Here is a 72,089-nt window from a genome sequence, read left to right as displayed (position 1 = left end):
TAAATCCATTGCCACACTTGCGACAAACTTGTGCATTTTACACGTCCTGTTTGTGTCAGTTGTCTGTCACTTTTTGAAAGCCGGTGTGTGTACATGCATTTAAGCCTGTCCTTAAATGCGTTTATTGAGACAGAAGGCAATTGGTTGCAGAATTGACGTCTTCCGCCTGGAATTACTGCCAAGTCCGTTGTGCTTTCCTCCGATTCTCGTTTTACTGCAGGCGTTGTAGGCCTGCGTACGCATCTAATATCAACAGAATGCGTAAACTAAGCATTGTGCCAGGACAACGGTTCCACACATGCCTAATCCATTCTAGCACCATGTCCTCCGAAAACCACTCAGTTTCGTTTGCTCATACAATTACAGTTTTTGGAAACACTTCAGATTTCGGTAAAGTCTTCCGCCTGAAAACTATGAATGGGGTCATTTATGTCCATCTGTTGTGCAAGCAAGCATGACGGACGTCTGCCGTTTTTCACCCCCTAGTGCAAGAGCACTTGTCTTTCTTTCCTTTGGTGTCAGCCATATAATTTGACAGCATGTCAAAATATATGGGAGTTTAGTCAGCATTTCCTATCTGACCAAGAAGGTATTGATTTTCTGTACGCCGCCTAATTATGAAGCGCTGAAATTCCACAAGTTTTTCTTCATAATTTTTCGGCAGCTTCTGCGCAACTGAAGTTAGCCTCCGAAGTGAAAAACCCCAGTGCTTGATAAACAGATCAGTCCAGCTGCGACTAGCCTTAAAATTTTGATTTTTTTGCTCTGTAGCAATTTCGTGTGCCTTAATTCTTAAAATTTCGGCATTTACAGGCAGGAATTTCTGACACTGTTCCTTAACAAATTCATTTAAAATCACTTCTAGTTCATGATATTGGCCACACTTTGGCCCACTAAATGCTTTCCTGCTAATTAACATTTAAATAATTTATCTCTCTGCAGTCGCCATCACCTGACGTTGCTCTCATCAATCCTGTGCCGCAGACATGCAGACTTTGTTCCGCAAATGAAATAACTCCCATCTTGAATTTGGCACTATAATGAAAGCGCTTCATTATGGTTCACTAACACCAACAGGCACTTCACAAAATTCCACGAAGCAATAGGTGCCACTATGTGAAATCTTAATGAGGCCTAGCGTATCACCTCGTGCAACAATCCTAAAGCCTTGTGTTTTGTTAATATTTTTCTGTAAAGAAATTTATTTTTGTTGCTACAAATATTTGAAAGGCTGCTACATTCGAAGATGAAAAATACGGAATTTGTATTTACTTCATTGGATAATGTGTGGAAATGCAGTGGTCGAAACTTGGGGCAGAGAAAAAAGCTTTTCTTCTACCCTTTTTTTTTTTTCTGACCCAGAGGTTTTGGCGCCAGCATTTATCTTTGTGCCTGCAAAGCATGCCTGTGTAGCGCTACATATATTCGACGGCAGAAGTTAGTTGTGGCGGCATCTACCAACATTTTTCAGAACTTCCGCTTACTTTCCACTCGATTCTAAGCCGCAGGCGGTTTGTTGGATTACAAAAACCGGAAAAAAAGTGTGGCTTAGATTCGAGTAAATACGGTAACTATTTTTGTGTGTCTGTATGAAGCTTTTAGTGGCTTGAGCACATCTGAAGGTGGTAATTGTTTGCAAAAACAAGTAATGTGAATATTTTTTATAGATCTAAGTAATTGTTGACATAGTAAATTGTTGCACAAAGCCTTCACAGTTTTATTTCACAATGAGCACGGGTGGCAGTCTGGGGTTTAGATTTAATGTAATAATATATTTTACTTGCAAAAGCTTTCTATGGTGTAATTATAATAGCATGTTGATGGCTGCCGGCTGTTGTTGCATGGGCACTGTTCCTGCCACCACTGAATGCAAGATTTAAATGCTCGATCTGTTCCTTGAAAATTTACACTTGTTTAAGTCCTTTGAAAGATGTGTGTCTCAGAGGCAGGAGAAAGAGCTAAGTTATTTTAGTAGCCCCATAGACTGGACTTGGTTTATGTATATTTTAAAGGCCATTTTTACTATGGGATGTATTTCTCATTAGGTGTCTTGAGAACTTCGAAAAATTGTGGGTGTCACCAGTGCTGTGAGTATGAACTTGGGTAATTATGATGTCCAAAGGGGAGTATAGGTAACTATAATTTGGTGTGGCACCTCCCGTAAAAGCTGAAAGTAGGTGTCAAGCCTGCAAAATAAAATCTACAAATTTAGAACTCAGTGCATCTGAATGAAAATTTCGGTATTTTGGCCTTGAAAGCGGGTTTGGTTGTTTCGTGTCCAAATTGCAAAATTCTTGCATGAGGTCAGTTTAAGGTGTAGAAGAGATCAGCCAAGTGAGGTATAGCTGCAGGTTTGAGCATAAGGTATGCTTTGAATGGATAGAAATAGTAAAGACCTGGTGATAATTACTGAACTCTTGGGACAATCACATTTTTAACTGCTCTCATGAGAATTACACCCAAAACAGATCTCAAGCTTTCTTTCTGCAATAAGCACACAATTACTACTGGTAGTATACCACCGAAACTTGGAGGCGAACTTAAAACACTGAAAATAGAGCAGATGCTCCATGAGACTTGATGGAAGTCTATACAGACAGCTGAAGTCCAGCAGCGACACATTCACCATACTGTCAGAAGCAGTGCAGTGTTGATCTTTTTACCATGACTATAGCCGTGAACCACAAATTTTGTAAGTGCCGTGTGTGCACTGTGATGGCACTCTCTGTAGTTATGCTGCTTCAGTCAGCTTTGATATTTTGTCTAAATTGCTTTCCTACTTAAGTTTGTAAATATGTCTGTTTTTTGTGTTTTTCTGTTATATATTGAAGCAAACAAAAGACTCTGAAGCCATTTGTCAGATATCTTAAAATTTTTAGTTAACCCTCCAGCAGGCGCGTTGACTTTCATGACGCCACTAGTCGCGATGTATCTCGTGGATACATGCGACGATATTTGTGGTTTTTTGTTTGTTTACAAGTTCTTCTTCTTTTGTTTTTGTTTTAAATTGCAGTTACCTTTATTGTTACAGATTTTACAAATACAGAAGTGAACATCAGGCTCATTACACTTTCAAATTAACAGAAATATTTAACGTTTTGTGATGGAGAAGTACATGAAATTCTTTTAAATTTATTTTGTTATAGATACAAATAAATTATTGAACTAATCAAAGCATGTCTCTTTTTTACTGATTGCCCTCTACAGAAAGACATTGTTCATAAATTATTTTTGTGTGCTGTTGCAAACAAAGATGTGTACTGCATTTTTCAGATGTATAACTGCTGAGACAAGTCTTTTTTGTCTCCCTGTAGCATGACTGGCACCTTTTTCTTTCCTTGTTTTCTGATTCCAAGGATTGTTCAGCGTTTTCTTGCTCTTTTCCTTTAGGTTTGTACTTTACTAGCCTTGACTTTATATCATCAGGTAGAGTCATAATAAGAGCTCTTCCTTTGAGATGATCGTGCAGTAGAGTCAGAGCCAAAGGTTTGAGGTACTCAAGCCGATTTGAGTATTTATTCTTGTTGCCCAAGAAAATTACTCTTGAGTTGATGCCTGCAATGTTAAACAGGTGGAAAAAAATCACCATAGGCCATCTTCTTGTTGACCTAGCTATATTGTAGGTTGCACAGAGTTTGTCAACTACATCAACTCCAGATTTGGTGTCATTATAGTGTAGAATGATTGCTGGTTTTTTCTCTAAACCTTCCAAAACCTCACTTGACGATGCATGCATACTCGAAAGGAGGACTACAGTTTTCCCTTTTTTCGGGACATATGACACAAGGGTTTCATTCTTGCTGTAGCCAAATACGCTATCCTATTGCTGTCTACTTTTTGGTGCTACGAAATTCGATGGCAGTTCTTTCTTGTTTTTTCTAATTGTGCCTACAAATGACAGTCTCCTTTTATGCAGTTCTCTAACTCCAAACTAGTGAACCAGTTATCTGCTGTAATGTTTCTACCCGTCCCATATATTGGCTCGGCAAGTCTCAGAACTACTACTTTGGCGGAGTTGTTATCCTGAAAGGGTCCTTCTGGTTGTAATCCACAATATATTTCCATGTTATAAGTATAATAAAGCTTGGCATCACATAGGCAGAAAATTTTGATGGCATATTTAGATGGTCTGGATTGTATGAACTGGTGAAATCCACACCGGCCTCAAAATGCTGGTAGCTGCTCATCAACTGTGATGTTCTGACTGAGGGAGTAATGTGTCTTGCAGTTATTCAAACATATGCTGAACATTTCCCTCATGGCTGCTAATTTGTCTGTCTTGCGCCGTTCTTGTCTTATTAGCAACAGGAAACGTTTTTCGGACATGGTCATTCTAAAAATATTCAGACCAAGGTCATCTGCTGTCCAGAAGTTGTGAACATTCTGTCGCCCACCACAGAACACACCAGCAAGGTATAACAAGCCAAGAAAGGCTTTTATTTCGATTGCGTTTGTGTCCTTGCAGTCGCTCTCGCGAGCAAAGTTTCCTTTTAGATCAGCTATACGCCTGTTAGTGTTGACCACAATTAGATCTAGGATATCATTACTGATGAATAGGCTCCAGCAGTCAATTTCAGTTACCATTTTCTTTGCGTCTCCAACTACCCCAGGCACTTTGGTTAGTATATTAGGGGGCCGTGTCTGTGTTGCTTTCCAAGGCACTTTCCTCCATTTAGTTCCATCCTTACCTAAAATAAAAAATAAGTACATTACGCCATTATTAGATATTGTTATTATTACATCTGAAAGCATATTTGTTGTCTTTTCTACTCACCAAAATAGTAATGTTCATCAGTTTCCTGCACTTCATTATTTTCCTCTTCATCAAATGCATGACCTGTGTCTGAGTCTACAGATCGTGTTTCGAGTATATCTTCGGTTTCTGAATCAGTTTCTGCAAGATCATCTTCATCTTCAATGTATACCTTCCCCCTGCGGGTCCGGGGATTAGAATAGGCCCGAGGTATTCCTGCCTGTCGTAAGAGGCGACTAAAAGGAGTCCCTCCCCCTCAAGGGGGTAGTTAGCGCCTGCGTCCAGAGACGGACGGTTCCACGACCTATATTTGCGGTCATTTTGGTTTTTCACTTCCTCTCGTTTCTTCCTTCCTTTGGTTGGTTCCTTACTTTGTTCTTCTCCATCTCACTGTCTTCCTTACTCTTTCCCTTGCCTTCTTTCCCTTGCCTTCTTTCCCTTGCCTTCTTTCCCTTGCCTTCTTTCCCTTGCCTTCTTTCCCTTGCCTTCTTTCCCTTGCCTTCTTTCCCTTGCCTTCTTTCCCTTGCCTTCTTTCCCTTGCCTTCTTTCCCTTGCCTTCTTTCCCTTGCCTTCTTTCCCTTGCCTTCTTTCCCTTGCCTTCTTTCCCTTGCCTTCTTTCCCTTGCCTTCTTTCCCTTGCCTTCTTTCCCTTGCCTTCTTTCCCTTGCCTTCTTTCCCTTGCCTTCTTTCCCTTGCCTTCTTTCCCTTGCCTTCTTTCCCTTGCCTTCTTTCCCTTGCCTTCTTTCCCTTGCCTTCTTTCCCTTGCCTTCTTTCCCTTGCCTTCTTTCCCTTGCCTTCTTTCCCTTGCCTTCTTTCCCTTGCCTTCTTTCCCTTGCCTTCTTTCCCTTGCCTTCTTTCCCTTGCCTTCTTTCCCTTGCCTTCTTTCCCTTGCCTTCTTTCCCTTGCCTTCTTTCCCTTGCCTTCTTTCCCTTGCCTTCTTTCCCTTGCCTTCTCTGGTCTCCGCCTCGGCGTTTGAGACGGTCTGTCTTCTCTCTCTCTCTCTCTCTCTCTCTCTCTCTCTCTCTCTCTCTCTCTCTCTCTCTCTCTCTCTCTCTCTCTCTCTCCTTTTTCCTCTTCTTCCTTCCTCCCTGTGCGCGCCTGAAGGCCAACCCATGCGTTCGCACGCGTAGCCGGTGACGGGGTAACGCGTAATTCCCCGCCCTGGGTAGACAAGTAAGGCACGCACGTACCCCCGGTAAAGGCCAGGCCCAGGGAGGGGCGATTGCCTGAGCTGATACCTTCTGACCATGCCAATTGGTCCCTCCGTCTGTTTCTCAGGAGGTGTGACCTGAGGTGTAAACATTCACCTAAGGCGGGAGTGCCCTCTGAGAGGGTCCCCACAAGGAAGGAGCGCGCCATCGGAGACGCTGGCAATCGTGGAGGATTCCTCCGCAATGGATTTCTCTTCTTCTTCTCTCTCGACTTTGGCCCATAAACGGAAACTTGACCAGCCACCAGTGACAAAAGTACTACCGTCTGCCCCACAGTTCCTCGTAGTTTCTCAATCTGAGGACGGCAAGGATTTTTCCTCTGTCAACCCTTTCGTTATACAGAAGGGTGTAGATGCCATAGCCGGATCTGTCAAGTCGTGTACCAGGTTGCGTAATGGTACCTTGTTACTAGAAACTGAAAGCGCCTTTCAGGCACAAAAACTGCTTCGGGCCACACTCCTACGTTCCCTGTCCGGGTGGAGGCTCACCACACTTTGAATTCGTCTCATGGTGTGGTATATACTCGATCACTCGACGGATTGACTGATGAGGAGATTCAGTCTTTCCTCGCTGAGCAGGGCGTGACGGCTGTCCATAGGGTCATGAAAAAGATCAACAATGACCTTGTACCGACCCGGACACTTTTCTTGACCTTTGATAGTGTTCAGCTGCCGTGGCGTATCAAAGCGGGCTACGAGGTTATTTATGTTTGCCCCTATGTCCCGACACCTACGCGCTGCTACCAGTGTCAGCGTTTTAATCACACTCGCCAGTCTTGTTCCAATGCAGCTAAATGTGTCACTTGTGGCAGGGATGCCCATGAGGGTGACTGTCCACCTCCGTCTCCTCATTGTGTGAACTGTCAGGGTGACCATGCAGCGTCCTCCCGCGACTGTCCCATCTACAAGGAAGAACGCTGTATCCAAGAAATTCGGGTCAAAGAGAAAGTGTCCACCTCGGCTGCTTGCAAGCTATTTGCTAGTAGGAAGCCCACACTGCTCCCAGCAGGAAAATACAGTACTGTCCTCGCCTCTCCTCGGACTACCAGAGAGGTGGCGACGCAGACATGCGATCTGAGCTTCAGCACCACGGTCGTCCATTCGGCCAGTGCTAAGATCGCGCGGTCGACGTCTCCTCTTCCTCCCGTCACCCCTCAGACACAAGCACTTTCATCAGCTTCTGCCAAGACGAAGACCCAGAAGTCAGATGCATGGGCCTTCAAGAAGGAACCGTCCCGTGCAGACTTCCTATGTACCTCGAACTCCCAGCTGTCGACCAGTACTTCCACTAAACGACCTTCCAAGAAGGTTCATAGGAAGCGCAGTTCGCCTTCTCCGCCACGGCGCATTTCTTCTCCTGCGCCACCCAGCGGTTGCCGCCCCGGGCCGTCATCCGTTTCGCCTGGCTGCACCGCTGGTAGCCGAACATCTGGCCGTCCACCGGCGGAGGAAGCTGCTCCTCCCGGCCATCTTAACGAGATGGCCGATGAACCTATAGAACCAGTGGACGATGACTGTCCGCCTACTGAAGCAGCGGCAGTGCTCGCTCGAAGCCAGGCCCTGAGCGGCCTTCGAGGTGACCCCTTCTTTCATCTTCCTTTTCTTCTCACGATGGCACTTATTCACTGGAATATTCGCCACATTCGCTCCAACCGACTTAAAGTTGCTGCTCCGCTTGCACCGTCCGCTCTTCGTAGCCCTCCAGGAAACGAAGCTACGCCCATGCGATCACATTGCCTTGGCACACTACACCTCTGTGCGTTTTGACCTACCCCCTGCGGTAGGTATTCCGGCTCATGGAGGGGTTATGTTGCTGGTCCGGGATGATCTTTACTACAATCCCATCACATTGCACACCGGCCTGCAGGCAGTCGCCGTCCGAATTGCTCTCCCCACTTTTACATTTTCCATTTGTACAGTTTACACTCCATCATCGTCTGCCGTTACCAGGGCAGACATGATGCAAATTATTGCTCAGCTACCTGCACCATTTTTGTTAACTGGAGACTTCAATGCCCACCATCCCCTTTGGGGCTCTCCAGCATCCTGCCCGAGGGGCTCCCTGTTAGCAGACCTTTTCAACCAACTCAATCTTGTCTGCCTCAACACTGGCACCCCTACTTTTCTTTCGGACACATCTCTCACCTATTCCCATTTAGACCTCTCTAGATGTACTACCCAACTTGCACACCGGTTTGAGTGGTATGCCCTTTCTGATACATATTCGAGCGACCATTTCCCGTGTGTCATCCATCTCCTGCATCATACCCCCTCTCCGTGCTCAACTTGTTTGAACATCTCCAAAGCAGACTGGGGGCTCTTCTCTTCCAGGGCGACGTTTCAGGATCAAACCTTCACAAGCTGCGATAGTCAGGTCGCACACCTCACGGAAGTCATTCTCACTCCTGCTGAATATTCCATCCCTCACCCTACTTCTTCTCCACGTTGCGTACCGGTCCCCTGGTGGACCGCAGCATGTAGACGCTTTACGTGCTCGTCGACGTGCTTTACGCACCTTTAAACGCCACCCTACAGTGGCGAATTGTATCACTTATAAACGATTACGTGCGCAGTGCCGTCGTATTATTAAAGAAAGCAAGAAAGCCAGATGGGCTGCTTTCACAAGCACCTTCAACAGTTTTACTCCTTCTTCTGTTGTCTGGGTTAGCCTGCGCCGGCTATCTGGCACTAAGGTCCACTCACCAGTTTCTGGCTTGACGGTCGCGAATGACGTCCTTGTGCCTGAGGATGTCTCCAATGCCTTCGGCCGCTTTTTCGCAGAGGTTTCGAGCTCCGCTCATTACCACCCTGCCTTCCTCCCCCGAAAACAGGCAGAGGAGGCTAGGCCACCTAACTTCCGCTCCTCGAATCGTGAAAGTTATAATGCCCCTTTCTCCATGCGGGAACTCAAAAATGCACTTGCCCGGTCACGGTCCTCCGCTCCAGGGCCTGATTCTATTCATATTCAGATGCTGAAGAACCTTTCTCCTGCGGGTAAAGGTTTCCTTCTTCGTACTTATAATCACATCTGGATTGAGGGACATGTCCCCGCATGCTGGCGCGAGTCTATTGTTGTACCGATTCCTAAGCCGGGGAAGGACAAGCACTTGCCTTCCAGTTATCGACCTATCTCGCTTACCAGCTGTGTCTGTTAAGTGATGGAGCGAATGGTTAACTCTCGTTTGGTTTGGCTGCTCGAATCTCGACACCTACTTACCAATGTACAATGTGGATTTCGTAGGCGCCGCTCTGCTGTTGACCATCTGGTTATCTTGTCGACCTTCATTATGAATAACTTCTTGCGGAAGCGCCCGACCGCGGCTGTGTTCTTTGATTTGGAGAAGGCTTATGACACCTGTTGGAGGGCGGGCATTCTCCGCACCATGCATACATGGGGCCTTCGCGGTCGCCTCCCTCTTTTTATTCGTTCCTTTTTAATGGATTGACAGTTCAGGGTACGTGTGGGTTCTGTCCTGTCGGACACCTTTCGCCAGGAGAATGGGGTGCCACAGGGCTCAGTTTTGAGCGTCGCTCTCTTCGCCATAGCGATCAATCCAGTAATGGATTGCCTCCCAGCTGATGTATCAGGCTCCCTTTTCGTGGACGATTTTACCATCTATTGCAGCGCGCAGTGTACATGTTTTCTGGAGCGCTGTCTTCAGCGTTCTCTTGACCGTCTTTACTCCTGGAGTGTCGCCAATGGCTTCTGTTTTTCTGCCGAGAAGACGGTCTGTATTAACTTCTGGTGCTACAAAGAGTTTCTCCCACCATTCTTACGACTCGGTCCCGTTGCTCTCCCATTCGTGGAGACAACAAAATTTTTAGGTCTTACATTTGACAGGGAAGTTAACTGGTCTCCACATGTGTCTTATTTGACTGCCCGTTGTACCCGTTCTCTAAATGTCCTCCGTGTTCTCAGTGGTATGTCGTGGGGCCTACTTCGCCTATATCGGTTGATCGTCCGCTCAAAGCTGGATTATGGGAGCTTCGTATACTCCTCTGCACGGCCGTCCATCTTACACTGCCTCAACTCCATACAACATCGGGGTTTACGTCTTGCGATCGGAGCGTTTTATACTAGTCCCGTCGAGAGTCTTCGTGCTGAAGCCGGTGAATTGCCACTGACCTACCGGCGCGATATACTGCTTTGTCGGTATGCCTGTCGGCTACTGTCAATGCCCGACCACCCGTCTTATCGTTCCTTTTTTGACGACTCTCTCGATCGTCAATACGGGTTGTATGTCTCTGCCCTGCTACCCCCTGGAATTCGCTTTCGTCGCCTCCTTCAACACCTTGATTTTTCACTCCCTGCAACCTTTATTAGAGTGGGCGAGAGCCACACGCCACCTTGGCTCCAGGCTCAGGTTCGCGTTCACCTTGACCTCAGCTCGCTCCCAAAGGAGGTTACCCCTGGTTCGGTATACCACTCCCGTTTTGTCGAAGTTCATTAATATGACCTTCATTTATACAGATGGCTCTAAAGCCAATGACAGGGTCGGGTGTTCTTTCATTGTCGGGGCACAAAGTTTCAAATACCGCCTCCATGGCCATTGTTCGGTCTTCACAGCTGAGCTCTTTGCCCTCTACCAGGCTGTTCTTTATATCTGCCGCCACCGACATTCTGCGTATGTCATCTGCTCTGATTCCCTGAGCGCCATCCAGAGCCTCAGTGATCTGTATCCGGTTCACCCTTTCGTGCACCGGATCCAACGCTCTCTTCAGCGGCTGGTGGACGACGGTTCTCCGGTTAGCTTTATGTGGGTTCCTGGCCTTGTCGGTATCCCTGGGAACGAAGCTGCAGATGCCGCGGCCAAGGCTGCAGTCCTCCAGCCTCGGACAGCTTCTTGTTGTGTCCCTTCATCAGATTGTAGCAGGGTCATTTGTCGGCACATTTTATCGCTGTGGCATGCCGATTGGGCTGCACTTACGGACAACAAGCTTCGGGCCTTGAAACCTCTTCCCGCGGCTTGGACGTTCTCCTCACACCCTTCTCGGCGGGAGGAGGTAGTTTTGGCCTGGTTACGGATTGGATACTGCCGGTTCAGCCATCGCCATCTGCTGACGGCTGCGCCGGCGCCGTTCTGCCCGTGTGGGCAATTGCTGACGGTCTGCCATATTTTAACGTCCTGTCCAGATTTTACTACACTGCGTCTTGATCTTGGCCTGCCATGTACTCTCGATGCCATTTTAGCGGATGACCCAGGAGCAGCTGCTCGCTTTCTTCGTTTTATCAACTTGACAAACCTGTCTAAGGACATTTGATTATGCTGTTTTTTTAATCCTATGCCTGTCAATCTTTTATCGTGTTTTCCCTTTTAGTTGCTGTTTTAAACTTGTGCCTCGCTGTGCATTCCTAATGTAGTCTGGGCGCCAATGACCATTGAAGTTGTGTGCCCTAAAACCACAAAAAAAAAAGATACCTCGTCGTCGAGAAGAAGGCGGTGTACTTCTTCCAAATCCTTAGGATTTTCTAGATCATATCTTTTACTCATTTTGAAAGAGAGTGCACGTAGCTACAACAAAACATTGCTTCATTTAGAAGACAACAACACAACTGCTGACTTGCATACGCTGGCAAACAATGCAACAGCTGCAGTCATTAGCGGCGACAAAGCGCGTTACCCGAGTAGGCGCGCTGTATCTGAGAGATACAGGCAGTACACGTTCCCACACCTGACTCATTTATGACCTTGTCAGTATCGGGATAAAACTGAAATTCCTGTGAAGCAATAAGAAAGGTATGACACAAGATGTCGTGGGCCAGCAAACTGTTACCACTGTTCATTGCGGTAATATTAGAGAAAAAGTAGGTCATGTATCTCACAGATACATGCGCGACTGTCGGAGGGTTAATTGAGTTCACAGCCACTAACTAAAATAAAGAGCATCAAATACTTGACTAGCATGTGGCAGATCTGCAATTAATTGATGATGCATGTTGGTGCAGTTACTTATGGATACAAAATCTTTTGCATGTAAATGAGAGTATGCTTTGCATTTCAGTTTGCTGTTGAAAGAAATTAACACTGCATTTACATTGAAATTGCAGTAGCTTATTTCCAACAATATGTAGTTACCCCTTGACCAACAGTTCCGTCAGTAGGATGATACTTAATTTCCCCCCCCCCCCCTCCCCCCTTTCTGATTGGTAGTAACTTTTTGCTTTTATTGTTTTGAAAATAGGCAAGAAGAGGCTGGCAGCACAGTTCAGCAATCCTCTGGAGATGCCATGAGTGGGTATACTGGTTTAATTGTACCTGAGAAAGAAAAAGCAGCCATCCACAGAAAGAGATGGGTTTTGATACTCCCATCGTAGTTAGTTTCTGTTGTGTATGTATGAACTGCATGCATTTTTATCTTTGAGAATACCAAAGTATTTATGTAAAGTGAATGGCAACATCACAACATCTCTTTTTATGAGATAGAAAAATTAATATTTAGTTTTAAAGACCAAACAAATGTCCATAGTTTTTGTGTATTGCTCCAGTTGGCACCTAGCCACTGTCTTTTATGAGAAGTGGACACATTTGTTTTAATATCATATGAACGTATTCAATAAGTTTTAATATTGTAGCACAATGATGGACAAGTACTCCGCACATTAGACCACCATGTTAGATCATCGGAAAGTTTTAATGACAACTTTAGAGTGTTGGTTCATGTCACTACTGTGTTTGTGATGTGTATGGAATGTGTCTGACTCCCATTCTCACTTAAAGTTGAATTGTTAATGCACAACACATTCAACCATGTCTCTTATTGTCAGCATCATTTTATTTAGCTCAGAAATGGAAGCGGTAATTAATATAAAAGTAATTCAGTGTCCGTAAGAGCTGTAGATCCTGTATGTAAGCAAAATACTTGTGTATTCCGATATACTTGTATTCTGAAAGTGCAGAACTTTCAACATTGGTCTCGGATTCATTGTAAACAATAATTGTTGCCATTATTTTGGGTGGGTAGTAAACTCTCAACTAATTACCAGGCATAACTTACATAACTGTTAATTTCATAAATGTTATGTTAATAGCCATTATTATTAATTGTGTTATATGGTTTTAGGACAGAAAATTACTTCTGTTTACAAGCATTATATTAAAATTATTCTGTATGTTGTTTCAGCTATTTTGAAAGAATGTAAAATTATATTATGATTTTAGTTCAAGATTTTACAACAGTATTTCTTTGTTAAGGTCTTTTCAGAGATAGAAATAAATTTTTTAAAGTCATTCCAATATTTCTGTAATACAAATTTTATTTTAATAATTGTTTTATTTATTCAGCTTTTTGTGAGTGTAAAATTTTTGAAATGTTTATATATGAATATTTTTATAGACAATTTGTCTTTATTGATCTTGAAGTTTATTTTTCCATTGAATTAAAACTGTACCAATTGTAAAGTATTTCAGTGAAGTAGTGTGTGTGTGTGTGTGTGTGTGTGTGTGTGTGTGTGTGTGTGTGTGTGTCATACTGACTTATCCACTTCTCCATTCCCTCTTTATTAGGGTAAAAGGTACACAATTTGTTCAGTGTATGCTACTTAATTGTGAAATTCAGTAGGAATACTTAACATTGAAACAGCTAGATTGAAAATAGCTAAACCTTATCATTACTTACGTTCATATTAGTTTTTTTCATTAGAAAAATGCTAACCTTTGCTCCAGATTTAGTTAGGAATGTACTCATGATCATTTCATGAGGACACGAGTTTACTACTTGTTGAATTGCATAGCAGTTGTTAGTTAACTGTTTCTGTACTGTGTCTGTTTTTCTCTGTTAATTTGTTTGTTAGTCAGGTTGAAGTGAAAGAAATCCATTTGGGGAATTGTGTGTCGTTTTTAAATACTTCGTTTTTGTGTGAAACTGTAAGAAGAACTATCCTCATCATGGTTTTCCTTACAACAAAATGTTTTTAGTGAATTATCTGTCTGCTACAGAAGACATTCAGTATTGCTGAAACTGCAATCATTATTCTAAACAGGAAGGTGCTGTTGTCATGTTACTTAATTCAATCAGTTTGTTGTTTTGCATTTAAACCAAGGCTTGTGTTGATATTTTCTTTACATTCTGCTTCAAAATTACAGTTTTCAGCAAAGCATAAATCAAAATTACTCCACTTGATCATTTGTCATAATTGCACATGTAGTGAGTGGATGAAAATTGGTGGAATTTAGCAAGATGTTATCCCGTAGTACTGATTGTTGCTTTTAACCAACTTGCAAATGCAAAGTTCCTTATTCTTGCATACATGAATGTTTAATGTGTAAACTGGGACAAGGAAAAAAGTAATTATGTGACTATAATTATTATACTGCTTGCAACATGCATTAAGTCTTGCCTTTTGGAATTTGGTGTTTATTTTGATATTCATGTGAACTGTCTTATAATATGAACATTTCTCTTTGGTTGTTTGGCATTCTATGCTGTTGCCCATCAACCTTCAGATAACAAAGGCAAGTCTCTACTATAGATTCAACTGGAATGCACAAAATTTCAAATGGAAGTGTAGCATTCATATTATAACTTCCATATAGATTTGCTGGTATTGACACCTGATGCCTTTTCCCCTCTTCACTGCCATTCTCCAAAAGATTCAAGTAACTCCAATAATATCATACATATTCATAGTGTAAGGGAGACGTGTTATGTGCTTGCCTATTTTTAGCACTTGACAGTCTAATTATAAGACTGCACTTGTCTAGGTGCAAGATCTTGCCTCCTCTTTCCATATCATAACTCATTCGCCTATGCCGTTGTTCAGGCTCATAATTGGAACTCAAAATTTATTGTCTGTGGACAGTGTTGATACAGCATGGTGTAAAAGTAATTAGATTACACTAGATTCAAGCTTCTTGTCACCATTAATTCAGAATGACACTCATGGTCTATTTTGTTAAAACAGTTGTATGTTTGTCTCACAAGAAACTAACATATGACAGTTTTTCCTTGAACCTTTCTTGTGTTGTTTATGCCTTATTATTCCCTTGCTAAGCACTTGCTTTAAGAGACATGGATGAAAAGGATCTGGTGTACCTTTCCTGAAGTACATTTGCTTATGATGTCCATCAAATCTTCCATTTTTAACATAAGAGTGGCTAGAATACAGTTAATTATTAAGGTGTTACAGTTCATGAATCATGACTACCTGTAATATCTATGTAATGATTTATTTTATATTCGCATTTGTGAAATTTCATTATTTGGAGTAGATACCAGAATGCAACAGAGGAAATTTCTTGCTTGCCATCTGAAGAATAAAATGCTTATTTTCAATGAAGAAATGTCTTCTGCTGACAGTGAAGGAAGTATTTTCAAAATGTTCTGTCTCCTACTGTGGCTAATTGTACTAGATTATTTTCGTAAAACATGTTTGTTAATAACTAGATGAGTGACCAGTATGGTTTTCCAGTTGGTCTGTTTCTCTGCAGAATTCGTCTGTTGTTAAGTTTCCACATCTTTGTGAATATCATGATAAACTGATTCATGCTTTCCATACTAAGGCTTTATTCACTGCTCATTAAATTCTTCCCATAAAATGCATTTTGCTATTTCAATTATTCTTCTTGGCCCTTTCCAGCATCTGCAGTCTTTCATAAATATAGTGTATAAGTAATATATGTACATTTTGAAGTTAGTTCTGCCAAATTTGATGTCTGGTATTCTTTTTACTTCGATTTGCTATTGGTTATGAGTTTGGTAGTTTCCGTTACAAGCTCAGCTATGTAAAATTTGTTGCAGACTTCATTTTTAATTTCCTCTGAAACTTCGGTTTCCATTACTCGTACACCATTTTGATAACAACACAACACATGGGGTGAATTATTACTGAAATAAAACCAGTATCCAGGCAATAACGGCAGTTATTAAATTGCTAAAATTTGTTACTGTTTTTGAAGCATTAGATTCATCTTCAAACAGCTGATCATATTCGGTGTTTACTTAGTGATGAATGCAAGATGTTTGCAGGTTCCAAAAAATTCTGGTGATAATTTCTTGGTGTCGTCCAAGCTTCTGTGCTGTCAAATTGTTGAAGTGTGTCTATTTCTCTAGATGGAATGTCTCCAAAAGTGGAAAAGTGTTCATTTCAACTTATTTCACGCAACATGAACAACATAATATCCAACCTGTATCCATTAAACAGAAAGATAATTGACAGTAGCACCACCCTAGTAAACTTTAAACACAGTTATAAGTTGCTGAAATATTCTACTTTCATTACGAACCCATCTGTATTTTCATACTGCAACAATCTTTCTCAATTTTTACAAAACAAAAATTCAAATATGTTTCCAGGGACAAAAAATCACTGAGATGCTCCCACATTTCATTAGATATTCTAGCAAAAATGTCATATCAGTGCTGTCATCTTTGGGTAAGAATGGCAACTGTATCAACTGAAAACCACAAATAATTTAATATTATGGTTTTAGAAAGGCCATATGACATATTATCGAAGACTCTGCTCAGTAATAATTCGTTTGTTCACCATTGTTTCTCACCTGATAAGATTTGCGCTCTTTGCACAATTTACGTGTATTGAACAGTCTTCTACAAAGTAGATATTGGTCTAATACCTTAAACATTTTATATAAGTTCGTATCTTGCCTGTACATAAAGAATCATAATCTATTAGTCCTAGCATTTGAATTAATGTCAACTCTCTTGAAATTGACAGCTTGTGTAGAAAGCTAAGTATCTTTTACCTAGGTGTACTCACTCAATCATGACAACCTTGGTTATTTATTCTTCATTTTGTACTATAAAATAATGAGTTTACAGACTGAAGAGGGCAGGCACCACTTACTGTTTTCTAACACGGTGGCTATGCTGCACTACTAATTTATTTGTAGTGACATCCTTGCTGAAAAGCAGATTAGTGGATAAATGTTCTCGTGCTTTTCATTTGCAGATAGGATAGAATTTGTACATTGTTTCTGATGGGGGAGGGGGAATCCTATTCCAAATTTAAGTATTTGCTAACAACACCAGTTGAATGTAGTTTGTACCAAACAATTTTCTTTTAACAACTGTTTAAGGGTAGTTGGTGCTTGATTGTTGAACCATTTTTGAAATGTTTTTGCATGTGCTCATTGATAAAAGAATATATGATAAGTAGTGTGCAGTGTACACGAGTTAGATTATACCTTTTATCCTATAAAGAGGTAAATGGTCGACATTTTTACTGTTTAATATCAGGTTCATGACAGGAAATACACATTGTACTGATATTTGAGAAGTTACATCTGATCAAAATTGTGAACCAGCTGGCTTTGTGTTCATATAAATTTAATTTTTTCATGCTGTAACATGAAGTTGAAGGTGACAAATAAGTGTAAGTGAATGAAACAAATATGAATGGACCAAATGCTGACTTATTTCCACATGTAACACTTACTTGCTTTTTTGTGTGTTCACGAAATCAGATCTGTTCGAGGCTAAACAAAAAGTTACTGTATTTATGTTGTGCTGCAACCTTATGTAATGGAATGCATGTTATGATCAGTAGATTAGGAAGATTAATGTGCAAGGAGTTGTGTAGTTTAACTGCACATATTTCCAGCAAATGATGGAATTATCATTATCTGTAAGAGATACTGACCATCACACTGGAAGACTTGAAGTAGCGATTTCGTCTGACACGATTGTTGCATATCTACAAAAACAAAATACTTTTTGAGATAGTATCCTAGATAAGAAGCTACTCTGTATTTTGTTTCGGATATGCAAGTTGATAAGAACAGTTATAGCGAATATAACTGTTTCAGCCTCATTGGTACATGAAGTATCAAGAGGCTACTGCAGTGGTTTCGAATGTGAAAGTGAGAGGTGTAGATTTTGCATTAACGTGTGCTCTTCCTAGCTGATCTTAGCAGGCATTGAATTGTAATAAGAATCACCGTAGTGTTAAATTAAGTAAGAAAATTCGGTATACAGTGTGTGTTTTTTCCTGGCAAGGGCGGGAAGGAAAAAAGTATTAAATATAATAGAAAAATTATTTTCTCGTAATCAATACTACTACATATCAGTTTTTTAACATGGCTGCTGTAAGACATAAATGGCTGTAGGTGGATCCAGTTTGCAGTATAAAATCTACATACTCATGGAAAGTACTTAACTGTTCAGTGGAAGTATGTGACATTCAAATGTTAAAAGTAATGGCAATTTCTTTGCTTTATGTAAGCTTAGTGGAATACAGTTTGCATTTTCTAGTTGTTGAATGTGAAAGGAAAGAAAATTCCAGAAGTTCAATGAATGATATGCTCCTTTTAATCTTACATGTTTAGAAATTGGTCTGAATGTATGAATTTTTGTAGTTGAAATAATCACTGATACGAACTTAGATATGCAAATCTGGGAAACTGATTTTATGTACAAATCCGAGGAGTTAACGACATCATATTTGTGTCACTGTAGACTTCATAGCACCCACAAAGAATTTTTCATTTTAATCTGTTTTTCCTGTTAAGTAAATCCTGTTATTTCATTGTTTCTTGAAAGTTATGTGCATGAGTTTTTAGATGTGTTTGTGCTCTTTACTAATGAGAACTTTCTGTATGCATGAATTCTTGTAAACATTAAGAACCACCATCTTTGTTAATAAACTTGTCTAACTATATTTTATAATGCACCTTCATGTTATGGTTGTGAAACACACACAAATTGAAGTAGCAGCTCTAAAAACTATAATAAAAAAGATGTATGTCTGAAAATAGTTGTTGTTTAGTTGTGGTACATGAAAAAATAAAATATTTTGGCTATCAAAAATTTTTAATTCTGTCTGTTTGTTCAAACCTTTTAAAATAGCATATAGTTTCAGACCTCTAAGTTTATTCTAGAATTGTCACTAATAAAGTACTACTTCCTTAGAATGTTGTAAGTACATATAGTAACAAGGCAAAGAGTAGTGAGGACTGGTGGCATCAAGGCTGATGTTTTGCAGATGAATAGTGGCTGTACTGATCCAGCTGTCTTAACAGATTTAGAAATTTCAGTGGAGAAAATAATGAAGTTGGCTTCCCTATACTGTCTATCCTGTGGCAAGAGGGACCAATGAGAAGAAAATAACAAAACAATTTATTGAGTACCTGCTGTGCACTAGAAAAGACTGAGGTGCTTTTTCAATGACTATATAGTTATTTTTAGTGGATCAAATAAAAGATAAATTTGGAGAAGTAGTTTTGTTGGAAAAATATGTAATGAATTTCTTTTGCGTAAAGAATCAACTGCTGCACAGTGTAGAAAACTTCAGATGTGTGAAAAGTTGGGAGACACGTACTTGTTAATACTATTCTACTTAAAATTTTGAATATGATTCAAGGAGTTATCTTTCACAGGGACCATACACTTCAGACAGGCAAAGAGCAATGAGCTCATTATGAGTGGTGAAGAGTAAGTTTCATCCAGTGTGTTAAAAAAGGAGCGACAGACAACTGAATAGGTAGAGGCTTATTAGTCTTAACTTTTGAAGAAAAACTTTGTTATGGTGTCCACATCCAACCACCCATTAAGTGTTTCTGATGTTTACAGCTTAGGCATGTCATATGACTGCGCAGCAAAAGTTCGGGAACTGTGGAAGATCACTGCAGAATGGCAATCATCGTGAATAACAGCCTTTGTTTGTTAGTTGCCCTGTACACCATCCTCCACTTTTACCAGTTTGCCCAATATTGGAAATAAAAAATAAAAGAATGTGAAATAACTACCTGTCATATCTTGAGGAAAGAAAAAGTTAGAATGCGTGCATATAGTTGGTATGATGGCAAATTATGTTCACAGATTTTACCTCAATTACCCCAATGTTTCCAAAATCATTTATACCACCTACTATAAACTATGAATATGCAAAAATATAAAAAAAATTGTTTGAAAGATCTGCAGTCACCCCAATCCTCCTCGATTTGCCCGTCTTACAAGCCAGCCGGAGCCTTGCGGCTGGTACAGCATGAGAATTACCTGTGTCTCCAGCATCGAATGAGGGGCAGGCCAAGTTGATGGTGTTTTCATCCCAAAAGACAATGTATTCAGAACCAAATGTTACCAGTGGATAAAAAGAGGACATCCGACCATAAAACTATCTTCTTACCCACTATTACAACCTGAAAAATGAAGGAAGAAAAAATGACAAACATGAAAACTGACAAGAATAAGACAAAACTCAAATTCAATGACTCTGAAAGAATGAGTCCTTTCTGCCAGCAGAGGAAAATATGTGGATACTAAGGCAACCACACAGGAGGCACTGGAAAAATCTGAAAACAGGTATAATCTTCACTGGCCACCTCCATTTCTCATTGATTTTGCAAAGAAATGATGATGGTTATCACCTCCCAGGAGAAGCAGAAGTAATAAGTAATTGTTCCACAACAGGGATCATACTGCAAGAATCACTTTTTTCATATCGTCATCTTGAATAGTTTCCAGCCCCAGGTTGGGTCTGTTTGGAACATAAGCCTCACCATCTAGTCCTGTTTTCCCATCTTTCTGCAGTCTCTGGTCCAGTCTTCTTTTTTCAACACACTCCTCCACATCTTTCAGCCATCCGTCCCTTGGTCTTCTCCCTGGTCGTTTCCTTCACATCTCATTTTGTGTGCCTTCTTGGGAATCCTCTTGTTTTCCATTCTCTTTAAGTGCCCATACCATCTTAGCCTTGATATTTCTATCCTGCTCTGCAAGGATTTCTCCTTCACTATTTCCCTTACCCTTTCATTCCTCATCCTGTCTCCCCTTGTTACTCCTATTTCTGAGAAACTTCATTTCACATGCCTGTAGTCTGCTTACGTCTCTTTTCTTATATATATATATATATATATATATATATATAATGGAAGGAAACATTCCACGTGGGAAAAATTATATATAAAAACAAAGATGAGGTGACTTACCGAACAAAAGCGCTGGCAGGTCGATAGACACACAAACAAACACAAACATACACACAAAATTCAAGCTTTCGCAACAAACTGTTGCCTCATCAGGAAAGAGGGAAGGAGAGGGGAAGACGAAAGGAAGTGGGTTTTAAGGGAGAGGGTAAGGAGTCATTCCAATCCCGGTAGCGGAAAGACTTACCTTAGGGGGAAAAAAGGACAGGTATACACTCGCACACACGCACATATCCATCCACACATACAGACACAAGCAGACATATTGGTCTTTAAATATGTCTGCTTGTGTCTGTATGTGTGGATGGATATGTGCGTGTGTGCGAGTGTATACCTGTCCTTTTTTCCCCCTAAGGTAAGTCTTTCCGCTCCCGGGATTGGAATGACTCCTTACCCTCTCCCTTAAAACCCACTTCCTTTCGTCTTCCCCTCTCCTTCCCTCTTTCCTGATGAGGCAACAGTTTGTTGCGAAAGCTTGAATTTTGTGTGTATGTTTGTGTTTGTTTGTTTGTGTGTCTATCGACCTGCCAGCGCTTTCGTTCGGTAAGTCACCTCATCTTTATTTTTTTTCTTCCATTTTCCTCTGTCACACTTTCCAATTACTTGACACTTCACACTTTCATTTCTTCACCTCCAGTCCGTATTCCACTAGTTGGTCTATCTTTATTTCTAGTTGTAACTAGAATCTCACATTTGTTTGCATTAAATTTCATCCCATATTTCTGTTTCTTCCCAACCATCCAGCTGATCCTGAATCTCCCTGTTTCCCCAGATCATAAAGCCATCCATAAATACCATTGCTTTCGTCTTATCTTCTCCAGTTTTTTCTGCCACCTTAGTCATCACTGTCATATTAGGCAGTTTTAGTGCTTGTAATTATATATGGGCAGTGAAATAAGAGATTGTAGAGGGCAACTACTAGAGAGATCAGTCTGAAATCTTTACCTGTTATGAATAGGAGCCTCGGCACACTTCAGTGCCACCTGTGACACCCATTTTGCAGTAGATTTGACACCCCGCAATCGTAACTTAACATCTCTGATCCTTTGGAGCATTCATGATGACCTTTACAGTACTGATCCACACCCGATTATTGTATCAATCCAGATTTATATATTTTTTAACTTTATTTTACATGTCTAGTCCAGACCAGACTGAGGAGCAAATAACTAAGGTCATGGAATGAGCCAGTAAATGAAATTAACATCAGAAGAGTAATAATAGATCAAATAAGATGTACCCGAATCCAATCCAGATGACAAGCTGTGAGTAGATATTAGCATAATCAACAAGGAACTCCCAGACAGAATAAGAGTGAGTAATGAGGTATTTTCAGCAGTTTAAACTTGGAAGTTTGAGGATTACTGTTAGGATTTTTTAAATACTTGCAGATGCAGTAGAATACTGCAAGCCTTTCTAAACAAGAGTCAAGGAGATGAGATCCAAATGCAGACTGCATTTTTGCCTAGTATTAACTGAGTGAAAGCTGCTAGTACATGGGAATAAGCTCATATTGTTAACAACAAATGACATGAAAGAAAATGAATATTGAGAGACCAGTGGCAGAGAGAGATGAGATGTCCTGTGACTAGGGCCTCCCGTCAGCTAGACTGTTCGCCGGGTGCAAGTCTTTCGATCTGATGCCGCTTCGGCGACTTGCGCATCGATGGGGATGAAATGATTATGATTAGGACAACAGAACACCCAGTCCCTGAGCGGAGAAAATCTCCGACCCAGCCGGGAATCGAACCTGGGCCATTAGGATTGACAGTCGCTGACCACTCAGCTAGCGGCGGCGGACACCAATGGCAGAATTCGCAGACTCCTGAACAGGGGTCAACAAGAGCCTCGTGGATGTAACACCACATATCGGTTGGACTGCCCATTTGAGACAAAAATAGCCTTTGTGAATGGAAAGAGTTACCTCATAATATATTGCTGTATGTCATAACTGAATGAAAATAAGCAAAGTAGACTAATTTTTGTGTTGGACTATAACTTATTGCAGATGCTGTTCTGATGTTTTTGAGCAGGATCTTGAACGTAGGTTTCCATGAGAGCTTACTATCTATCCGAACAACTAGGAATTCGAACTGTTCAGACTCACTACTTGTGGGCTCATTCTGTGTAGTCAGAATGTCAGTTGTAGTTGAATTGTGTGTAAGAAACTTTAAATACTGAGTCTTGTTGTGATTTTGCATCAATTTTCTACAAGCCATTAACTCATATCTTGAACTGCAATATTTGAAACACTGCATATGTGCTGGTCACAGTTAACACACAGAAGCAGAATTGACACTATCATCAGTGTCCTCCCAAGTATTAGGCCTCTTGACCTGTTACGGTCTCATTGAGAAGTTCTCCTGCTGTCTTTTCATTGGCCGAAAGAGCTAACTGCTTTACTTTTTGGAGATGATTTACCTCTTGTAACATCTTCAGAGGATGGACTACAGCATTCTGTACACAATTTACAGATTATGTACAAGAAATACAATATGAACATTGTTGTTGTTGTTGTTGTTGTTGTTGTTATTGTGGTCTTCAGTCCTGAGACTGGTTTGATGCAGCTCTCCATGCTGCTCTATCCTGTGCAAGCTTCTTCATCTCCCAGTACCTACTGCAGCCTACATCGTTCTGAATATGCTTAGTGTATTCATCTCCTGGTCTCCATCGACAATTTTTACCCTCCATGCTTCCCTCCAGTACTAAATTGGTGATCCCTTGATGCCTCAGAACATGTCCTACCAACCGATCCCTTCTTCTAATCAAGTTGTGCCACAAACTCCTCTTCTTCCCAATTCTATTCAATAACTCCTCATTAGTTATGTGATCTACCCGTCTAATCTTCAGCATTCTTCTGTAGCACCACATTTTGAAGGCTTATATTCTCTTCTTGTCCAAACTATTTATCGTCCATGTTTCACTTCCATACATGGCTACTCTCTATACAAATACTTTCAGAAACGACTTCCTGACACTTAAATCAATACTCGATGTTAACAAATTTCTCTTCTTCAGAAACGCTTTCCTTGCCATTGCCAGTCTACATTTTATATTCTCTCTACTTCGACCATCATCAGTTATTTTGATCCCCAAATAGCAAAACTCCTTTACTATTTTAAGTGTCTCATTTCCTAAACTAATTCCCTCAGCATCACCCGACTTAATTCGATTACATTTCATTATCCTCGTTTTGCTTTTGTTGATGTTCATCTTATACCCTCCATTCAAGACACTGTCCATTCCGTTCGACTGCTCTTCCAAGCCCTTTGCTGTCTCTGACAGAATTACAATGTCATTGGCGAACTTCAAAGTTTTTATTTTTTCTCCGTGGATTTTAATACCTACTCCGAATTTTTATTTTGTTTCCTTTACTGCTTGCTCAATATACAGTTTGAACAACATCGGGGAGAGACTACAACCCTGTCTTACTCCCTTCCCAACCACTGCTTCCCTTTCATGTCCCTCGACTCTTATAACTGCCATCTGGTTTCTGTACAAATTGTAAATAGCCTTTCGCTCCCTGTATTTTACCCCTGCCACCTTCAGAATTTGAAAGAGAGTATTCCAGTCAACATTGTCAAAAGCTTTCTCTAAGTCCACAAATGCTAGAAATGTAGATTTGCCTTTCCTTAATCTTTCTTCTAAGATAAGTCGAAGAGTCACTATTGCCTCAAGTGTTCCAACATTTCTACAGAATCCAAACTGATCTTCCCCGAGGTCGGCTTCTACCAGTTTTTCCATTCATCTGTAAAGAATTCGTGTTAATATTTTGCAGCTGTGACTTATTAAACTGATAGTTTGGTAATTTTCACATCTGTCAACACCATCTTTCTTTGGTATTGGAATTATTATATTCTTCTTGAAGTATGAGGGAATTTCGCCTGTCTCATACATCTTGTTCACCAGATGGTAGAGTTTTGTCAGGACTGGCTCTCCCAGGGCTGTCAGTAGTTCTGATGGAATGTTGTCTACTCGCGGGGCTTTGTTTTGACTTAGGTCTTTCAGTGGTCTGTCAAACTCTTCACGCAGTATCATATCTCCCACTTCATCTTCATCTACATCCTCTTCCATATCCATAATATTGTCCTCAAGTACATTGCCCTTGTATGGACCCTCTATATGCTCCTTCCACCTTTCTGCTTTCCCTTCTTTGCTTAGAACTGGGTTTCCATCTGAGCTCTTGATATTCATGCAAGTGCTTCTCTTTTCTCCAAAGGTCTCTCTAATTTTCCTGTAGGCAGTATATATGTTACCCCTAGTGAGACAAGCCTCTACATCCTTACATTTGTCCTCTAGCCATCGCTGCTTTGCCATTTTGCACTTCCTGTCGATCTCATTTTTGAGACGTTTGTATTCCTTTTTGCCTGCTTCACTTACTGCATTTTTGTATTTTCTCCTTTCATCAATTAAATTCAGTATCTCTTCTGTTACCCAAGGATTTCTACTAGCCTTCATCTTTTTACCTACTTGATCCTCTGCTGCCTTTTCTATTTCATTCCTCAAAGCTACCCAATCTTCTTCTACTGTATTTCTTTCCCCCATTCCTGTCAATTGTTCCCTTATGCTCTCCCTGAAACTCTGTACAACCTCTGGTTTAGTCAGTTTATCCAGGTCCCATCTTCTTAAATTCCCACCTTTTTGCAGTTTCTTCAGTTTTAATCTACTTTTCATAATCTATAGATTGTGGTCAGAGTCCACATCTGCCCCTGGATATGTCTTACAATTTAAATCCTGGTTCCTAAATCTCTGACTTACCATTAAATAATCTATCTGAAACCTTCTAGTATCTCCAGGGTTCTTCCATGTATACAACCTTCTTTCATGATTCTTGAACCAAGAGATTAAGTTACGCTCTGTGCAAAATTCTACCAGGCGGCTTCCTCTTTCATTTCTTAGACCCAATCCATATTGACCTACTACGTTTCCTTCTCTTCCTTTTCCTACTGTCGAATTCCAGTCACCCATGACTATTAAATTTTCGTCTCCCTTCACTACCTGAATAATTTCTTTTATCTCATCATACATTTCATCAATTTCTTCATCGTCTGCAGAGCTAGTTGGCATATAAACTTGTACTACTGTAGTAGGTGTGGGCTTTGTGTCTATCTTGGCTACAATAATGCGTTCACTATGCTGTTTGTAGTAGCTTACCCACACTCCTATTTTTTTATTCATTATTAAACCTACTCCTGCATTACCCCTATTTGATTTTGTATGTATAACCCTGTATTCACCTGACCAAAAGTCTTGTTCCTCCTGCCACCAAACTTCACTAATTCCCACTATATCTAAGATTAACATATCCATTTCCCTTTTTAAATTTTGTAACCTACCTGCCGGATTAAGTGATCTGAAATTCCACACTCCGATCCGTAGAACACCAGTTTTCTTTCTCCTGATAACGACGTCCTCTTGAGTAGTCCCCGCCCGGAGATCCGAATGTGGGACTATTTTACCTCCAGAATATTTCACCCAAGAGGATGCCATCATCATTTCATCATACAGTAAAGCTGCATGCCCTCGGGAAAAATTACGGCTGTAGTTTCCCCTTGCTTTCAGCCGTTCTCTGTACCACAACAGCAAGGCCGTTTTGGTTAGTGTTACAGGGCCAGATCAGGCCCTCTTCAGGAACCACACGTTTGTCTTGCCTCTCTACACATACCCCTCCATTGTGGTTGCACCTACGGTACGGCTATCTGTATCTTTGAGGCATGCAAGCCTCCCCACCAATGGCAAGGCCCATGGTCCATGGGGGGGACATGAACATTAACAAATAAAAAAATACCACACAAACTACGGCATTCTGCAGAAAATGCTGAGTACAGAGTAAGCTCTGTTTGAAAAATAAAACTCTAGAGAGAGTAAACACATTAATATAAACTATCCTTTGTGTAAGAAACAGACCTATCTCAAAAAGCCATCAGGTATACAAAAATGGTGGGAGGCATTAATAATGTAATGAAATCTTCCCTGATTCAGCACACCAAAGTACACTTTTATATGATCTTAGAAAGTACGAGTTGTAATATCAACAATATTACGAAAGGAATTACTGCTACTCGCTGTAAAGATGACATATTGAGTTGCAGATATGCATAATGTAAAGACTGACACACATTGAGCTCTCTCTCTCTCTCTCTCTCTCTCTCTCTCTCTCTCACACACACACACACACACACACACACACACACACACACATTACATCTGTGTGCAGAAGCTGGAGGTAGGGGGTTATGTGTCCTTGCTTGTTTGTGTGTGTGTGTCTTTTCCGTTCTGAAGAAGGCTTTGGCTGAAAGCTCCATGTATATCAGTCTTTTTGTAATGCTTGTCTGCAACTCAACAGGTCATCTTATATAGACGTATTCTGATGTGCTGGACTAGGAAAGGTTTCATTACACTATTAATGACTCCCATTAATGAGATTTTCACTCTGCAGCGGAGTGGGCGCTGATGTGAAACTTCCTGGCAGATTAAAACTGTGTGCCCGACCGAGACTCGAACTCAGGACCTTTGCCTTTCGCGGGCAAGTGCTCTACCGACTGAGCTACCGAAGGACGACTCACGCCCGGTACTCACAGCTTTACTTCTGTTTTTATATACCTGGTGGCTGTTTCAGATAGCTCTGTTTGTTACAGAAAGGATAGTTGATATGAATGTGTTCACTCATTCTAGAATTTTGTTGTTCAAATAGATCTTACTTTGTACTCAGTGTTTTCTACAGAAGGCCATAGTTTTGTATGTGGTATATATTTTATTTTATTTTTTGTTAATATCCATGTTGTATTTCTTGGACATAACCTGTAAATTTTGTACAGAATGCTGCAGATGTTACATGAGCTAAGTCATGTCCCAAAAGTAAAGCAGCTAGCTAGCTCAATGGTAACAAGGGTATTTGTGAAGTGATGTCTGCTTTGGCTCATATCCCTAGTCTCGCTGAAGGCCATATTTTTATCTGTTTTTATTTTGTTTGTGAACAGCCACATTTCTGTACTACTTGAGAGCAATAAGTAAACATAGACAGTTTCGAAGATCAGTGTAAGTAATATCTTACTAATTTGTGCTGATATAGGCTCATTCATGTTACAGTTAGCTAAAGTTTTATTACTATAAAATTTCAGTATACAGTTTTCACGGTAAGCAACATTTCATTTGTGTTAGTACAGTGCATAATCTAATAGCGTCTATTACTTTACATCAGATACAAATTGATCACCGACTGATCATTCACGCACATTATCAAAAGCAATCTGACAATTCTCAAGTAGTTTACCGATTCCACATCTGTAAAATTTTAAGGGATCTGAGTTAAAGATGTTATCAAATGAGGTATGAAGTGCAGTTTCATTCAGAAACGTATTTTTGTGATGGTTTGTCAATCAGGAGCAAGAATGGTAAACATTTGAGAGTATAATATCAGAAGAATAAGTGCATGAGGGATTAATTTTAAAACAAACTCCTGGATTATGTTGTTTGAGAAATCAGCAGAGTGCATTATGTTATAGCAGAAACATTTGACGCAGTTTTGCAGGTATGTTTTTATTACATAGCAGCTGAAAGATGTGTTAGCTGTTGGCAACAAATATCAGCTGTGATAGACATGCCCCTATGGAGTGGTTTGCTGTGTACAACATCCTTTTTGAACCACCAGATGCAAAATAGTGTGTTTGACAGACCTTTGCTCAATTATTTGTCTTTTGTTAGGGCTCAACCATTAATTTCTTCTTAAGAAGTTAACATAATTGCATCATAACACATCACTAGTAAGAATATTGCATAGGAAATTTCAATGAGCAAACTGTTGATGTTCATGCAAAATGCAGCAGTAGTCATTCCTTCAACTTTTGTTGCTTTGAGTTAAAGCATCCAGTACTTCTACTCCATACTTCTGAATCTTGCTCATTGGAATGGCAAATGTCACACAACATTTAAATGGTGTGTTTTCCCAAAAGCACTCACCTCACACACGATACAAAGGTTCTGTGTTGCCTCTGTTGGCTTCATCCCTATATTAAACCAATAGTGAAGAGTATGTCTCAAATGTTAGACGTTTTTCCATTTGCGACTCTATTTTACACATGTTGAATGATATTCATAAGTTTTAAGCATGCAAAATCCCTTATGTAACTGAAAGATAAATACTAGAACTGCAAGTCGGAAAATGACAGTTGATAATACACTCACAGCACTGTGCCATGTTCAGTCGGTTGGAACGTGCCTGGTATTAGGCAGCGGGTGGTGTGTGGCCAGTAGCTGTTGGTTGATGACAGCTGTAGGGTAAGGAAACTTTTGAGCATGAACTGTTCTCATCTTGGTGCAGACACAAGCAGTTTGGTGGAATTAGTTTCTGTAAATTTTTGCTGTTACTTGTGTGTTAGACAGTGAATCAAATTATTTTTGGGGTTACATCAAACAGAACTTTAGCAAACACTTGAAATACAATTTAAAAAAATAATGCAATGAGGGGTCTCAATCTCATGACCTCATATGTGCACTGCACAACATTTGCCACTAGACCACGAGCGGATACAGCTCTGTAGCAGCTCAGGAAGAGTGACAGCACTTCCTCCATACACTTCAGCATGATGCAGTGTTGGCAGATCGTGCCTATCGCTGGATTTTAATTCTGAGGGGTGGACGGTTATAATGACCACCTTAAGTGAATGATTTCAACTTATTCTATGTGGTGGCTGTCAGCACCCACATTTTATGTCTAAGACTTTACTTTTCCACCTCGTGAGACATCTGCCGGAGTCAGAAGGTTACAAATACCATCTCTCCATTGTTGACCAAATTTCACTGTGGGTAGAAGCGGTTTGGCTGACAGATATCATGGAAGAAACCATCGCAAGGCTTCCATTATGACTTGGATATCACGATTTGATTCCCAGATACTGATACCATGGATCAGGTGCACCAATTTGAATCAGAACTCTTCACTGTCCTCTGCATCTACTGCAGCATCTACCACCATCATACCACAGCATACCATCCCCAGAGCAATGGCATCACATGATGACGACAGCAGTCATGTGCCACGAGGGTGCATGGACAAAGGCCTTTCTGTGGGTGCTTCTTGGCATCCGCAAGGCTTGTAAAGAGGACCACAAGCCTTGCTCGTGGCCATTCTTTACGGCAAGTAGCTCATACTGCCTCCCGAATTTGTTTTACCAACTCCTACACCAGACCCACTAGAACTTCCCACGATGGTGCATCGGGTCAAAACCTACATCCACAATCTGCTGGAGCCTCCTCCATCAGCACACTTGGCTCCAAACCCATTCACCCCAAAGAGACTATGGACTGCACACATGTGATGCTCCATGACATCACTATTCTGCCAGTCTTATAGCCTCCCTACAATGGAAATTTCGAGTATTAAATCATGGCAGCCGCATATTCGATATTGATATTAACAGAAGCCCTGTGATAGTCTCCATTAACAGACTAAAACCGGATGGGAACCTCGTTGTTGGGGTGGATACAAACGCCCTTACAGATGACAATCTAGGAGTGTCTGATGAAACCCGATCGTGACTTAAGGAACCAGAAACACTCATGGTCATTATCTGAGATTTCTAACTAGATGAAGTTGCAGTCAAACTAGTTGACACCAATGTCTATGGTGGAAGCAAGATATGCCATGCTGCAAGCCAGAAGTGAGGCAGTTTACTTTTAGTCACTTCAGGACTTTCCACTTAGAGACTTTGGTGAATTTCATGGAAGTATCTTCATGAATCTCCCTAGCAGGTGAACTCACTATTACTCAGACAGTTACTATGCCGAGTAGCTCACCAATTCCAGTTATGCCTCGTCGTAAGCCACCACTGACAGATGATTCACCACTGCTGTCAGCAGAGTAACAACCAATGTCAACGACCACCATCTCCCGCTATGGCCAACCAGATCACCTCCTGCAATGAGTCGCAACATACTACATGTACACAATACACGAGCAACAGCCAGTGACAATGACCATCATCCTTCACACCTCGCAGATGCTGACGTAACACCACACCCCAGTCCATTTTATTGTATCTATCTTGTCATGGAACAGGTTCAAGTTATTTTTACATAAGTTTTTTATGTACTAGTCTGACTTACCATATGGTTTATTCATTCCTGAATAAAGAATCCAGAATGTTCAGAAATTTCTAAGTCTAAACATAACTTTGTTCAAGTGTGTAATTAGTTAACATATTTTTTATACAAGTAGCTGAAGTGGCATTATCTCTACAGAACGTAGAAAAATTTAGTTTAACACCAGAGTTCTGAATTAAGACAATACACAGTTTTGAGATAAAGTCATGTCGTTTCACATTTACATTAAAGTTAGCTACTATGGTAATATTTTTCTTCCATTCCTAAGTTTGTCTGTAACACACTGGAGTTTGGATGGCTGGCTGTCTGATGTAAATACGAGGTGTGGACAGCATTCTGGTGAATTGGGAAAGTGAGTAGGCATCATACTTGTTGCAGGATCCTATCACTGTAGTTATGCCCTAGGTGTCAACATTTTTGGTAGTAGTCTATGTATTATTGTAGCTGTTTCTGACTTATTATGTTGGAAACCAGAAACAACTTTCTACCATACTGGGGATGTTATTTGATCTCGCTATTATTCGATTACTGTGATTTATGAGTTTGTCCATTACCTTAAGATAACGCTGATTAAAAATGTAACTGACATTCAGTTGGGTTTCTGTTCTTTCCTTCTATCATCATTAGGTAAGGTTGTTTCCCCTTTCTGCCATGGCTGAAACTTTTTTATTTTCATGTAATCCAAGTTATATTGTGAATATTATTTGAAGCAGCAGCATCCTTTTTGTAAAAAAATAGTTTTACATCCTTTTATCAGTCTTCTGTACCCGCTCTTATTTTCATTGTAAGCATCATGGCTAGCCTGAGATTTGTTCATCTGGCAACTTACGTAATTGATACGTGAAATAGACCACGGCCACGAACATACACATATTTCCAGGTTCTTATAAAAGAAATGTCATTTGTATGGCACTTGAGGCCTATGAGGAAGGCAGGCCACGGCGGGTACATCATGAAGGTTGGCCTGAGCTCACGTAACTTAGCAAACAAAATGCTTTCCTAAAATTGTTAACTCGCAACTGGGATGTGCGTATTAACAAGAATTGCATCTGCTACTGGAATCTTACTGATTACTATTCGTACAACTAAATTTAAAATCAATTCTCCACATAAATGGTATAACGGCTTGTTTGTAGCATTTGCGTAACGGTACTCATTTCATACAAGATGTAGTGCCTTATGCAACTGATAATCATTTTGAAATGATTTTAATTTTATTGTACCCTTGTACAGCTGTAACAAATTATTAGTAGGCTTTTGCACTTTCTATCATTGTAGGACTAATAACAGTAAGGTTCCATATGCATTTGTACATTAATCCTTGTTTCATAGATCATGAATATGACATTTCGTAATGATGTGGAATGAATCACTTTCACATTAGTTTTCTTAACACAAAGTAATTTTTTTTTACTACTTCATATCTAAGACTTCATCTATTGAGTAGAAGGAGTTGTCATTCAGAAATCCTTTTAATACTATTTGGCAAACGACCAAAGATTTTTGTGGCAGCATAATTCACCCCTTTCTGTGCCAAAGCGAGATTTAATCCAGAATATCGAAAATCATCCTTTCTTCACGTGTTGTAGCTACGCACTTCGCTGTTATTTTTTAACTGAGATGGGTTATTAATGACAAATTTCATAAGTGAATATATGTATTGCGAAGGTACAGTGAGTATCCAGAGTTCCTTAAATAAATGTGTGCAAGGTGATCTTGGGTGGGCTCCAGCTATTATTCTGATTACACACTTTTGTCCAATGAATACTTTCTCTCTTGATGACGAATTGCCCCAAAATACGATGCCATATGAAAGCAGTGAATGAAAATAGGCATAGTAGGCTAATTTACTGATATGTTTATCACCAAAATTTGGAATAACCCTAATGGCATAAGTAGCTGAACCTAGCCGTTTCAGCAGATCATCGATGTGTTTCTTCCAGTTCAGTTTCTCATCAATGCACACGCCCAGAAATTTTGGGTATTCTGCCTTAGCAACACACTTCTGCTCATAGTCTATATTTATCAATAGTGTCATGCCATTTACTGTACAGAATAGTATAAAATGTGTTTTCTCAAAATTCTGTGAGAGTCCATTTGCAGAGAACGACTTAATAATTTTCTGAAAGACATTATTCACAATTTCCTCAGCTGATTCTTGCTTGTTGGGTGTGATTGCTAAACGTATATCACCAGCAAAAAGAAATAGCTTTGCATCTACATGAAGTGGTAAGTAGTTAATATATACTAAGAACAATAACGGACCCAAGACTGAACCCTGTGGGACACCATTCTTGATATCTCCCCTGTTAGACGACTCTGCTGATCTTTGAAGATGGATAATTTCGACCTTCTGCATTCTTCCAGGTAAGTATGAATTAAACCATTTGTGCACTGTCCCTCTCATACCACACTACTTAGGCTTATCTAGAAGAATTTCATGATATGCACAATCAAAAGCCTTTGAGAGATCACAAAATATCCCAATGGGTGATGTTCTGTTGTTCAATGGATTCAGTATTTGATCAGTGAAAACATAAGTAGCATTTTCTGTTGAAAAGCCTTTCTGAAAACCAAACTGACATTTTCTTAGTATTTCATTTTTACAAATTTGTGATGCTACTCTTGAATACATTACTTTTTCAAGAATTTTGGATAAAGCTGTCAGAAGTGAGATTGGGCGGCAGTTGTTAGCATCAGACCTATCCTCTTTTTTTATGCAATGGCTTAAGAATAGCGTATTTCAGTCTATCTGGAAAAATGCCCTGTTTCAGTGAGTTACTACGTATGTGGCTGAGAGTCCTACTTATTTGTTGGGAACATGCTTTTAGTAATTTGTTGGAAATGCCACCAATTCCATGTGAGCCTTTACTTTTGAGTGAATTTATTATTTTCCTAATTTTAGTAGGAGTGGGTTAAATTTCAGTTTATCAAATTGCATAGAAACTGCCTCTTGCATAAACTGCTTTGCATTTTCTAATGAATAAATGGATCCTATTTTCTCTACAACACTTAAAAAATGATTATTAAAAATGTTTTCTGCTTCTGACTTCTTTGTGTTTGATAGAAATACAGTCTTCCTGTGCTCTCGGTTGCCCTGTTTCCCTTTTAACAATATTCCAAATTGTTTTAATTTTATTATCAGATGTGCTAATCTCAGACATAATGCACATGCTTCTGGACTTTTTTAATGACTTTTCTTAATACAGTGCAGTAGTTTTTATAATGTTTCACTGTTTCAGGTTTCATAATAATGGGTTCCAGTAGAAGATGCAATTCTTGTTTGTACATACACATGCAGTTACGAGTTAGCAGGTGTATAAACGCAGTTTTTCTGCTGAGTTGAGCGAGCGAGCTCGGCCTACCCCCGTGACGTACGCGCCGCGGCCTGTCTTCCTTGCAGGCCTCGTAAAGCACTTTAGGTTATTGCTTATGGAACTAAAGTTTACTTTGTTTTGTGGTGTAATTCAGTCTTCCTCGAACAAAATCAAGTTTAATGAATTTCTTCCAGTCCTGCAAATGCAGAGATCTTGGAAACATATTATTTGCACACAAATTCCGTGAATAGTTGTGTACAAAATTATCTACTAAAATATGTCGGCGACATATAAGACGGTTTTCGAAATAAAAATATGTGTATATTAAATATATGAGAAGACAGAGTGTTTAGTACCATCAACTTCCAGAGTTATCTATTCATACAAGTTCCAGTCAATGAAGGAATTTAATACGACAGATTTATTATCAAATAAGCACTCAAAAAATACGAACGCCACTACTCTGTTTGTAACACCTCTGGACTTACAGTGTAATTATTACGTAACATCTGCGGATCGTCTGCAGGAGACCAGTAGGTGAAGGTGGAAGTTGAAGGTGTGGGGTTAAAGTGTGCACAAATCAAATTATAATGGGTGACAATCCACCAGGAAGAAATCCGATGCAAAGATTTGCTAATGCAGTTTCATCAGTAGTTGAAGGCCCCGTAATATGGTTTAGAGGTATTCGAAATAATCTTGAGCATTTGTTTTGACATTAATAACAATGCAAATAATGTTAGATTAGTTCGTTGTTTGGTAGGGAATTGGATTTACAGGCAGTAAATTTTGCATAATTTTATGTATTTCCCATATAATGAAAAATAATTATTATTTATTTTTCTAGAAAAGGTAGTCGAACCAAATCGACCCACTTATTATTGGTATCATCGTAAAATGAGACGTGTCCCAACAATAGATGAATGCTATACGGACGACGCTGTGTGCTACTTAGAGGCTAATGCACAGTTCAAGAGAGACAAGTATGTATGTCGCAAAGCATTACACACACACTTCATAGCATTCTTCTATAACAACAAATTTCAAAATCTTATCTTTCTGCTTAGCCATACTGTTTATTGCCCACATTCCACTTCCAAACAAGACTCTATCCCAGACACATAAAGAACGGAACACTTATCCTGAATAACATTGAAACGCATCCTAACAATCTAATAGGAGTCATTGGATAATGTTGAATTGAGAAAGGGAGCTGTACAAATCTGCATTTTCACTCATACCAGTGTTTTGTGTAAATTGATAGCCGTATAATATTGTTAAAATATAATTTATCAACATTTGCATCCTCGTGCTGAGACTCCCTATTTATGTTCTTTATTAGGCAGAAACACCACTCTTTGACAGTATAGTGAGGAGATTTGTGTATTTCTTAAAAGATTCACAACTTATTTCTGTAATGAATTTTCGCTCTGCAACAGAAGTCTTCTGATTGGACACTTCCGGGCAAAACAGAGCGTTGTGCTTGACCACTACCCCTCACTCTTTGTATGCTGTTAGCTGTTGCACTACCAGTTCTTTCAAATGAAATAACAGTTGTAAGTGGAGCAAGCTTACCAGTAGCTTTGCTGTTAAAGGTGTAGTCAGCTTTTTCGTTACCATCATTAGCAACACTGTATACAACTTTATTCCTCATACATGTGATCATTTCCTCCCTTTATGAGGGGAAAAAAAAAATTGAAAAAAAAAAGTGCACTCAAATCTAAATCGAAAGCTCAAGTTTTGTAATTTTCTGTTTCAGTTTTTTTCAAAGGCTATTCTATTTCTGCAAACCAGTTACAAATTTGTTGCTCAGTGACATTTCCGTGGGAATAGTCAAATTTTTGTCATTTAAGAGGATGTGTTTTTTTTTCCCCCTCCCTTATTCAAAAATGGTGTGACCATTGTGTCTAGTCTTTTGTTAGTAAATTGATTTTGTCTTCTCATTTTACTAATTATTTGCTGTACACTGCCCAGCAGTAGGCTATTTCTTTTGTTACTGGATAGTGCTCTGTTGTAGTTGACAAAAGCAACTGGACTGGAATATTTTCTTCATTCTCATCCATATGTTTGAAGGACTTAACTTAAATAATTTGGGTCTTGAGTCACTTAGTCTGTATTACAATGTTACCCACTGGCCCACCATAATCTTTGGCTGCAGTAGCTATTGGAGTGCCCGCTTGGACAGCTTCTGTAACTATTGTTGTTTGTTCATGCTTTTAATTTGCCTTGGGACCCCATACTTACGACAAGATGCTCCAGTTATTGACAGCCAATTGTTACTGTGATTGGTATCATGTTAAAGCTGGAACCAAAATTCATAATGTGACTAATTTTGTTCACTGATATGTTTCTAACACATTCTAAAAAAATATTACTATGGTACCAGTCTTACACGCCCCTCCATAACATTAACACTTGGGGATTTATCTTTTTCATTGGCTTTACTACATACAATATCATGGATCAGTCCAGTACAATATTATTAGTAAATTGAACTTTTAAATGCGACACAGTGTTTTAAGGAGAACCGTATCTAAATCTTTGTCTTTGTGAAAATACTGAAAATTTCTCTCAGAATGTCAACAAACACTTCTCAATTTATTTTCCTTCCAAAATAATTGATTGGTCAGGAACTGCTAACCTCCAATGTTGCCATGCAGTAATGTTACTGAAGATAATGGTTTTGTGGTCCTTATTGTTTAAACAAATCAGTATTGCTGTCAAAAGGTTGGGGCTTCTACTTTATTTTTATACAGGAGCTCTAGAGAACAGGGTTATGATCTGAAAAAATTGAACTATTCACCATAGAGTTGCAGATCGTGGACTAACGTGTGTTAAAATTGTGGATCTCATGTTATGTAAACATTGGTGATATTCTTGTATTGTCTTAATCCAAACAATTACATTTTAGCATTAGAAAGAGTACCATATTGGTAATATCTTGTGCAGCTCTCTCATGTAACTGGACAAGGAATTTCTGTGTGACAATTAAATTTCAATATGGAACCTTTCAGATGAAGTGGCGCTTTGAACCACTACTGTGGCAAAATAGGTGCCACCAGGCTAATAAAATTTCTCTTGACTTTATCAGGAGTGTTCAAATTTAGCTTAGCAAGTGCTATATCACATAGCTATTCATCTTTCCACTTCCATTATACAGTATCACCCTCCGTGTGGTCAGTATTAACCTAGTGTGCTATTTACCACCTACAAGCTTAGCTTCATATGAGTAAAGAGTACCAAGACTTTGTCAGAAGAAATTTTCACTGGAACAAGTGAAATTCGTGCATGGATTTTGCAACTGTTGGTAATATGAACAGGCATTCGACAAAGACATTGGGATTTCTTTCACTTTGAATTTGGAAAGGTAGCAAGGGATATAGGAACAAGATGACAAAAACTGTAGTAAAAACGGATAAAATTAAGAAGATTTAAAATAGAAGTAGATTGTCTGGCATTTGTAAGGTGATACGGAAATGTCTAAAAAACGAGATTGATAGGAGGCGCAAAATGGCTAACAGGAATGGCTAGAGGGCAAATGTAAGGACATTAAAGCATATGTCACTAGGAGAAAGATTGATACCATCTACAGGAATACTAAAGAGGCCTTTGGAGAAAAGAGAACCATGTAATGACCATAAAGAGCTCAGATGTAAAATCAGTGCTAAACAAAGAGAAGAGGACATAGATGAGGAAGAGATGGGAGATATTGCAAGAATAATTTGACAGGACACTGAAAGACCTAAGTCAATAAAAGGACACTGGAGTAGAGGACATTCCATCAGAACTACTGATATCCCTGGGAGAGCCAGCCATGAGAAAATTATTCCTCCTGGTGTGCAAGATGTAAGATATGGTTTAACAAGAGAGTAATAATTCCAATTACAAAGAAAGCAGATGCTGACAGGTCTGAGTGTTGCTGAACTATCAGTTTAATAAGTCATGGTTGCTAAATACTAAATCAAATTCTTTATGGAAGAATGGAGAAAATGGTAGAAGCCAAACTCGGGGAAGTGGATTCCTTTTTGACTGGTATACACACTTTGAAATTCTGAAGGTGGCAAGGATAAAATACAGGGAGTGAAATGGTGAATACAACTTGTGCAGAGAACAGATGGCAGTTATGAGTTGAGGGCAATGAAAGCGAAGCAGTGCTAGAGGAGGCGATGAGACCAGATGTTGTTCAATCTATACAAGGAGCAAGCAGTAAAGGAAATAAAGCAGAAATTTGGGAAGGGAATTACTGTTCAAGTAAGGAGAAATAAAAGCTGTGACCTTGTAATTTTGTCAGAGGCTCCAAAGAATTTGGAAGAGCGGTTAAATAGAATAGACAGTGTTTTGAAAGGAGGATATAAGATGATAATTAACAAAAGCAAAAGAAGGGTAATGGAATGTAGTCCGATTAAATTGGGTGATACTGAGGGAATTAGATTAGGAAATGAGACACTAACAGTAGATGAGCTGTTCTACTTAGTTGTGGCAAGAAAAGTGGAAGAGAAATTTTCTAACTTTGAATATAGATTTCAAAGTTAAGAAGTCTCTTCTGAAAATATCTGCCTGGAATGAAGCCTTGTTTGGAAGAGAAATGTGAGCAATAAACAGTTCAGTCAAGAACACAACAGAAGCTTCTTAAATATGGTGCTGTAGGAAAATGCTAAAGATGAGATGGGCACAAAATTAACATTACATGCTGTCTAGAAATTACATTACGTTCTGTCTAGAAATTTTAAAATTTAGAGTAATAGATAACATCGGAGTGGTGACTGGAAGGCGTCCAGACACCCTTTAAATATAACACGTCAGATCCATTCTGAAGTCACCAGAGGTACGGGGATGCTGGGGTGTAGGCTGTGGGCCAGGGCACAGGGCAGTGCACAGCTACAGAGAGAAGCTGGGCCAAACTGTAAAAATTTTTTTCTCTTTTGCCCCAGACAGTACAGGTGTCCATCATTGCACTCGTGTCGAATTCCGCTCTCGTGGCTGTTTGGTCGATGTACTTTGCTGAGGATACAGCTCTGTTGCCTGTGGTCCAGTTGTGACAGCCTCAGCGAGACACACTACCTCAGCAATGAACTCTTTGATGGCAGTTGTATGCTGGCCTCCAGTGACAAGTGGCACTGACGCCCTGCTGATCTGCTCCCTGAGATGGTGGAAGGCGTAAGCTGTTGGATGGATGTCCTCTGGAGCAGCTGGGATGCAATCCCCTGCCTACAGGCAGGACTCAACCAAGCTGCTAGGAGGCCTGGTCTGGCCTGCTCCTGACTAGCTTGGAGTCCCATGCAATCTTGGGGTTGAGTTGTGGCTCTGCCACCGACTGGAACTGTGGTCCCCCATCAGAAGCTTCATGTGGCACAGCCCCATCGTCAATGAGAGCTGTAACACTAAAGACACTGGCATTACTTGACTTCCTCCTATTTATACTTAGCAGTGCGCATATGTTTTGCAAATATACCTCTTCAAGTCATGTATTGACACATACTAGATTAGTGCCAGTGCGCTGATTTCAGTGGTGGTTTGTGGCAAGAGTTACTTGCAGTCCTGCTGAGCATGCCATTTTGGCAACTATTGCACCCATGTCAGCCCGACATACTGTGCTACTTCACATTGCACAAAGTTATCATCAACAAGCCCGCACCTGACTTACAGTTATGGCTGCCATCCACTGCCACAAATTCACCCTAAAATTACCTTATGCGGTAACTGCTACAGTTCATATAACCGTGCTGACCCAGTATGGATATGGAACACAGGCACAAGAAAAAGAATAATTATGCGCCATTACTCACAGTGTAGTTCTCGTAAGGTTAAGTTTTAAGATATTAGACTTTATTTGGGAGGAAAAAAGTTCAGATACCTTCTGGCCAATGTGAATTAGCTTTTTTGTGGTTTTCTCAAATTGCTAAAGGCAAATGTTGGGGTGGTTTCTTTAAGAAGAGCGAGGCCAGTTTCCTTCCATGTTCTTGTGCTGTGGCTCCAGTTACCACTGTATATCTGACTTTAAGACCTCAAGCATCATCCATTCTATCTAAAAGTAATCTAAATTGTCACTGTCACAGAATGGGTAAGAAGTGAGAATATGACACATTTCACCACAGTCAAATTACCAGTACTAGATTTCTAGCACACATCATCTCCAAAGTTGTGCAGGCACGAGGCTTGTTAGAAGTGTTAAGATTCCTGCAACATATAATTTATTGTCTGTTGTGAGGACAGTGATTTGAATAAAATGTCAGTGCCTATGAGCTGTTCTTCCATTATAACAAGTGAACGGCAGCTGTTGTCATCAGCAAGCCCAGAAAATTAATACCATTGTATGAACCATAATGCAAGAGATCAGTCATGAATACAGCTGGATTGCATTAAAATATGTGAGAAGCATTACCATTCAAAACCATCTCCACATTTTTGCTACTGCAGTGTACGTGCAATGTGGCAGCTGGGTGCAAGCAACTGCTACACAATAGGCGATAAGGCCAAAATTGAGAAATGTGGCTGCTGCAATATGTTTCCAAATGTCTGTTCTATGTTGTTCATGAGGAGTTTTGGGTACATCATTTGTGCCCTGTTGATTTATTTACTAACTTTGTTTTACCTCACTTTGCAGTGAGTTCATAATATTTAAGCCTTAAAAACCAGTTATTGTGCACAGAGTCCATGTTCTTTGATTTTATTTTTGTAAAAATCAGGTAATGTGTGCAGGGTCCATATTCTTCGATTTTATTTTATTGTGTTGACCTTTGGTCTACATGCCATGCACCCATGACCAAATTACAAAAGTGGTACATCTCTTGATTGAAACAGGTACCTATAAATACATACAGAGTATGTAGAACCTAATAACAAATCATGACAACACATCATGGTAATGAGCAACAAATAATTATTTTAGGCTATTAAAGGAAGAAAGAATAAAATATCGCAAAATGCAATAATTTGTTCTAAAGTGACATTGTGACACAATTCTCTGATTGTGTGATAGCTTTCAAAAGGCAAAGATTAAGCAGTGCATAGGTGTGGCACTATTATCTCACAATCTGTGGTGTGGTATAGAACAGGATGTTCCAACGCAGCCCCATACGGCATGGCACCCCCGATGGCCCCATTCCATCTTCAGGCGGGAGCATCTGGTATAGACAGTCCATTTGCAGGCATACTGCACATATGTTATGTATTTGGCTACCTCACAGAGAATCCAGGAGGATGGCGTGGGCTATGACCTGACTGCCTGTGCGTCAGCTGTTTGTCCGTCTGTGCCAGTGAGTGTGGACAATTGAGAAACAAGAGTGTGGTATGAAACCTTTCCTTTAAAACACTTAATTCTATGCGCTGTTTACAATCAAGTGAGAAGTTGTGATGATTTTGTCAGCTGTTGCATTTCCTAATGGATGGATAGTGGTGGTAATGGTTATCAACATTACTTTGTCTCTTGCACATAGTTATTTGCTTAGTTATTTGCTTATCACATCACCACTCATGCTAAAATAATGTATCACTTCCTTGTAATATAGGTGCACAACTTCTATAAAGTTTTTAAATGTAGCCATCTTGCTTTTAGCTGTTAAATTTTTGTTTTATGGTTGAAATTTCGACATTGAGCCATTTTCAGGTGCAGGGTTTTGACATAAATGCGTAACATAAACCTGTATGTCAAAATCTTATGCTTGAAAATCTCTTAATGCTGCAACTGCAATCGTGAAATAAAATGCAAACAGCTGAAAGCAAGATAGCAACATTTTAAAAATATTATATGATTTGAACTACCTCCTGATGTTGAGTTGCACCACCAGTTTGGAGTAGTTGCTTTAATAATGGTTTCTGTTCTGAAATAGAGGCACAGCATGTGGTCTTTGAGGGAATTAATAAAAGGTTATGCTTGCAGTTATACCTAAATTAAATTATGTATGGAATTACATTTAACTTTAAGGATGCTCAGCTTGTGCTCACCTTATCATTCTTCTGTGTCTGGCATGTGAAATTCAACAAGGAATGTATTATTTCTTCTAGAATGGTGGAGAGTGAAATCTTGAGCATACTGAGACAGAGGTATGAAGATTGTGTGCATTATGAAACTCCAGATCATGTGCCTAAATGTAAACTGCTTCTGGATCAGTACAACAAGGCTGCAGAAAATTGGTTCATTAAATGTGAGTTTAATATTACTGCTTTCCCATAACTTTATTTAAATATGCTCTTGAATAGTAAATATATCATTAACATCGGACATGGCTTTTTGTTTTTGTATCGCCCAATTTGAAAATGTTATTGAGTGGAAATGTATTTCAGCCTAAACTGGAGAAAACAATCTCAAAGCCTGTTTCATGTAATTGGATTGATAAAAAAATCTACTCACCAAGCAGTGACAGAATGCACATATAAAAGGTATTATAGTTTGGAAAGAGGGAAGGAGAGGGGAAGGCGAAAGGAAGTGGGTTTTAAGGGAGAGGGTAAGGAGTCATTCCAATCCCGGGAGCGGAAAGACTTACCTTTGGGGGAAAAAAGGACAGGTTACACTCGCACACACGCACATATCCATGTGAAATGGATATATGAAATGATGGATATGTGCGTGTGTGCGAGTGTAACCTGTCCTTTTTTCCCCCAAAGGTAAGTCTTTCCGCTCCCGGGATTGGAATGACTCCTTACCCTCTCCCTTAAAACCCACTTCCTTTCGTCTTCCCCTCTCCTTCCCTCTTTCATGATGAGGCAACAGTGTGTTGCGAAAGCTTGAATGTTGTGTGTATGTTTGTGTTTGTTTGTGTGTCTATCGACCTGCCAGCGCTTTCGTTCGGTAAGTCACCTCATCTTTGTTTTTATATATAATTTTTCCCACGTGGAATGTTTCCTTCTATTATATTGATAGTATTATAGTTTGGAAGCTTTTGGAGCCAGTGGCTCCTTCTGGCAGAAAGGTGGGAGGGAAGGGAGGATGAAGGAAAAGTGCTGTTGAGGTTTAGGAAAAGGGGTGAAGTTGAGAACCCGCCATGGTCAGGGGAGACTTAACGGATGCATAAGACCCAGTTTTTATGTGGGCACCCAAATAAATGACCACTACCATCTGCGGCCAAGAGAATTTTTTTTATTAACTTTTATCACTATACCTATGCTATTCTTCAGTCATGACTGGACAGACTGTGTCAGTGTTACTAAGTTGAGATTATGCACAATTCTAATACAATAACAAGTTAGCATAAGTATAGTATAATACTTAATATCATCATCTTGGACAGTTTCCAGCCTCTGACCAGGTCTGTCTGGAACGTAAACCTCTCCATTGTCTTCTGTCTTGACACCATCTCCGAGTCTTCACCTTGTTCCAGTCTTCTCCTTTATTCAGGACTCATTCCTTCACTCCTTTCATCCATCTGTCTCTCGGTCTTCCTCTTGGTCTCTTTCCTTCCAGCTTCATCTCGTGTATTACCCCAGATGTCCTCTTCTCCTCCATTCGCTTAACATGTCCATACCATCTCGGCCTGGATTTCTCTATCTCCTCCTGTTATGGTTCCACCTTCATTAACTCTCTGGTCCTCCCATTTCTTAACCTGTCTATCTTTGTCACTCCAGTATTGTTCCTCAAGAATTTTGTCTCACGAGCTCATACTTTGCTTTTCTCTCTTCCTTTCATAACACACAGTTTCGGATGCAGGATTGGGACATAGTATGACCGTTATATAACTTTTTATGTTTTTATATAATAACATAATGAGATTTATTTTATGAGTATGTGTTCGTTAAATAGTAATTAATTTCATTATATATATATATATATATATATATATATATATATATATATATATATATATATATATATATATATATATATATATATATATATATATATATATATATATATATATATATAACGGCATGGCTGTGTGCTTCGTGCGGCTGCCTCGAGTCGAATGAACATGCTGCTGCCTCTCGACACAGTTCTCAAGCACCATGACGTCAGAACTTCCTGCCCCCACTCGCGCGCACAGAGCCAGCGCGCCTGATGTGACTTACCATACGAAAGCGCTGGCAGGTCAATAGAAACACAAACAGACACATACATACACACAAAATTCTAGCTTTCGCAACCAATGGTTGCTTCGTCAGGAAAGAGGGAAGGAGAGGGAAAGACGAAACGATGTGGGTTTTAAGGGAGAGGGTAAGGAGTCATTCCAATCCCGGGAGCGGAAAGATTTACCTTAGGGGGGAAAAAAAGGACAGGTATACACGTGCGCGCGCGCCCACACACACACACACACACACACACACACACACACACACATATCCATCCGCACATACACAGACACAAGCAGACATTTAAAGGCAAAGAGTTTGGGCAGAGATGTCAGTCGAGGCGGAAGTAAAGAGGCAAAGATGTTGTTGAAAGACAGGTGAGGTATGAGCGGCGGCAACTTGAAATTAGCGGAGGTTGAGGCCTGGCGTATAACGAGAAGAGAGGATATACTGAAGGGCAAGTTCCCATCTCCGGAGTTCTGACAGGTTGGTGTTAGTGGGAAGTATCCAGATAACCCGGACGGTGTAACACTGTGCCAAGATGTGCTGGCTGTGCACCAAGGCATGTTTAACCATGGGGTGATCCTCATTACCAACAAACACTGTCTACCTGTGTCTGTTCATGCGAATGGACAGTTTGTTGCTGGTCATTCCCACATAGAAGGCTTCACATTGTAGTCATGTCAGTTGGTAAATAACGTGGGTGCTTTCACGTGTGGCTCTGCCTTTGATCGTGTACACCTTCTGGGTTACAGGACTGGAGTAGGTGGTGGTGGTGGGAGGGTGCATGGGACAGGTTTTACACCAGGGGCGTTTACAGGGGTAGGAGCCAGAGGTTAGGAAAGGTGGTTTGGGGATTTCATAGGGATGAACCAAGAGGTTACGAAGGTTAGGTGGACAGCGGAAAGACACTCTTGGTGGAGTGAGAAGGATTTCATGAAGGATGGATCTCATTTCAGGGCAGGATTTGAGGAAGTCGTATCCCTGCTGGAGAGCCACATTCAGAGTCTGATCCAGTCCCGGAAAGTATCCTGTCACAAGTGGGGCACTTTTGGGATTCTTCTGTGAGAGGTTCTGGGTTTGAGGGGATGAGGAAGTGGCTCTAGCTATTTGCTTCTATACCGTGTCGGGAGGGTAGTTGCGGGATGCGAAAGCTGTTTTCAGGTTATTGTTGTAGTGGTTCAGGGATTCAGGACTGGAGCAGATTAGTTTGCCATGAAGACCTAAGCTGTAGGGAAGAGACCATTTGATATGGAATGGGTGGCAGCTGTCATAATGGAGGTACTGTTGCTTGTTAGTGGGTTTGATGAGGATGGATGCTTGTCAAGCTGATCCCATAGCAACAGGCCATAGCTGATATGGCTACAAAATAGTGAATAAAATAGTATTAGTTGGTACTGATCAGTTGTCTCATGTTTGTATTCTCAGGAGATCTATGACTTGTGAGAGTTTTTCACACACATGCACGGCGTGTCGTTGCCAAAGTTTACTATCACCGTAAAACACAGAAGTTTCACAGCCCATTCACAGTTCAGTTGTCCTTTGCCACTAAGGCTACATACCAATTTTTGGATTTTGTCTTCATTGATCTTCATTTTGTTTATAGCAAACCATTCCTTTGTCACACCAAACAAAATATCTGCTTCTTCTTGAGCTATGCAAGCACTGGTGTGTTTTGAGTACAAAATTGTGTCATCTGCAAACTGCAAGAACTGTCTGTGAGAGCTTAAATCATTTACAAAAACTTGGAAAAAGAATGGTCCATTACTGAACCCTGTGCATATAATATTAGACAGATACATTCTGCCTTGTGTTTTCTAAATAAGAAATGAGGGTTGCCAGGTTCAGATCGTTTGGAAGGACCATATGAGGAATGCAGTCATACACCTTACTTGAGTCATGAAGTTGTTAGTGTTACGATTATTTTTCTTCAAAACTGTGCTTTATCCTAGTAATCGCACCTTGTGTTGTTATTGTTGAAGACTTGTGTTTCCAGAAACTGTGCTGTGCATCTGTAAAGGGTTCATTAATTTCAAAGTAATTTGGGATTTGGTCTTTTATTGCAGTCTCAATGACTTCAGCAAAGACTGGAATTATTGAGGTTTGTTTGAAGCTTGCTCCCATGCGTGGGTCACCCTTTTTACAAACAGGTACTGTCCATGTAAGTTTCTGAACGTCCGAAAATAACAGCAGAGAAACACTTATTAATTACCGTAGTTAATATGTCAGCAGTTTTATAGACAATTTTCTTGAAAACTTCCCGTGGACATTCCATATATATTCTATCAGAAGGCGTATAAGAATTTATGAATTAGCAGGTCGATAGACACACAAACAAACACAAACATACACACAAAATTCAAGCTTTCGCAACAAACTGTTGCCTCATCAGGAAAGAGGGAAGGAGAGGGGAAGACGAAAGGAAGTGGGTTTTAAGGGAGAGGGTAAGGAGTCATTCCAATCCCGGGAGCGGAAAGACTTACCTTAGGGGGAAAAAAGGACAGGTATACACTTGCACACACGCACATATCCATCCACACATACAGACACAAGCCTTTTTTCCGGAAAGAAACTGGAGATCTGGAATGAAAAAAGGCGAAAAGGTGTTGGTTACAGCTGGGCTATGTTGGACTTGGGTTGGTAGACAACGATGTGCATAAAGGTTAGTTGGTTGTGTTGCCGCCAAAACACGTTAAAGGACGGAGAAATTCGGGAAAATTTCGAAAAAACTGCGTGTAGTATATTAAAAGGAGTGGTATTGTGGTGGCAGATTATGAAAATGAGGCTAACAATTGTCTGACGAAGAAATAATGGCGTTAAAACCTGTGGGAAGCGGTTAAAAATGATCAGTGATGTGGGAAAAACGGAAATGGAAATAAAGCGAAAGTTATTAGAACTGGCCGAAATGGTTGTTTAAAAGGTGAAAGGAGCTGTTTGTGAACTAGAAACGGTGGATATTATAGCGGCGGTAGTGCTGAAAGCGGCAAAAAAAATTTTTTGGTTATGGTTTGGAAGTGGGCTACGTATTATTGAGTATATATATAGGCGGGATAAAATAGTATAGCAGATTACGGTAAAAAGGAGAAGGTGAATACAAAGTGAAACTACTGGCAAAAACAGAAAGAGGAAAATAAGACGACAGAAAAGATTTCGAAATGGAACAGTGACAATAACAAACGTAATTGTTGGATTCAAATTAATGATATCAATATAATGGAAGGAAACATTCCACGTGGGAAAAATTATATATAAAAACAAAGATGAGGTGACTTACCGAACGAAAGCGCTGGCAGGTCGATACACACACAAACAAACACAAACATACACACAAAATTCAAGCTTTCGCAACAAACTGTTGCCTCATCAGGAAAGAGGGAAGGAGAGGGGAAGACGAAAGGAAGTGGGTTTTAAGGGAGAGGGTAAGGAGTCATTCCAATCCCGGGAGCGGAAAGACTTACCTTAGGGGGAAAAAAGGACAGGTATACACTCGCACACACGCACATATCCATCCACACATACAGACACAAGCAGACATATTGGTCTTTAAATATGTCTGCTTGTGTCTGTATGTGTGGATGGATATGTGCGTGTGTGCGAGTGTATACCTGTCCTTTTTTCCCCCTAAGGTAAGTCTTTCCGCTCCCGGGATTGGAATGACTCCTTACCCTCTCCCTTAAAACCCACTTCCTTTCGTCTTCCCCTCTCCTTCCCTCTTTCCTGATGAGGCAACAGTTTGTTGCGAAAGCTTGAATGTTGTGTGTATGTTTGTGTTTGTTTGTGTGTCTATCGACCTGCCAGCGCTTTCGTTCGGTAAGTCACCTCATCTTTGTTTTTATATATAATTTTTCCCACGTGGAATGTTTCCTTCTATTATATTGATAGTATTATAGTTTGGAAGCTTTTGGAGCCAGTGGCTCCTTCTGGCAGAAAGGTGGGAGGGAAGGGAGGATGAAGGAAAAGTGCTGTTGAGGTTTAGGAAAAGGGGTGAAGTTGAGAACCCGCCATGGTCAGGGGAGACTTAACGGATGCATAAGACCCAGTTTTTATGTGGGCACCCAAATAAATGACCACTACCATCTGCGGCCAAGAGAATTTTTTTTATTAACTTTTATCACTATACCTATGCTATTCTTCAGTCATGACTGGACAGACTGTGTCAGTGTTACTAAGTTGAGATTATGCACAATTCTAATACAATAACAAGTTAGCATAAGTATAGTATAATACTTAATATCATCATCTTGGACAGTTTCCAGCCTCTGACCAGGTCTGTCTGGAACGTAAACCTCTCCATTGTCTTCTGTCTTGACACCATCTCCGAGTCTTCACCTTGTTCCAGTCTTCTCCTTTATTCAGGACTCATTCCTTCACTCCTTTCATCCATCTGTCTCTCGGTCTTCCTCTTGGTCTCTTTCCTTCCAGCTTCATCTCGTGTATTACCCCAGATGTCCTCTTCTCCTCCATTCGCTTAACATGTCCATACCATCTCGGCCTGGATTTCTCTATCTCCTCCTGTTATGGTTCCACCTTCATTAACTCTCTGGTCCTCCCATTTCTTAACCTGTCTATCTTTGTCACTCCAGTATTGTTCCTCAAGAATTTTGTCTCACGAGCTCATACTTTGCTTTTCTCTCTTCCTTTCATAACACACAGTTTCGGATGCAGGATTGGGACATAGTATGACCGTTATATAACTTTTTATGTTTTTATATAATAACATAATGAGATTTATTTTATGAGTATGTGTTCGTTAAATAGTAATTAATTTCATTATATATATATATATATATATATATATATATATATATATATATAACGGCATGGCTGTGTGCTTCGTGCGGCTGCCTCGAGTCGAATGAACATGCTGCTGCCTCTCGACACAGTTCTCAAGCACCATGACGTCAGAACTTCCTGCCCCCACTCGCGCGCACAGAGCCAGCGCGCCTGATGTGACTTACCATACGAAAGCGCTGGCAGGTCAATAGAAACACAAACAGACACATACATACACACAAAATTCTAGCTTTCGCAACCAATGGTTGCTTCGTCAGGAAAGAGGGAAGGAGAGGGAAAGACGAAACGATGTGGGTTTTAAGGGAGAGGGTAAGGAGTCATTCCAATCCCGGGAGCGGAAAGATTTACCTTAGGGGGGAAAAAAAGGACAGGTATACACGTGCGCGCGCGCCCACACACACACACACACACACACACACACACACACACACACACACACACATATCCATCCGCACATACACAGACACAAGCAGACATTTAAAGGCAAAGAGTTTGGGCAGAGATGTCAGTCGAGGCGGAAGTAAAGAGGCAAAGATGTTGTTGAAAGACAGGTGAGGTATGAGCGGCGGCAACTTGAAATTAGCGGAGGTTGAGGCCTGGCGTATAACGAGAAGAGAGGATATACTGAAGGGCAAGTTCCCATCTCCGGAGTTCTGACAGGTTGGTGTTAGTGGGAAGTATCCAGATAACCCGGACGGTGTAACACTGTGCCAAGATGTGCTGGCTGTGCACCAAGGCATGTTTAACCATGGGGTGATCCTCATTACCAACAAACACTGTCTACCTGTGTCTGTTCATGCGAATGGACAGTTTGTTGCTGGTCATTCCCACATAGAAGGCTTCACATTGTAGTCATGTCAGTTGGTAAATAACGTGGGTGCTTTCACGTGTGGCTCTGCCTTTGATCGTGTACACCTTCTGGGTTACAGGACTGGAGTAGGTGGTGGTGGTGGGAGGGTGCATGGGACAGGTTTTACACCAGGGGCGTTTACAGGGGTAGGAGCCAGAGGTTAGGAAAGGTGGTTTGGGGATTTCATAGGGATGAACCAAGAGGTTACGAAGGTTAGGTGGACAGCGGAAAGACACTCTTGGTGGAGTGAGAAGGATTTCATGAAGGATGGATCTCATTTCAGGGCAGGATTTGAGGAAGTCGTATCCCTGCTGGAGAGCCACATTCAGAGTCTGATCCAGTCCCGGAAAGTATCCTGTCACAAGTGGGGCACTTTTGGGATTCTTCTGTGAGAGGTTCTGGGTTTGAGGGGATGAGGAAGTGGCTCTAGCTATTTGCTTCTATACCGTGTCGGGAGGGTAGTTGCGGGATGCGAAAGCTGTTTTCAGGTTATTGTTGTAGTGGTTCAGGGATTCAGGACTGGAGCAGATTAGTTTGCCATGAAGACCTAAGCTGTAGGGAAGAGACCATTTGATATGGAATGGGTGGCAGCTGTCATAATGGAGGTACTGTTGCTTGTTAGTGGGTTTGATGAGGATGGATGCTTGTCAAGCTGATCCCATAGCAACAGGCCATAGCTGATATGGCTACAAAATAGTGAATAAAATAGTATTAGTTGGTACTGATCAGTTGTCTCATGTTTGTATTCTCAGGAGATCTATGACTTGTGAGAGTTTTTCACACACATGCACGGCGTGTCGTTGCCAAAGTTTACTATCACCGTAAAACACAGAAGTTTCACAGCCCATTCACAGTTCAGTTGTCCTTTGCCACTAAGGCTACATACCAATTTTTGGATTTTGTCTTCATTGATCTTCATTTTGTTTATAGCAAACCATTCCTTTGTCACACCAAACAAAATATCTGCTTCTTCTTGAGCTATGCAAGCACTGGTGTGTTTTGAGTACAAAATTGTGTCATCTGCAAACTGCAAGAACTGTCTGTGAGAGCTTAAATCATTTACAAAAACTTGGAAAAAGAATGGTCCATTACTGAACCCTGTGCATATAATATTAGACAGATACATTCTGCCTTGTGTTTTCTAAATAAGAAATGAGGGTTGCCAGGTTCAGATCGTTTGGAAGGACCATATGAGGAATGCAGTCATACACCTTACTTGAGTCATGAAGTTGTTAGTGTTACGATTATTTTTCTTCAAAACTGTGCTTTATCCTAGTAATCGCACCTTGTGTTGTTATTGTTGAAGACTTGTGTTTCCAGAAACTGTGCTGTGCATCTGTAAAGGGTTCATTAATTTCAAAGTAATTTGGGATTTGGTCTTTTATTGCAGTCTCAATGACTTCAGCAAAGACTGGAATTATTGAGGTTTGTTTGAAGCTTGCTCCCATGCGTGGGTCACCCTTTTTACAAACAGGTACTGTCCATGTAAGTTTCTGAACGTCCGAAAATAACAGCAGAGAAACACTTATTAATTACCGTAGTTAATATGTCAGCAGTTTTATAGACAATTTTCTTGAAAACTTCCCGTGGACATTCCATATATATTCTATCAGAAGGCGTATAAGAATTTATGAATTAGCAGGTCGATAGACACACAAACAAACACAAACATACACACAAAATTCAAGCTTTCGCAACAAACTGTTGCCTCATCAGGAAAGAGGGAAGGAGAGGGGAAGACGAAAGGAAGTGGGTTTTAAGGGAGAGGGTAAGGAGTCATTCCAATCCCGGGAGCGGAAAGACTTACCTTAGGGGGAAAAAAGGACAGGTATACACTTGCACACACGCACATATCCATCCACACATACAGACACAAGCCTTTTTTCCGGAAAGAAACTGGAGATCTGGAATGAAAAAAGGCGAAAAGGTGTTGGTTACAGCTGGGCTATGTTGGACTTGGGTTGGTAGACAACGATGTGCATAAAGGTTAGTTGGTTGTGTTGCCGCCAAAACACGTTAAAGGACGGAGAAATTCGGGAAAATTTCGAAAAAACTGCGTGTAGTATATTAAAAGGAGTGGTATTGTGGTGGCAGATTATGAAAATGAGGCTAACAATTGTCTGACGAAGAAATAATGGCGTTAAAACCTGTGGGAAGCGGTTAAAAATGATCAGTGATGTGGGAAAAACGGAAATGGAAATAAAGCGAAAGTTATTAGAACTGGCCGAAATGGTTGTTTAAAAGGTGAAAGGAGCTGTTTGTGAACTAGAAACGGTGGATATTATAGCGGCGGTAGTGCTGAAAGCGGCAAAAAAAATTTTTTGGTTATGGTTTGGAAGTGGGCTACGTATTATTGAGTATATATATAGGCGGGATAAAATAGTATAGCAGATTACGGTAAAAAGGAGAAGGTGAATACAAAGTGAAACTACTGGCAAAAACAGAAAGAGGAAAATAAGACGACAGAAAAGATTTCGAAATGGAACAGTGACAATAACAAACGTAATTGTTGGATTCAAATTAATGATATCAATATAATGGAAGGAAACATTCCACGTGGGAAAAATTATATATAAAAACAAAGATGAGGTGACTTACCGAACGAAAGCGCTGGCAGGTCGATACACACACAAACAAACACAAACATACACACAAAATTCAAGCTTTCGCAACAAACTGTTGCCTCATCAGGAAAGAGGGAAGGAGAGGGGAAGACGAAAGGAAGTGGGTTTTAAGGGAGAGGGTAAGGAGTCATTCCAATCCCGGGAGCGGAAAGACTTACCTTAGGGGGAAAAAAGGACAGGTATACACTCGCACACACGCACATATCCATCCACACATACAGACACAAGCAGACATATTGGTCTTTAAATATGTCTGCTTGTGTCTGTATGTGTGGATGGATATGTGCGTGTGTGCGAGTGTATACCTGTCCTTTTTTCCCCCTAAGGTAAGTCTTTCCGCTCCCGGGATTGGAATGACTCCTTACCCTCTCCCTTAAAACCCACTTCCTTTCGTCTTCCCCTCTCCTTCCCTCTTTCCTGATGAGGCAACAGTTTGTTGCGAAAGCTTGAATTTTGTGTGTATGTTTGTGTTTGTTTGTTTGTGTGTCTATCGACCTGCCAGCGCTTTCGTTCGGTAAGTCACCTCATCTTTATTTTTTTTCTTCCATTTTCCTCTGTCACACTTTCCAATTACTTGACACTTCACACTTTCATTTCTTCACCTCCAGTCCGTATTCCACTAGTTGGTCTATCTTTATTTCTAGTTGTAACTAGAATCTCACATTTGTTTGCATTAAATTTCATCCCATATTTCTGTTTCTTCCCAACCATCCAGCTGATCCTGAATCTCCCTGTTTCCCCAGATCATAAAGCCATCCATAAAGACCATTGCTTTCGTCTTATCTTCTCCAGTTTTTTCTGCCACCTTAGTCATCACTGTCATATTAGGCAGTTTTAGTGCTTGTAATTATATATGGGCAGTGAAATAAGAGATTGTAGAGGGCAACTACTAGAGAGATCAGTCTGAAATCTTTACCTGTTATGAATAGGAGACATATTGGTCTTTAAATATGTCTGCTTGTGTCTGTATGTGTGGATGGATATGTGCGTGTGTGCGAGTGTATACCTGTCCTTTTTTCCCCCTAAGGTAAGTCTTTCCGCTACCGGGATTGGAATGACTCCTTACCCTCTCCCTTAAAACCCACTTCCTTTCGTCTTCCCCTCTCCTTCCCTCTTTCCTGATGAGGCAACAGTTTGTTGCGAAAGCTTGAATTTTGTGTGTATGTTTGTGTTTGTTTGTGTGTGTATCGACCTGCCAGCGCTTTTGTTCGGTAAGTCACCTCATCTTTGTTTTTATATATAATTTTTCCCACGTGGAATGTTTCCTTCCATTATATTGATATCATTAATTTATGAATTAGATTAGATTCAGTGTTTGTTCCATAGACCTAAAGATGAGTTGATACTCGTGGGTTTGGAACAAGTCAGAAAATATAACATGAAAAACATAAAACATTTGAATATAATACACACTACCATGATCAATTCTTTGGAGAGTATCAAAATAGGTGAATACATTATAGTAAACTGGAACTGTTAATATTTACAGAAATAATTCAACTTTTAAAAGGAAACATTAGTTGATGTGTTTCCTGGACATTTTTTGGTGTTCTTTAGATAGATATAGTCAAATTTGGTTTTTATGATCTGGAAGAAGTCTTTAAATGCCATTTGCTGTAGTCTGGGCTGCCATGCTACTGCTGATGGTGCTGTTTGAAAAGCAATTAATGTTTCCTTATTTATGACCCTTTTATGAATACATAATTAGAATTCCAGGAAACAGGTGGTTGCTTATTAACTTGTTTTGTATCATAGATAATTGGGTTAACTACAGTCGTCTTGTAGTCCTAACTATATGGATTTTTGGCCAGTATAAGGGCAGGCATCACCTCTAGTTGGTAGATGGTTGTCTACAAACAGTTAGTAACTGGTTGTTAAATTTATAAATTCTGTCTCTTTAGTGCAATCTTTACCAAAGTGTGCACTGAAATCCCCCTCCCCATGAACCATGGACCTTGCTGTTGGTGGGGAAGCTTGCGTGCCTCAGCGATACAGGTAGCCGTACCATAGGTGCAATCACAACAGAGGGACATCTGTTGAGAGACCAGACAAACGTGTGGTCCCTGAAGAGGGGCAGCAGCCTTTTCAGTAGTTGTAGGGGCAACAGTCTGGATGATTGACTGATCTGGCTTTGTAACACTAACCAAAACGGCCTTGCTGTTGTGGTACAGCGAACGGCTGAAGGCAAGGGGAAACTACAGCTGTAATTTTTCCCGAGGGCATGCAGCTTTACTGTATGGTTAAATGATGATGGCGTCCTCTTGGGTAAAATATTCCGGAGGTAAAATTGTCCCCGATTCGGATCTCCGAGCGGAGACTACTCAAGAAGACGTCATTAACAGGAGAAAGAAAACTGGCGTTATGCGGATCGGAGTGTGGAATGTCAGATCCCTTAATTCGGCAGTTAGGTTAAAAAATTTAAAAAGGGAAATAGATAGGTTAAAGTTAGATATAGTGGGAATTAGTGAAGTTCGGTGGCAGGAGGAATAAGAGTTTTGGTCAGGTGAATACAGGGTTATAAATAGAAAATCAAATAGGGGTAATGCAGGAGTAGGTATAATAATGAATAAAAGAAATAGGAATGCGGGTTAGCTACTACAAACAGCTTAGTGAACACATTATTGTGGCCAAGATAGACAGGAAGGCCACACCTACCACAGTAGTACAAGTTTATATGCCAACTGGCTCTGCAGATGACAAAGAGATTGATGAAATGTATGACGAGATAAAAGAAATTATTCAGATTGTGAAGGGAGACGAAAATTTAATGGTCATGGGTGACTGCTGGAATTCGGTAGTACGAAAAGGAAGAGAAGGAAACGTAGTAGGTGAATATGGAATGAGGGTAAGAAATGAAAGAGGAAGCCGCCTGGTAGAATTTTGCACAGAGCATAACTTAATCATAGCTAACACTTGGTTCAAAAATCATAAAAGAAGTTGTAGACATGGAAGAGGCCTGGAGATACTCAAAGGTTTCAGATAGATCATATAATGGTAAGGCAGAATTTTAGGAACCAGGTTCTAAATTGTAAGACATTTCCATGGGCAGATGTGGACTCTGACCACAATCTATTGGTTATGAACTGTAGATTAAAACTGAAGAAACTGCAAACTATGTGGAAGAGTTCATGAAGGATGAGAATAATTTAAACAAGATATTTTTTATTTTATGTATTTATTTATTTATTTATTAATATAATGGAAGGAAACATTCCACGTGGAAAAAATTATATATAAAAACAAAGATGAGGTGACTTACCGAACAAAAGCGCTGGCAGGTCGATAGACACACAAACAAACACAAATTTATTTATTTATTTGTTTATCCAAACATCTGTAGACATTAGGAATTGTATGGATGTCCTTAAAACACAAGTATATACAGTACAGAAACACACAATCATAAATGTGTATGAATGCAGATGACAAAATAGGTACATTCATTATTTGCTTTAGTATGTTACATATTTGTACCCAATATTTCCCTTATTTTACTCTGTTGCATGTGTTGTGAAATACTTTTTAATCATACCAGTTAATTATTGGCATAATTGTCAACATAATTTATCATTTCAGGTAATCCTTGATAGTGTAAAAACATTTTTCTAACAGTTAATTTTTAAGGAATTCCAGAAGGCATGTATTTCACTTTAGTCTGATAAATTGTGGAAGTTCATTGTGCGATTTGAATCCATTGTGTCACACTATTTTGGGTTTTTGTTTTGGTTTTCCTCGTGAGGTGTAAGTGGTAGCTGGATCTGGGTTCATGTTCGTGTAGAGACCTGTTCATTGCATACTGGTCGATTTCTTTCTTGATGTGGATCACAGATTGCAAAGTGTATTCACACAGTATAGTCAAGTTGGTAAATGACACAGTGCAATAAGTACTGTTGCTGCTTTTTGTGATAATTTGTATAGCCCCCACCCCCTTTTTTGCGTAAGTATAATATAGTCTGTCCATTTGTCTCCCGGGGTTTAAGCCATAACTAAGTATGGATTGAACACATTTAAAGTAATATATTTGTTTGCATCGCAATCTTCCAGTGGTTGTTTAGGGATGGAACCTCTGCTTCCAACCCCTTGCCTCATGGGCTCATATCTCTGATGCCTAGATGCAAGACCTGCCCCAGACATCCTCCCACCATTACCTACCCCAGTCAGGTCACAAGCATCAGCTGTCTCATCAAAGGCAGGGTTATATGTGAAATCAGTCATGTGGTCTACAAGCTAAGCTGCAACCACTGTGCTGCCTTCTACATGGGCATGACAACCAGCAAGCTGTCTGTCCGCATGAATGGCTGCTGATAAACTGTGGCCAAGAAACAGCTGGACCAACGAGTTGCTGTGCACGCTACCCAATACAACATTGTTTCTTCTGAATTGCACATAGCTCTCCCTGTTCTCACTCCAGCACTACACAGCCCTCTCTGTTCCACCTGTGCACCCATAGTCTTCTTACTTCTCCTTTTCTGCCCACCACCCCCCACCCACTCTCTGTTCAGCCTCCTGATTGCAGCAGCACTTTACCATCTCTCACCCCTTCCCTGCTATCCATCCAACTCCCCGTCTGAGCCTCCACATTAATCCTACCACGCAGATTGCTTCTCTCATCAGCACAAACTGCCCTTGGCAGCCAGAGACAGTGGTTTGTGTGTGTGTGTGTGTGTGTGTGTGTGTGTGTGTGTGTGTTTGAGTGAGTGATATTTAACTGGGAAGATGGCTATTTGGCCAAAAGCTTGCTTATTTAACAGTCTTTTTGTTGTGTCTATCTGTGAATCGACATATCCACTATATGGTGAGTAGCAATCTATCCTTTTCATTAATATTTATTCCCCATTCTTCCTCAAGATGTATCCCTTCTCTCACAATTGTAGCCATCCTTGCGTATAAGAGCTTGTTTAAAGTTTTCCTTTCGTTTTACGATTTCCATTCAGTTGGTAGCTGTCTGTATTTCATTAACTTGTGAATCTGAATATCTTGGTCATTTGGGTTAGTTTCTTTCATTCTCCCTTTAAGGTTACATGTTTAGTCTGTTGATCCATAGTAATGAGATGGGTTTGGAACATGTGAAATACACTATACCTGTTTTCAGAATGAAATTTTGACTCTGCAACGGAGTGTGTGCCGATATGAAACTTTCTGGCAGATTAACTGTGTGCTGGACCGAGACTCGAACTCGGGATCTGTGCCTTTTGTGGGTAAGTGCTTTACAAAAAGCACTTGCCCACAAAAATAAAGTTTCACACCTGTTTTCATTTAAATTTAGTAAAATAACATATTAAGTAAATATGTAGTGTATGCATATTAACATACTAAACTTCATAAATAATTCCTGGGTGGTTGTAGCCAGACAATGTTAAATGGAAAAATTAACATTATTTATGCATGCTAGTTGTATTGTTGCAAACACAATGTGCACAAGTTGGATATTGCCTAGAACTCAAATTATGTGATATTGTTAGTAATATGTACATTTTATTGAGTTACCAGTTTGATCTTGATCTTTGATCTGATGATGTTAATCTGTGTGCTGTAAACAGTATGAGTACAGAGATATTTCTGTAACATTCTTCATTGTTTGTTGTCAGACATAAGTTGTGTTTTAGTGTTAATTTAGTTGCTAATTAGGGTAGTTTGTTATGCAAAATGCAGTAGCACTTCCTGTGGTAGTGTACGTAACAGCACTTGGCTTCCTCGCAGATGGTGACCTTGGATTCGTTGGAGATGTCAGGGATGCCTTCATGAAGCAGAAACACCGAATGGTATGGGAGCGCAGACATGGACCAGTGGGTTCAGGGATGCGAGAAACAAATGTGCCGGCATAAGTGACGTGTTGGTGCAGTTGTGTAGTTCTTGTTGTAAATTATTAATAAAGTTGTTTTGAGTTTCCAAAATGATGATAATAAATATACTTTATTTGATAGCTAAAACAATAGTTTACATTGACTTTGACCTTTGAAATAATGTGCCTTATGCTCATTACTGTTTGTACCGACTTTACAGTTGCCATATTATGGATAGGGTGTTTGTATGTACTGTATTGTTCTTGCAGATTAAATCACAGATATTTGAGTCTGTCATAAATTCTAACATTTGCAACTGAAAAAAAGTGTTAACATTTCTTTTGGTTCTGATGTCATTCTTAGTAAAGCCCTCAGAACCATACAGGACAGTAATCAGTGGCAGCACTAGGTGAAAACAGAACATCAGCGATGAATCAGCTTTGCTAGGCCCGTTTCACTTTGCAGTCAGAAAGAAAATGTTAAATTAAATGAGCTGAATTATACACTAATAATAATGATACAGACATTTTGTTCTTATAATATACAAAGATTATGGCAGTGACAAGTTACATTAAACAAACCAGACATTAAAATAGATGAAACTTCCGGCTTTTTGCATCACTGATTTTTTAAAGATTACATTGTAATTGATACCAGCCGCTATTTCTGCTTCAGTTGATAGTACTGACAATGCAGATAGTCTTACTTGGTAAATCGTGCTTCTGATGTATGTCTTAATCCATTTTAACTTTGAGAAACTTCTCTCGGCAGAGGCTGTACTGACTGGTACTGTGAGCATTATTCTGATTGTTATGTTAAGATTTGTATATACTTCTTCCAAATTATTTTCTAATTTGTACTGAATATGCTGTTTTGCGTCTTTGAGTCCTGTAGGTTGGATTTTAAAAGTTGGAGTTCCTCATAAAGTACAAAAGGCTGTATGTCGCTATTTTCACCTTCTTGAAATATTGCACCTGAATCATTACAATGTTAGCGAAGGTTGTCCTTGGATAACAGTTGCAAATAATTCATATTGTAAATAAAACCAAATCATTCAAAATATTCATTGAGTGCTTTGAATAGACATTCAGTGTCAACTATTACAGTGTCTATCATTGTTTTAAAAAAGCTAACTCTGTACTGCATTTCAGCAGATAGTATAGGTTCACCAATTTGTTCATAACCAAACATTCGTTTTTTCTGTGCTATTTGTTTTTCTTGAAACTGAGACGCAGTTTTGTAACTGCTTTTTTTTTTTTACAAACAATGGAGCTTCTGCAATGCTTGTTTCAAATCCTGTGTTATGGGGTTCTTGAATCCAGTCACTAAATGAAAGTAAAGTATCAGTAACGACTTTCAAGTTTGCGTGAACCAGTTTCTATAGTTCGCTTATATTGTTGACACATGGTAAAATCCCATACCACATGTGTACTGTGACAGTTAACTCAAAAGTTAACATTTCCTTCAAGACTCCTTCATAGTCGCTAAGAGTTTTGGAATCGTCAGTTCTATTTTTCAGGTCACTCACACAAAAATATCGATTTTACAGCTCCGATCCTACTTTCCCATCGCGTTTCAGATAGAAGTTTTAATGTTAATTTCGTTTTTATAAGGTCACAACACTTGCTTATCAGGAGAAAGAAAACTGGCGTTCTGTGGATCGGAGCGTGGAATGTCAGATCCCTTAAACGGGCCGGTAGGTTAGAAAATTTAAAAAGGAAATGGCTAGGTTGAAGTTAGATATAGTGGGAATTAGTGAAGTTCGGTGGCAGGAGGAAGAAGACTTTTGGTCAGGTGAATACAGGGTTATAAATACAAAATCAAATACGGGTAATGCCAGGAGTAGGTTTAATAATGAATAAAAAATAGGAGTGCGGGTAAGCTACTACCAACAGCATAGTGAACGCATTATTGTGGCCAAGATAGACACGAAGCCCATGCCTACTACAGTAGTACAAGTTTATATGCCAACTAGCTCTGCAGATGATGAAGAAATCGATGAAATGTATGATGAGATAAAAGAAATTATTCAGGTAGTGAAGGGAGACGAAAATTTAATAGTCGTGGGTGACTGAAATTCGAGAGTAGGAAAAGGGAGAGAAGGAAACATAGTGGGTGAATATGGATTGGGGGAGAGAAATGAAAGAGGAAGCAGTCTGGTAGAATTTTGCACAGAGCATAACTTAATCATAGCTAACACTTGGTTCAAGAATCATAAAAGAAGGTTGTATACCTGGAAGAATCCTGGAGATACTAAAAGGTATCAGATAGATTATATAATGGTAAGACAGAGATTTAGGAACCAGGTTTTAAATTGTAGGACATTTCCAGGGGCAGATGTGGACTCTGACCACAATCTATTGGTTATGAACTGTTGATTAAAACTGAAGAAGCTGCAAAAAGGTGGGAATTTAAGGAGATGGGACCTGGATAAACTGACTAAACCAGAGGTTGTACAGAGTTTCAGGGAGAGCATAAGGGAACGATTGACAGGCATGGGGGGAAGAAATACAGTAGAAGAGGAATGGGTAGCTCTGAGGGATGAAGTAGTGAAGGCAGCAGAGGATCAAGTAGGTAAAAAGATGAGGGCTAGTAGAAATCCTTGGGTAACAGAAGAAATATTGAATTTAATTGATGAAAGGAGAAAATATAAAAATGCAGTAAATGAAGTAGGCAAAAAGGAATACAAACGTCTAAAAAATGAGATCTACAGGAAGTGCAAAATGGCTAAGCATGGATGGCTAGAGGATAAATGTAAGGATGTAGAGGCTTATCTCACTAGGGGTATAGATGGCCTCACACTTAAAAAAAACCAAAGGCCTCACACTTAGGGGTATAGATTTATAGATTTAAGTGCGAGGAGGTCGTTTCTGAAAGTATTTGTATGGAGTGTAGCCATGTATGGAAGTGAAACGTGGACGATAAATAGTTTGGACAACAAGAGAATAGAAGCTTTCGAAATGTGATGCTACAGAAGAATGCTGAAGATTAGATGGGTACATCACTTAACTAATGAGGAGGTGTTGAATGGAATTGGGGAGAGTAGTAGTTTGTGGCACAACTTGACAAGAAGAAGGGACCGGTTGGTGGGACATGTTCTGAGGCATCAAGGGATCACAAATTTAGCATTGGAGGGCAGCGTGGAAGGTAAAAATCGTAGAGGGAGACCAGGAGATGAATACACTAAGCAGATTCAGAAGGATGTAGGTTGCAGTAAGTACTGGGAGATGAAGATGCTTGGACAGGATAGAGTAGCATGGAGAGCTGCATCAAACCAGTCTCAGGACTGAAGACAACAACAACACCACCACCACTTGCTTGATTTTGTAAAAAGCACATGAACTTTATTGATGAAGCTGAAAATCTTTTTAGCTGTTGTGGAAGTGTTAGCGGCGTCTTGCAGAAGCGAATTCCAACAATGGCACCTGCACGGCATGAACGAAGCTCGTGGATTGATGTTGAGTATTCTTGTTCTTTATTAATGCCAACCCTATTGATACCATTATCGTATCCCTGTTGAGGACAGTTGTGGATGCCTAGGCCATTTTTTTCTAGTTCCTTTAAAATGCATTTGTTAAATACTCTCCTGTTGTTTCTGTGATGACAATAAACCCAAAGTAATGTTCTCCAGTTGAGGAATTACAAAATATTAAAATTATTGACATTTGTTCCACACAGCTAGAACCCCTAGTACAGTCGAGCTTGAAGGCATAATATTTTGCTTGTTTGACGCTGTTTTTAATTTTGTTGACAACAGATTTGGTCATTAATGTAATAAATTCATTTTGTATGTCATAGCTCAGATAATGCTGACGAAGTTGGTTTTTGTTAATTCATTGCAAGTGCTCTTTTAGTGTTAGATCATATTTGTATAACAATTTAAATATGTCTACAAAATTTTTACTGTTTCCTCTATCTTTCATGTTAAGGGAATCTTGATGCCCTGTAAATGCCAGATTGTGTGAAGCTAAGTATTTTAAAATATCGATCAATATGTCAAATAATTTATACCAATACTTTTGTGGTTACCTAATCAGTCTCTTGTTTTCCTTATCTATTGTTTTTCTGTATTTGATTCCTTTACAGAATTTCATCTATCTATTCATGCATTCCATGTGTCCTTGACTTTATTCATGCATTTGCAATATCCTACTCAGGTCATTCCAGTCACACCATCCTTCTTTCACCATCTGTGTCTGCAAATGTGAAAAAGTCGACATGTAAAGCAATTAATTTTGTCTTGAGATATGGAGTAAGCTAATCACCTGTGATGTTGCTTTTTGCCATTATTCAATTTTCTAGTAAAATGAAATTTAGTAAACTGCCTTTTATTTGCATCTTTGGGGTAACATTCATCAGGTTTCGCTAGGTTTTGTTGGGCATTTTGAATTAAATCATGATGCTGCAAATCTGTTACTGGAAATACCTATTTTCCCAGATCTAATATTCTGCCATGTGCATACCAAGCGGATCGTGAATACGGTGTAAAGAAAAGTAAGTGTGTTTTCCGTTTAACATGCATCTTTCTTTAATATGGTGATCAACTTCCTCTCTAGTATATAATTTAACAAGTTCCATGCATTACTACTGTCTAGCACACATGCGCTGGTTCGTGATAGGTACATCCTGCACAAATCGTGTAATGTAATAGGCCTATCGGAACCAGTCTGCAGTCCCAAACTTGTATGCTTGGCACACTGCCTCATAGGTGTACACATTACCTGCATCTTGTAATGAGACTTAACTATCATAATGTTGTCAAACAAGCATAGATAAATACAACAACATTCATACAAAAATACAGACAATGAAGTAGCTAAAATTTTAATAGCTTCAAGTTTTTTGCAAGATCCTCCACAGGTGCGAGGCCATCAGCGGTTGCCGATGTCTCCGACGCCTAACGCCGCCACTGACTAATACAATTACAATGTGTTAAATCTTGAATTTTGCACAGTGTTATCCTCTGTCTGGCCATCACAATGTGTCAAGCTCAGCTCCCTGTATAACACCTTACGGACTGAAGTGTTTGGTTGCAGCAATTACTTCAATGCCTCTTAGGCATAATAACAATACTGGGCTGTTGCTACACAAATCGGCACTAAAGAATTTTGTATATACATTCCTGTAAATTCTGTTTTTAGTGTACTGTGTGACGGGTGAATGTTGTACTTACTTTCATTAGGAGTAATAACAAGATATTGGACTCTGATAATTAATATTAGTGTCTAAATGTATGGGAGTTGTGTGGTGTATATCATTTGTAATTTTTACAAATAGATTGTAGTGATTCCTTAAGGATAGTGATCAATGTGTATCATTTTATCAGCTGATGCTTTTGAATCTAGACATTTGTCAGTGCTAAAATTATTTTAAGGAATTGGGAATTGAATATTTGGATGAGGTCTGTAATTTTTTGGGAATTGAATATTTGGATGATGTCTTTAATACGTCAGTGGTGGATTCCATTTTGTCATTTCTTCTTGAAATGAGTGAATGCTCTTGTATGCAGTGACCTTCAAGCTGATGGCATGATAAACACAAAACCTACTATGTTAAAATTGCTGATACTTTCAGGAGATTTAATTCTCAGTACGGCCAATAGAAGCACTTAAACTAGAAAATAGCAACAATGTAAAATAGAGCAAATCGCTACTCACCACAAAGAGGTTTTGAGTGGAAGACAGGTGCATTGAAAGAAGACTGCTAGATATTATCAGCTATGAGACTAAGTCCTTTGTCAGATGTAGACCACTTGTATGTATGCATACACGCACGCGCGCGCACACACACACACATACACACACGCACGCACGCGCGCGCGCACACACACACACACACACACACACACACACACACACACACACACAATGACCACCAATAGTTGATAGCTATCCAGCAGTCTTCTTTCAGTGTGCCTGTTTGCTGCCTCCTCTGTGTACTGAGTAGCAATCCATGCAATTTCATAGAGCTGTATTCAGTCTAAGAATTTCAATTTTTTAGGGTAGTAAATACTAATTATAGATTTCTGAACTTTTTCAGTGAGGAAAGAGGTTGGTGGTGGACAGCTGGAAGCAGGGGAGGGGCATATGACTTGGAACCTAATTTGAGGGTGGGAGCGGAGGCACCTCTTCTGAGGACAAGGGAAGATGCCTGTATTTCTCTTGCGAAAGCATGCAATGAAGTAATAAAATTGTATTTGTGGGAATCTATTGAGTGGCATTCCAACCAGAGATGCTGGAGCGCCGGTTGTGCGTACGTGAGGTGTGCTTGCTTTTTTTGTGTGTGTGTGTGTGTGTGTGTGTGTGTGTGTGTTTACTGACAAAGGCTGTGGTCAAAAGCTATATGCAAGGGCCTTTTAATTGTGCCTATGTGCAACTTGACGTATCTTCTTTACAGTAAGTTAAGAGTAGAGCATGAATGTGGGAATACAAGGGAAAGGAGTTACAGTCCTGAATTATGTAGTTTCACTTGCAATTTTAGAAGAGCATGTGATGGTTATTCTGAATTAATAAAGGGCAATGTGGTTTTCAAAATGATTAGTGGTGTACAAATTTCTCTTCTGAAGAAAATAACAGTTTTTAAGAGAACTTACTTAATGATGACCAAGACAGGACTACACAGCACAGCAACAGGAATGCAAGTAAAGATTGAGATGGCACAATGTAAAATAATCATTGTCAACCATATAAGTTTTTCATGCGTAATAGCCTTCAGCCGCATGGCTCCATGTTGCTACATCAAGCAAGGTGGGGCAGTAGCTAGCACACTGGACACACATTCGGAAGGATGATGGTTCGCATACACATCCGGCCATCCAGATTTAGGTTTTCCATGATTTTCCTAAGTCACTTCAGACAAATGCCTCCACAGCAGCTTTAGTTTTATCCGTGAGAGTGGGTTTTATACTTCTTTGTAGGTTTTAGCGCATGTCCCTTGTCCCTCCGTGTCCTCCACCCTAGTGCTTTTAGGGTGGAGGTTTTAAGGTGTTGCAGAGTGGCTGGCTTTCCCTTTTTATTCTCGTGGTTGGCCAGCCACTGTAATCTGCTTTCGTGTTTTTCTCCCTTATGTTTCTAGCGTCTCTCTTGTTTTCTTGTCCTCTTTTGTTCCTTTTAGTATTCGTTGCCTTCCCTTTATTATTGTGGCTTTTCCTTTCTTTCCGTTTTGTGTTATATGTCTCGTCCGTTTTATTCTCACCCTTGTGCCATTCTTTTATTAGGAACAAGGGACCGATGCCCTCGTAGTTTGGTCCCTTCTCTCTCTTTAAACCAACCAACAAATGCCAGAATGGTTCCTTTGAAAGGACAGGGCCGATTTCCTTCCCCATCCTTGACAAAATCTGAGCATCTGCTCTGTCTGTAATGACCTCAATGTTTTCTGCTGGAATGTACCCACCTTTCTATTGAACACCATCTTGGTCTTTCCTTAAGTTTTGGAATGCAGCAAAGAACTCTCTTCAGCTAATTATCAGGCACTTGTCTGGCTGCATGTTCCTCCAAACTCCATTTTATTTGCACTGGACTTGTAATCTCACCCCCGCCCCCCTCCAATTCCCTGATACCTTTTTATTTTTATTTTTTTCCTTTTCTTTTCTTTTCCTGTTTGTCCTAGAAATTCACATCAAGCATCTCTCCATTTTTCACTAAGCATCCACTTTCCAAATAGTTCTGCACTTGATGTTGGTGTGAGTTTTCTGTAAGTCAAAACCCAATTGTAAACTTTCCTTTCCAGACACTTCAGAAACTTGGTGTAGAAACACTATTTAGTGTACCAGAAGCATTCCTGGCTTTTTTTTGTCCTTCCTGTCCATATAGTTGTCCTCTGCAACTGCCCTAAATAGAAGAAATCATCACCTTTTTTATGACCCCATTCTTAACTTATACTACTTTCACTGTAATGTGCTGTTAATGCATTATTTTAGTCTCCTGATTTCCACCTACCTTCAAAGTTTGTCTAATATGTTTTTCCAATAACAGGAGAGCAGGATCAGATCCATGCCTGGCTCTTCAGAATTTTGTTTTCTGTAGTTTCCCTAAGTTATTAAAGATAAAGATGAGGTAATTCCTGTAGTAAGGCAGTAGTGCAAAACTTCCTTCATCCTTTTCCATCTATGTTAGACCTTTGCATATAATGATTTTTCTTTCAGTAAGACAAACTGCACATGCTTCCTTTAGTGAGACTGTATGTAATTAAAATGTGTCTAAAGACGCAATGGATTTTTAATAAATATAACCAAAAGCAGATTGAAAAAGATTACTTATTAGGCACAAAAGGTGCATACTAAACCTGATAGAATTGTGTGATTCTGGAATTTAGCTTGCCCTCTTCAGAGAAAGGAAGAGGATCACGTTGCAGGAAATGAAACTATACAAGGATGGACACAAAGTTTTGCCTCATCTCCTCATGCACACAAACATTGTGTGTGTTTGTGGGGGGTGGTATTTCATGAATCCTCATTCAAGAAAAATATTTAAATGCGTCTTTAATCCACACTGTTTATGTACGTTTCATAACTAGTGGCTGAAGCAGCATCTTTAGAACAAATGCAACAAGTCTCATGGAACAATATGTATTCTGACATCAAAATAAAGACGAAGATATTTAACAGGAGTCTGCACAGGCAAGGTCATTTAACAACACGTATGGGGTGCAGCATTATTGATTGCCTATTCAGTACAATGAATAAAACAATTTATAAAACACAGAATTTGTGTTAATCAAACTGGTGTTTCACTAGCAATTTTAAAAATATATTTATGATAAACAATCTTCTGTGAGTCTCCACCTTCTAGTCAGTTGCACTATTACAGTTGCTTTTAAAAGCAATTCCTCTACTATTTTAGGCGGTGCCTATTGAATATTCTAGATTTTTTAAATGTGTGTTTCTGTCAAAAGGAAAGCCCATTCGAAAAAACCCATAACTGGTTGGTATATCTAACCCTGAAGTGAAGTGTGAGTGGCCTACCCTTCCTTTTTAACCTTCTCCCACTGAACCCCCTCTCCTTTCTGAGGAGGAAATTAATAGTTCCAAAAACTAGGACAATGTGTGTACATTTACCTGTGTCTGTTGGCAACAATGCATATTTCTTTCCTGCTGAAGGTAAGTAATGGCCAGCTATTTGGACACATATTTTAATACTAAATTGTCCATATTGCCGGTACTGTATTAGAAAATAGGAATACTGCTTGGGTCTGAGATATAATCAATACATATCTGAAATCGTTACAGCCTGGAAAATTATTTGGGCTATCATCCCTCCATCCTCAATTCGAGATTACACTGCTTCGAGAAGGGATTATCTGTTACAACGGATGACATTAGTTTACTTCTACATGTATACTTTGAAAATCATTGTGAACTGTGTGATACAAGGTAGTCCCATTGTTTCAGTTATTGGAGCTTCTTCTCACCCCATTTTCCTAGTATCCTACCAGTAAACTGAAGCCTATCACCTGCTTTACCTGTAATTCCTTGGGTGTTAATTCAATCTCATATCCGTAGAAACTATTAACACAATTGACCATTTAAAATTGTAACTCAGTAATGGTGTAGTCATATGTGGTTCTTTTTAGTGCACACTTATTTAAAGCAAGTTGCCAGTATTTACAGAATATTTGTGCATGGTTTTTTTTCCCAGGCAGTACTTAATTATAGGCAACTGCACAATCTGTAAAAATTCTGAAATTACTTTATCTGCAGTGTCATTAATATGTAACATGATGAGAAAAAATCCCAACACACTTCTTTGGGACATACCTGAAGTTACTTAAATCTGTTGGTAACTCTCCATCCATCATAAAATGCCATGTTCCCCAACAAGAAACATCAGTCCAGTCACAAATCTCTCTTCATACTCCATAAGACGGTATTTTAGGAGTCAAAGTTTGACTCCAAATTAAGCTAGAGATTTAGGTGAGTTATTAATCACCATAGGGCATTAGTATTGTTCTGAAAATCTATAGATACCTGTGATTTTCCAGGGGAAGTGAAGAGCAGTGGGTGGACTGAAAAACAATCGTAACACACAGTGCTTCATCTCTCTACTCAGAAAGTATGTAGTAATAACGAGATTACAGTGTCTGTCTTATTATTATTATTATTATTATTATTATTATAACGATTGTTCCCCTTTAGGAGAGCGATTGAACTTTAATTCATAATTGCATCTTCAGATGTTTTTCTTCTTTGCTTCCCAAAACCTCCTCATCCTCTCAGAATGCTCCTTCCATTCCTCTGTCCATTTTTTACCAGGCTGACGCGATGTTCTTTCCCCAAACTTTACACTTGTGATTTTATGCCGGCACTCGGTGCGATCTTCGAGATTTTTTATGTTGATCTGCTGTAGATCCCTCTGGACTTCTTTCAGCCATTCTGTGCCACATTTACTCCTTGTTATAATACTGAATAATTTCTTTGCTGTTCTGGAGTCTTCCATCCTGTAGATGTGTGTATAAAATTTGGCTCGGCGCTTTCTGATTTCATCTGCTACTATGTTGATCTTTCTATAGAGTTCGTTTTGTGGTCTCTTCATCCAAATGCCATTTTTGTTGATTGGACCGTAAATCTTCCTGAGAATTTTTCTTTCCTGCTTTTCTATTTCCTTAATTTTTGAATGGCCATCAATCACCATTGTTTCAGCTGCATAGATTGCTTCTGGAAGAATCACTGTTGTATAGTGCCTTAATTTTGTGTCTGTCGAAATGCACTTCTTGTTGTAATGCGTCCATGTTAGCTTTTAGGCCTTCTGGAGCTTGGTGATTCTTTGTTCATTGGCAATTCGGTTTAATCCTGAGGACTGTATAGTTTCACCGAGGTATTTGAAATGGCAGACTTGCGCAATTTTACCATATTTTGTTATTAAAGGGGATTTATTTTCTGGCTGCCTTTCCATATATTGGGTTTTTTCATAAGATATCTGTAGTCCAGTTTCTTGTGAAATTTCATTTAGTTTTTCCACTGCGTGAATCACTTCTGTTCTGTTATTGGTGATAATTGTAATATGGTCAGCGAAAGCAACGCACTTGACTTTAATTCGGTTCTCTTTCTTGATATCAATTTGGATACCCTTTACGTGAGGTTCCTATTCCCTGATTATCTTTTCTAGAACAATATTGAAAAGGATTGGGGATAGTCCGTCCCCCTGTCGGACTCCAGATTTGATTTCGAAGGGTTCTGATACTTCGCCCATGAATTTCACTTTGGCCGTTGTTCCCCTAAGTGTCTGTTCTGTGATTTTTTTGTGTCTTTTGGTCGATCCCAAATTCTTCCATGATTTTAAACAGGGTTCCACGGTCCACTGAATCATATGCTTTCCTGAAGTCGATGAATGTAACTACTGTTTTTCTGCATTTCCTCATTTGTAATATTGTCTTTAAGCACCTGATCAGTTCCGCACATGAGCGTCCTTTTCTGAATCCTGCCTGGTATTCACCAATTAGTGTATCTGCTTGGGAAAGGATTCTGTAAGCGACTGGGAGCAGGGAAATTCCTCTGTAATTGTTCATGTCTGCCTTGTCGCCCTTTTTGTGTAGCGGGTGAATTAGAGCGCATTTCCAGTCCTCTGGTATCTGCTCCGTTATCCATATGTCTGACAGTATCTGTATTATTATTATTATTATTATTATTATTTTCGATTATTCCCATTTAAGAGAGCGTTTGAACTTGAATTCCTTTATGATGATTGTTTGTGTTTTTTCTGAGCCCAAATTTTCTTCATGTGTTCACTGTGTTGTTTCTTTCGCTCCGCTGTCCATTTGCATCCTGGTCTCTTCTGTGTTGTGGTGTCAAATTTATGTTTTTTGATGATGTTCCTGAATTCAGTTCTGTTTTCTGCATCGTTTACTGTTATTTGTGCTTGTCTGAGGTCCTCTTCAACTTCTTTTATCCATTTTGTTTTTCCCCTGCCTGAGTTGATGACTTTAAGAATTCGCTTTGAAATTCTGTTTTCATTCATCCTGTGGATATGTCCGTAGAACTGCATTCTTCTTTTCCTTACTGTATCTGTAATCTTGTCTGTGTATTTATATAATTCTGATGTTGGTCTCTTCTTCCAGATTCCTTGCTCTTGTATCGGGCCAAAAATTTTCCTGAGAATTTTCCTTTCTTGTTTCTCTATTTCTTTGATTTTAGTTTGCCCACCTATTTGTGTTGTTTCAGATGCATACAGTGCCTCCGGAAGTACGACAGTGTTGTAGTGCCTCAATTTTGCGTTAGTGGATATGGACTTTTTGTTATAATAGTTCCACGTGAGTTTATATGCTTTCTGTAATTTTTTTATTCTTTCCTCATTGGCCTTTAGGTTGATCCCTGATGGCTGAATGATTTCTCCCAGGTATTTAAAATGTGGTACTTGTATGATTTTCCCATGGGTTGTCACAATAGGCAATTTGTCTTGTGGCACTCTTTCTATGTACTGGGTTTTCTCATATGAGATTTGCAGGCCAGTTCTTTGTGCAATTTCGTGTAACTTCTCTATGGCGTTAGTGGCTTCTTTTCTATTATTTGTGAGGATTTCAAGGTCATCTGCAAAAGCTAAACACTTCACATTGAATCTATTATCTTTTCTATTATTATTATTATTATTATTATTATTATTATTCTCTTCAGGACAGGTGATTCCTGGTAGCAGATCACAATCCAAATAAGAATGTCTAAAGTTCTTCAGTTACTAAGTAACAGCCTAGTCACATACTTGAGAGTGCGTTCAAATTCCCTCAACTGAGAACACACGCACAAGACCCTGAACTTGACTGAGTCCTCACCTGCTAGTATAGGTTTCTTTGAGCAGCTGCCTGGGAGCTACTTTCCAGCACCAGAAAGCAGACGTTACAGTGCATGTGCAGCTACAATGAGATAGGAATTTTGTGCTCAGTGTTTCCACTGCTCAAAAATTTCATCTCATTTCTGCTTGGAATTACAAACGTATGGGAGCATCAAATGACCATGTGCAGCACTGTGCCATATTGTTCAGTTGAGCATACAGAGTTACTGTACTCAGCAATTATTTTATCACATACTGTCTAGATAATGCAAAATAATGAGGCATTTCTTGGCATAACTTACCTGTCTACTTTACGCAGGCAGTTTAAAAAAAAAAAAAATGCTAGATTGTGTATTTAAACCAGTGTTCTTTTAATTACACATTTTAGCAGCTTTGTGCCAGTAGTTGTGTACAACCACTTCAGAACATTACAAGAGTGTGAAATACAAGATAGTGATAGCTGAAGAATATGGTGCTTATATGATAAAGAATCATGAAAGAAGCTTGTATACATGGAAGAATCCTGGAGATACTAGTAGGTATCAGATAGATTATATAATGGTAAGACAGAGGTTTTAAATTGTAAGACATTTCCAGGGGCAGATGTGAACTCTGACCACAATCTATTGGTTATGAACTGTAGATTAAAACTGAAGAAACTGCAAAAAGGTGGGAATTTAAGGAGATGGGACCTGGATAAACTGACTAAACCAGAAGTTGTACAGTGTTTCAGGGAGAGCATAAGGGAAGAATTGACAGGAATGTGGGAAAGAAATACAGTAGAAGAAGAATGGGTAGCTCTGAGGGATGAAGTAATGAAGGCAGCAGAGGATCAAGTAGGTAAAAAGACGAGGGCTAGTAGAAATCCTTGGGTAACAGAAGAAATATTGAATTTAATTGATGAAAGGAGAAAATATAAAAATGCAGTAAATGGAATAGGCAAAAAGGAATACAAACGTCTCAAAAATGAGATCAACAGGAAGTGCAAAATGGCCAAGCATGGATGGCTAGAGGATAAATGT

At 39.8% G+C, this 72,089-nt stretch overlaps 2 protein-coding genes across 2 annotated transcripts in view; both read left to right on the top strand.

The window, feature by feature from the left end:
* Window positions 1-13,150, top strand: part of LOC124596480 (meiosis regulator and mRNA stability factor 1) — a 219,500-nt gene extending 206,350 nt beyond the window's left edge. Inside the window, exon 27 of the mRNA XM_047135626.1 lies at window positions 12,146-13,150. Within this exon, the coding sequence (XP_046991582.1) occupies window positions 12,146-12,195 (50 nt within the window). The 3' untranslated portion in view covers window positions 12,196-13,150. The remainder of the gene's footprint in view (window positions 1-12,145) is intronic.
* Window positions 13,151-34,790: 21,640 nt separating this feature from the next.
* LOC124596423 (NADH dehydrogenase [ubiquinone] 1 beta subcomplex subunit 10) lies at window positions 34,791-58,423 on the top strand. The gene is made up of 4 exons (XM_047135554.1): window positions 34,791-34,940; window positions 35,104-35,239; window positions 42,261-42,400; window positions 58,227-58,423. The coding sequence occupies exons 1-4, from the start codon at window positions 34,850-34,852 to the stop codon at window positions 58,349-58,351; spliced, it is 492 nt and encodes a 163-aa protein (XP_046991510.1). The 5' UTR covers window positions 34,791-34,849; the 3' UTR covers window positions 58,352-58,423.
* Window positions 58,424-72,089: the final 13,666 nt, after the last annotated feature.

Source organism: Schistocerca americana, chromosome 2, assembly GCF_021461395.2.
Source record: "Schistocerca americana isolate TAMUIC-IGC-003095 chromosome 2, iqSchAmer2.1, whole genome shotgun sequence".
In the NCBI taxonomy this organism is placed as follows: domain Eukaryota; kingdom Metazoa; phylum Arthropoda; class Insecta; order Orthoptera; family Acrididae; genus Schistocerca; species Schistocerca americana.
Note: the sequence above shows the minus strand (reverse complement) of the source record. Positions and strands in the feature narration are given on the sequence as shown.

Bases quoted from the DNA above. Each gene is read 5' to 3' on its own strand.
- LOC124596423 (XM_047135554.1), top strand. From the start codon at position 34,850: ATGGGTGACAATCCACCAGGAAGAAATCCGATGCAAAGATTTGCTAAT. The intron at 35,240-42,260 runs GTATGTATGTCG...TATTTCTTCTAG, and splicing joins GCACAGTTCAAGAGAGACAA to AATGGTGGAGAGTGAAATCT. The intron at 42,401-58,226 runs GTGAGTTTAATA...GCTTCCTCGCAG, and splicing joins AGAAAATTGGTTCATTAAAT to ATGGTGACCTTGGATTCGTT.